This window comes from Rattus norvegicus, chromosome 4 (assembly GCF_021556685.1).
Source record: "Rattus norvegicus strain SHRSP/BbbUtx chromosome 4, alternate assembly SHRSP_T2T, whole genome shotgun sequence".
Lineage (NCBI taxonomy): Eukaryota > Metazoa > Chordata > Mammalia > Rodentia > Muridae > Rattus > Rattus norvegicus.
Window position 1 is genome coordinate 32,235,654 of NC_141537.1, and position 60,948 is coordinate 32,296,601.

General features: G+C 40.6%; 1 protein-coding gene across 10 annotated transcripts; it reads right to left on the bottom strand.

Annotated features, from left to right (window-relative positions):
• Window positions 1-22,636: 22,636 nt before the first annotated feature.
• On the bottom strand, window positions 22,637-57,935 carry Hepacam2 (HEPACAM family member 2). Of its 10 annotated transcripts, none has more exons than XM_087656462.1 (10): window positions 57,527-57,804; window positions 49,607-49,957; window positions 45,354-45,638; window positions 39,568-39,864; window positions 31,628-31,753; window positions 31,514-31,538; window positions 31,387-31,424; window positions 30,037-30,110; window positions 27,647-27,756; window positions 22,637-23,076 (listed from the first exon to the last, which is right to left on the bottom strand). In XM_087656462.1, exons 1-10 carry the CDS (start codon window positions 57,603-57,605, stop codon window positions 23,073-23,075), a joined length of 1,389 nt encoding a protein of 462 aa, XP_087512588.1. In that variant the 5' UTR covers window positions 57,606-57,804; the 3' UTR covers window positions 22,637-23,072. The 10 variants fall into 10 exon arrangements, with proteins under 10 accessions (XP_087512588.1, XP_087512590.1, XP_087512592.1 ...); NM_001106580.2 differs by having other exon boundaries at window positions 22,999-23,076; window positions 49,607-49,960; window positions 57,527-57,628; XM_087656464.1 differs by lacking the exon at window positions 27,647-27,756 and having other exon boundaries at window positions 49,607-49,960; window positions 57,527-57,935.
• Between the last annotated feature and the right edge of the window lie 3,013 nt (window positions 57,936-60,948).

The window sequence follows — 60,948 nt, forward strand, 5'->3', positions numbered from 1 at the left end:
GTCTACAGCACTCCTGACACACAGGCTTATAGGACAGTCTAGCCACTGTCAGAAATAGCAGAACAAAGTAACACTAGAGATAATCTGATGGTGAGAGGCAAGCGCAGGAACCCAAGCAACAGAAACCAAGACTACATGGCACCATCGGAGCCCAATTCTCCCATCAAAACAAACATGGAATATCCAAACACACCAGAAAAGCAAGATCTATTTTCAAAATCATATTTGATCATGATGCTGGAGGACTTCAAGAAAGACATGAAGAACTCCCTTAGAGAACAAGTAGAAGCCTACAGAGAGGAATCGCAAAAATGCCTGAAAGAATCGCAAAAATCCCTGAAAGAATTCCAGGAAAACATAAATAAACAAGTAGAAGCCCATAGAGAGGAGACACAAAAATCCCTGAAAGAATTCCAGGAAAACATAAATAAACAAGTAGAAGCCCATAGAGAGGAGACACAAAAATCCCTGAAAGAATTCCAGGAAAACACAATCAAACAGTTGAAGGAATTAAAAATGGAAATAGAAGCAATCAAGAAAGAACACATGGAAACAACCCTGCATATAGAAAACCAAAAGAAGAGACAAGGAGCTGTAGATACAAGCTTCACCAACAGAATACAAGAGATGGAAGAGAGAATCTCAGGAGCAGAAGATTCCATAGAAATCATTGACTCAACTGTCAAAGATAATGTAAAGCGGAAAAAGCTACTGGTACAAAACATACAGGAAATCCAGGACTCAATGAGAAGGTCAAACCTAAGGATAATAGGTATAGAAGAGAGTGAAGACTCCCAGCTCAAAGGACCAGTAAATATCTTCAACAAAATCATAGAAGAAAACTTCCCTAACCTAAAAAAAGAGATACCCATAGACATACAAGAAGCCTACAGAACTCCAAATAGATTGGACCAGAAAAGAAACACCTCCCCTCACATAATTGTCAAAACACCAAACGCACAAAATAAAGAAAGAATATTAAAAGCAGTAAGGGAAAAAGGTCAAGTAACATATAAAAGGAGACCTATCAGAATCACACCAGACTTCTCGCCAGAAACTATGAAGGCCAGAAGATCCTGGACTGATGTCATACAGACTCTAAGAGAACACAAATGCCAGCCCAGGTTACTGTATCCAGCAAAACTCTCAATTAACATTGATGGAGAAACCAAGATATTCCATGACAAAACCAAATTTACACAATATCTTTCTACAAATCCAGCACTACAAAGGATAATAAATGGTAAAGCCCAACATAAGGAGGCAAGCTATACCCTAGAAGAAGCAAGAAACTAATCGTCTTGGCAACAAAACAAAGAGAATGAAAGCACACAAACATAACCTCACATCCAAATATGAATATAAAGGGAAGCAATAATCACTATTTCTTAATATCTCTCAATATCAATGGCCTCAACTCCCCAATAAAAAGACATAGATTAACAAACTGGATACGCAACGAGGACCCTGCATTCTGCTGCCTACAGGAAACACACCTCAGAGACAAAGACAGACACTACCTCAGAGTGAAAGGCTGGAAAACAACTTTCCAAGCAAATGGTCAGAAGAAGCAAGCTGGAGTAGCCATTCTAATATCAAATAAAATCAATTTCCAACTAAAAGTCATCAAAAAAGATAAGGAAGGACACTTCATATTCATCAAAGGAAAAATCCACCAAGATGAACTCTCAATCCTAAATATCTATGCCCCAAATACAAGGGCACCTACATACGTAAAGGAAACCTTACTAAAGCTCAAAACACACATTGCACCTCACACAATAATAGTGGGAGATTTCAACACCCCACTCTCATCAATGGACAGATCATGGAAACAGAAATTAAACAGTGATGTCGACAGACTAAGAGAAGTCATGAGCCAAATGGACTTAACGGATATTTATAGAACATTCTATCCTAAAGCAAAAGGATATACCTTCTTCTCAGCTCCTCATGGTACTTTCTCCAAAATTGACCATATAATTGGTCAAAAAACGGGCCTCAACAGGTACAGAAAGATAGAAATAATCCCATGCGTGCTATCGGACCACCACGGCCTAAAACTGGTCTTCAATAACAATAAGGGAAGAATGCCCACATATACGTGGAAATTGAACAATGCTCTACTCAATGATAACCTGGTCAAGGAAGAAATAAAGAAAGAAATTAAAAACTTTTTAGAATTTAATGAAAATGAAGATACAACATACCCAAACTTATGGGACACAATGAAAGCTGTGCTAAGAGGAAAACTCATAGCGCTGAGTGCCTGCAGAAAGAAACAGGAAAGAGCATATGTCAGCAGCTTGACAGCACACCTAAAAGCTCTAGAACAAAAAGAAGCAAATACACCCAGGAGGAGTAGAAGGCAGGAAATAATGAAACTCAGAGCTGAAATCAACCAAGTAGAAACAAAAAGGACCATAGAAAGAATTAACAGAACCAAAAGTTGGTTCTTTGAGAAAATCAACAAGATAGATAAACCCTTAGCCAGACTAACGAGAGGACACAGAGAGTGCGTCCAAATTAACAAAATCAGAAATGAAAAGGGAGACATAACTACAGATTCAGAGGAAATTCAAAAAAATCATCAGATCTTACTATAAAAACCTATATTCAACAAAATTTGAAAATCTTCAGGAAATGGACAATTTCCTAGACAGATACCAGGTATCGAAGTTAAATCAGGAACAGATAAACCAGTTAAACAACCCCATAACTCCTAAGGAAATAGAAGCAGTCATTAAAGGTCTCCCAACCAAAAAGAGCCCAGGTCCAGACGGGTTTAGTGCAGAATTCTATCAAACCTTCATAGAAGACCTCATACCAATATTATCCAAACTATTCCACAAAATTGAAACAGATGGAGCACTACCGAATTCCTTCTACGAAGCCACAATTACTCTTATACCTAAACCACACAAAGACACAACGAAGAAAGAGAACTTCAGACCAATTTCCCTTATGAATATCGACGCAAAACTACTCAATAAAATTCTGGCAAACCGAATTCAAGAGCACATCAAAACAATCATCCACCATGATCAAGTAGGCTTCATCCCAGGCATGCAGGGATGGTTTAATATACGGAAAACCATCAACGTGATCCATTACATAAACAAACTGAAAGAACAAAACCACATGATCATTTCATTAGATGCTGAGAAAGCATTTGACAAAATTCAACACCCCTTCATGATAAAAGTCCTGGAAAGAATAGGAATTCAAGGCCCATACCTAAACATAGTAAAAGCCATATACAGCAAACCAGTTGCTAACATTAAACTAAATGGAGAGAAACTTGAAGCAATCCCACTAAAATCAGGGACTAGACAAGGCTGCCCACTCTCTCCCTACTTATTCAAGATAGTTCTTGAAGTTCTAGCCAGAGCAATCAGACAACAAAAGGAGATCAAGGGGATACAGATCGGAAAAGAAGAGGTCAAAATATCACTATTTGCAGACGACATGATAGTATATTTAAGTGATCCCAAAAGTTCCACCAGAGAACTACTAAAGCTGATAAACAACTTCAGCAAAGTGGCTGGGTATAAAATTAACTCAAATAAATCAGTTGCCTTCCTCTATACAAAAGAGAAACAAGCCGAGAAAGAAATTAGGGAAACGACACCCTTCGTAATAGACCCAAATAATATAAAGTACCTCGGTGTGACTTTAACCAAGCAAGTAAAACATCTGTACAATAAGAACTTCAAGACACTGAGGAAAGAAATTGAAGAAGACCTCAGAAGATGGAAAGATCTCCCATGCTCATGGATTGGCAGGATTAATTTAGTAAAAATGGCCATTTTACCAAAAGCAATCTACAGATTCAATGCAATCCCCATCAAAATACCAATCCAATTCTTCAAAGAGTTAGACAGAACAATTTGCAAATTCATCTGGAATAACAAGAAACCCAGGATAGCTAAAGCTATCCTCAACAATAAAAGGACTTCAGGGGGAATCACTATCCCTGAACTCAAGCAGTATTACAGAGCAATAGTGATAAAAAAAAAAAAACTGCATGGTATTGGTACATATAGACCAGTGGAATAGAATTAAAGACCCAGAAATGACCCACACACCTATGGTCACTTGATTTTTGACAAAGGAGCCAAAACCAACCAATGGAAGAAAGATAGCATTTTCAGCAAATGGTGCTGGTTCAACTGGAGGTCAACATGTAGAAGAATGCAGATGGATCCATTCTTATCACCCTGTACAAAGCTTAAGTCCAAGTGGATCAAGGACCTCCACATCAAACCAGATACACTCAAACTAATAGAAGAAAACCTGGGGAAGCATCTCGAACACGTGGGCACTGGAGAAAATTTCCTGAACAAAACACCAATGGCTCATGCTCTATGATCAAGAATCGACAAATGGTATTTCATAAAACTGCAAAGCTTCTATAAGGCAAAGGACACTGTTGTTAGGACAAAATGGCAACCAACAGATTGGGAAAAGATCTTTACCAATCCTACAACTGATAGAGGGCTTTTATCCAAAATATACAAAGAACTCAAGAAGTTAGATCACAGGGAGATAAATAACCCTATGAAAAAATAGGGTTCACGTTGAAGGTTCCGAGAGAGGCCTGAAAGAGCTTGAAGAGGCTTGAGACCCCATATGAACAGCAATGCCAACCAACCAGAGCTTCCAGGGACTAAGCCACTATCCAACTACTATACATGGACTGAGCCTGTGCTCCAACCTCATAGGTAGCAATGAATAGCCTAGTAAGAGCACCAGTGGAAGGGGAAGCCCTTGGTCCTGCCAAGGCTGAACCCCCAGTGAACGTGATTGTTGGGGGAAGGATGGGGTGGGGAAGCCCATATAAAAGGGGAGGGGGAGGAGTTGAGGAATGTGGCCCAGAAACCAGGAAGAGGAATAACAACCGAAATGTAAATAGGAAATACTCAAGTTAATAAAGGTAAAAAAATGGGGTTCAGAGCTAAACAAAGAATTCAGAACTGAGGAATGCCGAATGGCTGAGAAACACCTAAACAAATGTTCAACATCTTTATTCATAAGGGAAATGCAAATCAAAACAACCCTGAGATTTCACCTCATACCAGTGAGAATGGCTAAGATCAAAAACTCAGGTGACAGCAAATGCTGGCAAGGATGTGGAGAAAGAGGAACACTCCTCCATTGTTGGTGGGATTGCAGACTGGTACAACCATTCTGCAAATCAGTGTGGAGGTTTCTCTGAAAACTGGACATCAAACTATCTGAGGACCCAGCTATATCTCTCTTGGGCATATACCCAAAAGATGCCCCAACATATAAAAAGACACGTGCTCCACTATGTTCATAGCAACCTTATTTATAATAACCAGGAGCTGGAAAGAACCCAGATGTCCTTAAACAGAGGAATGGATACAGAAAATGTGGTACATCTACACAATGGAGTACTACTCAGCTATCAAAAAGAATGACTTTATGAAATTCATAGGCAAATGAATGGAACTGGAAAATATCATCCTTAATGAGGTAAACCAATCACAGAAAAACACACATGGTATGCACTCATTGATATGTGGCTATTAGCCCAAATGCTTGAATTACCCTAGATGCACAGAACACATGAAACTCAAGACGGATGATCAAAATGCGAATGCTTCACTCCTTCTTTAAAAGGGGAACAAGAATACCCTTGGCAGGGAATAGGGAGGCAAAGTTTAGAACAGAGGCAGAAGGAACACCCATTCAGAGCCTGCCCCACATGTGGCCAATACATATACAGCCACCCAATTAGATAAGATGGATGAAGCAAAGAAGTGCAGGCCCACAGGAACCGGATGTAGATCTCTCCTGAGAAACACAGTCAGAATACAGCAAATACATAGGCGAATGCCACCAGCAAACCACAGAACTGAATATGGGACCCTGGTTGAAGGAATCAGAGAAAGGACTGAAAGAGCTGAAGGGGCTTGAGACCCCATATGAACAGCAGTGCCAACCAACCAGAGCTTCCAGGGACTAAACCACTACCCAAAGACTATACATGGACTGACCCTGGGCTCCAACCGCATAGGTAGCAATGAATAGCCTAGTAAGAGCACCAGTGGAAGGGGAAACCCTTGGTCCTGCCAAGACTGAACCCCCAGTGAACGTGATTGTTGGGGGGAGGGCGGTAATGGGGGGAGGATGGAGAAAAAAATTTATAATTTCTCTGTACTGGGAATTTTGAACTCTGCCCTTTTGTTTCTTTATAAAATATAAAATACCCGCAGCAGCTCTCTGCTCCCAGACCCGGTGAGAGAGAGACCCAACCGCCTGGTCAGGTGGGCACTCCTGAGGCTGCAGAGCGGAAGAGACCACCAACTCTGCTCACCCCTGCCCACATCCCTGGCCCAAGAGGAAACTGTATAAGGCCTCTGGGCTCCCGTGGGGGAGGGCCCAGGAGCGGCAGGACCCCTGCCTGAGACACCGCCAGAACCTGAAAGAAACAGACCAGATAAACAGTTCTCTGCACCCAAATCCCGTGGGAGGGAGAGCTAAACCTTCAGAGAGGCAGACAAGCCTGGGAAACCAGAAGAGACTGCTCCCTGCACACACATCTCAGACGCCAGAGGAAAAAGCCAAAGACCACCTGGAACCCTGGTGCACTGAAGCTCCCGGAAGGGGCGGCACAGGTCTTCCTGGTTGCTGCCGCTGCAGAGAGCCCGTGGGCAGCACCCCACGAGCGAACCTGAGCCTCGGGACCACAGGTAAGACCAAATTTTCTGCTGCAAGAAAGCTGCCTGGTGAACTCAAGACACAGGCCCACAGGAACAGCTGAAGACCTGTAGAGAGGAAAAACTACACGCCCGAAAGCAGAACACTCTGTCCCCATAACTGACTGAAAGAAAGGAAAACAGGTCTACAGCACTCCTGACACACAGGCTTATAGGACAGTCTAGCCACTGTCAGAAATAGCAGAACAAAGTAACACTAGAGATAATCTGATGGTGAGAGGCAAGCGCAGGAACCCAAGCAACAGAAACCAAGACTACATGGCACCATCGGAGCCCAATTCTCCCATCAAAACAAACATGGAATATCCAAACACACCAGAAAAGCAAGATCTATTTTCAAAATCATATTTGATCATGATGCTGGAGGACTTCAAGAAAGACATGAAGAACTCCCTTAGAGAACAAGTAGAAGCCTACAGAGAGGAATCGCAAAAATGCCTGAAAGAATCACAAAAATCCCTGAAAGAATTCCAGGAAAACATAAATAAACAAGTAGAAGCCCATAGAGAGGAGACACAAAAATCCCTGAAAGAATTCCAGGAAAACATAAATAAACAAGTAGAAGCCCATAGAGAGGAGACACAAAAATCCCTGAAAGAATTCCAGGAAAACACAATCAAACAGTTGAAGGAATTAAAAATGGAAATAGAAGCAATCAAGAAAGAACACATGGAAACAACCCTGCATATAGAAAACCAAAAGAAGAGACAAGGAGCTGTAGATACAAGCTTCACCAACAGAATACAAGAGATGGAAGAGAGAATCTCAGGAGCAGAAGATTCCATAGAAATCATTGACTCAACTGTCAAAGATAATGTAAAGCGGAAAAAGCTACTGGTACAAAACATACAGGAAATCCAGGACTCAATGAGAAGGTCAAACCTAAGGATAATAGGTATAGAAGAGAGTGAAGACTCCCAGCTCAAAGGACCAGTAAATATCTTCAACAAAATCATAGAAGAAAACTTCCCTAACCTAAAAAAAGAGATACCCATAGACATACAAGAAGCCTACAGAACTCCAAATAGATTGGACCAGAAAAGAAACACCTCCCCTCACATAATTGTCAAAACACCAAACGCACAAAATAAAGAAAGAATATTAAAAGCAGTAAGGGAAAAAGGTCAAGTAACATATAAAAGGAGACCTATCAGAATCACACCAGACTTCTCGCCAGAAACTATGAAGGCCAGAAGATCCTGGACTGATGTCATACAGACTCTAAGAGAACACAAATGCCAGCTCAGGTTACTGTATCCAGCAAAACTCTCAATTAACATTGATGGAGAAACCAAGATATTCCATGACAAAACCAAATTTACACAATATCTTTCTACAAATCCAGCACTACAAAGGATAATAAATGGTAAAGCCCAACATAAGGAGGCAAGCTATACCCTAGAAGAAGCAAGAAACTAATCGTCTTGGCAACAAAACAAAGAGAATGAAAGCACACAAACATAACCTCACATCCAAATATGAATATAAAGGGAAGCAATAATCACTATTTCTTAATATCTCTCAATATCAATGGCCTCAACTCCCCAATAAAAAGACATAGATTAACAAACTGGATACGCAACGAGGACCCTGCATTCTGCTGCCTACAGGAAACACACCTCAGAGACAAAGACAGACACTACCTCAGAGTGAAAGGCTGGAAAACAACTTTCCAAGCAAATGGTCAGAAGAAGCAAGCTGGAGTAGCCATTCTAATATCAAATAAAATCAATTTCCAACTAAAAGTCATCAAAAAAGATAAGGAAGGACACTTCATATTCATCAAAGGAAAAATCCACCAAGATGAACTCTCAATCCTAAATATCTATGCCCCAAATACAAGGGCACCTACATACGTAAAGGAAACCTTACTAAAGCTCAAAACACACATTGCACCTCACACAATAATAGTGGGAGATTTCAACACCCCACTCTCATCAATGGACAGATCATGGAAACAGAAATTAAACAGTGATGTCGACAGACTAAGAGAAGTCATGAGCCAAATGGACTTAACGGATATTTATAGAACATTCTATCCTAAAGCAAAAGGATATACCTTCTTCTCAGCTCCTCATGGTACTTTCTCCAAAATTGACCATATAATTGGTCAAAAAACGGGCCTCAACAGGTACAGAAAGATAGAAATAATCCCATGCGTGCTATCGGACCACCACGGCCTAAAACTGGTCTTCAATAACAATAAGGGAAGAATGCCCACATATACTTGGAAATTGAACAATGCTCTACTCAATGATAACCTGGTCAAGGAAGAAATAAAGAAAGAAATTAAAAACTTTTTAGAATTTAATGAAAATGAAGGTACAACATACCCAAACTTATGGGACACAATGAAAGCTGTGCTAAGAGGAAAACTCATAGCGCTGAGTGCCTGCAGAAAGAAACAGGAAAGAGCATATGTCAGCAGCTTGACAGCACACCTAAAAGCTCTAGAACAAAAAGAAGCAAATACACCCAGGAGGAGTAGAAGGCAGGAAATAATGAAACTCAGAGCTGAAATCAACCAAGTAGAAACAAAAAGGACCATAGAAAGAATCAACAGAACCAAAAGTTGGTTCTTTGAGAAAATCAACAAGATAGATAAACCCTTAGCCAGACTAACGAGAGGACACAGAGAGTGCGTCCAAATTAACAAAATCAGAAATGAAAAGGGAGACATAACTACAGATTCAGAGGAAATTCAAAAAAATCATCAGATCTTACTATAAAAACCTATATTCAACAAAATTTGAAAATCTTCAGGAAATGGACAATTTCCTAGACAGATACCAGGTATCGAAGTTAAATCAGGAACAGATAAACCAGTTAAACAACCCCATAACTCCTAAGGAAATAGAAGCAGTCATTAAAGGTCTCCCAACCAAAAAGAGCCCAGGTCCAGACGGGTTTAGTGCAGAATTCTATCAAACCTTCATAGAAGACCTCATACCAATATTATCCAAACTATTCCACAAAATTGAAACAGATGGAGCACTACCGAATTCCTTCTACGAAGCCACAATTACTCTTATACCTAAACCACACAAAGACACAACAAAGAAAGAGAATTTCAGACCAATTTCCCTTATGAATATCGACGCAAAACTACTCAATAAAATTCTGGCAAACCGAATTCAAGAGCACATCAAAACAATCATCCACCATGATCAAGTAGGCTTCATCCCAGGCATGCAGGGATGGTTTAATATACGGAAAACCATCAACGTGATCCATTACATAAACAAACTGAAAGAACAAAACCACATGATCATTTCATTAGATGCTGAGAAAGCATTTGACAAAATTCAACACCCCTTCATGATAAAAGTCCTGGAAAGAATAGGAATTCAAGGCCCATACCTAAACATAGTAAAAGCCATATACAGCAAACCAGTTGCTAACATTAAACTAAATGGAGAGAAACTTGAAGCAATCCCACTAAAATCAGGGACTAGACAAGGCTGCCCACTCTCTCCCTACTTATTCAAGATAGTTCTTGAAGTTCTAGCCAGAGCAATCAGACAACAAAAGGAGATCAAGGGGATACAGATCGGAAAAGAAGAGGTCAAAATATCACTATTTGCAGATGAAATGATAGTATATTTAAGTGATCCCAAAAGTTCCACCAGAGAACTACTAAAGCTGATAAACAACTTCAGCAAAGTGGCTGGGTATAAAATTAACTCAAATAAATCAGTTGCCTTCCTCTATACAAAAGAGAAACAAGCCGAGAAAGAAATTAGGGAAACGACACCCTTCGTAATAGACCCAAATAATATAAAGTACCTCGGTGTGACTTTAACCAAGCAAGTAAAACATCTGTACAATAAGAACTTCAAGACACTGAGGAAAGAAATTGAAGAAGACCTCAGAAGATGGAAAGATCTCCCATGCTCATGGATTGGCAGGATTAATTTAGTAAAAATGGCCATTTTACCAAAAGCAATCTACAGATTCAATGCAATCCCCATCAAAATACCAATCCAATTCTTCAAAGAGTTAGACAGAACAATTTGCAAATTCATCTGGAATAACAAGAAACCCAGGATAGCTAAAGCTATCCTCAACAATAAAAGGACTTCAGGGGGAATCACTATCCCTGAACTCAAGCAGTATTACAGAGCAATAGTGATAAAAAAAAAAAAAACTGCATGGTATTGGTACATATAGACCAGTGGAATAGAATTAAAGACCCAGAAATGACCCACACACCTATGGTCACTTGATTTTTGACAAAGGAGCCAAAACCAACCAATGGAAGAAAGATAGCATTTTCAGCAAATGGTGCTGGTTCAACTGGAGGTCAACATGTAGAAGAATGCAGATGGATCCATTCTTATCACCCTGTACAAAGCTTAAGTCCAAGTGGATCAAGGACCTCCACATCAAACCAGATACACTCAAACTAATAGAAGAAAACCTGGGGAAGCATCTCGAACACGTGGGCACTGGAGAAAATTTCCTGAACAAAACACCAATGGCTCATGCTCTATGATCAAGAATCGACAAATGGTATTTCATAAAACTGCAAAGCTTCTATAAGGCAAAGGACACTGTTGTTAGGACAAAATGGCAACCAACAGATTGGGAAAAGATCTTTACCAATCCTACAACTGATAGAGGGCTTTTATCCAAAATATACAAAGAACACAAGAAGTTAGACCACAGGGAGATAAATAACCCTATTAAAAAATAGGGTTCACGTTGAAGGTTCCGAGAGAGGCCTGAAAGAGCTTGAAGAGGCTTGAGACCCCATATGAACAGCAATGCCAACCAACCAGAGCTTCCAGGGACTAAGCCACTATCCAACTACTATACATGGACTGAGCCTGTGCTCCAACCTCATAGGTAGCAATGAATAGCCTAGTAAGAGCACCAGTGGAAGGGGAAGCCCTTGGTCCTGCCAAGGCTGAACCCCCAGTGAACGTGATTGTTGGGGGAAGGATGGGGTGGGGAAGCCCATATAAAAGGGGAGGGGGAGGAGTTGGGGGATGTGGCCCAGAAACCAGGAAGAGGAATAACAACCGAAATGTAAATAGGAAATACTCAAGTTAATAAAGGTAAAAAAATGGGGTTCAGAGCTAAACAAAGAATTCAGAACTGAGGAATGCCGAATGGCTGAGAAACACCTAAACAAATGTTCAACATCTTTATTCATAAGGGAAATGCAAATCAAAACAACCCTGAGATTTCACCTCACACCAGTGAGAATGGCTAAGATCAAAAACTCAGGTGACAGCAGATGCTGGCGAGGATGTGGAGAAAGAGGAACACTCCTCCATTGTTGGTGGGATTGCAGACTGGTAAAACCATTCTGGAAATCAGTCTGGAGGTTCCTCAGAAAATTGGACATTGAACTGCCTGAGGATCCAGCTATACCTCTCTTGGGCATATACCCAAAAGATGCCTCAACATATAAAAGAGACACGTGCTCCACTATGTTCATCGCAGCCTTATTTATAATAGCCAGAAAATGGAAAGAACCCAGATGCCCTTCAACAGAGGAATGGATACAGAAAATGTGGTACATCTACACAATGGAATATTACTCAGCTATCAAAAACAACGAGTTTATGAAATTCGTAGGCAAATGGTTGGAACTGGAAAATATCATCCTGAGTGAGCTAACCCAATCACAGAAAGACACACATGGTATGCACTCATTGATAAGTGGCTATTAGCCCAAATGCTTGAATTACCCTAGATCCCTAGAACAAACGAAACTCAAGACGGATGATCAAAATGTGAATGCTTCACTCCTTCTTTAAATGAGGAAAAAGAATACCCTTGGCAGGGAAGGGAGAGGCAAAGATTAAAACAGAGACTGAAGGAACACCCATTCAGAGCCTGCCCCACATGTGGCCCATACATATACAGCCACCCAATTAGACAAGATGGATGAACTAAAGAAGTGCAGACGGACAGGAGCGGGATGTAGATCGCTCCTGAGAGACACAGCCAGAATACAGCAAATACAGAGGCGAATGCCAGCAGCAAACCACTGAACTGAGAATAGGTCCCCTGTTGAAGGAATCAGAGAAAGAACTGGAAGAGCTTGAAGGGGCTCGAGACCCCAAAAGTACAACAATGCCAAGCAACCAGAGCATCCAGGGACTAAGCCAGTACCTAAAGACTATACATGGACTGACCCTGGACTCTGACCCCATAGGTAGCAATGAATATCCTAGTAAGAGCACCAGTGGAAGGGGAAGCCCTGGTCCTGCTAAGACTGAACCCCCAGTGAACTAGTCTATGGGGGGAGGGCGGCAATGGGGGGAGGGTTGGGAGGGGAACACCCATAAGGAAGGGGAGGGGGGAGGGGGATGTTTGCCCGGAAACTGGGAAAGGGAATAACACTCGAAATGTATATAAGAAATACTCAAGTTAATAAAAAAAATATATATATATATATATATATATAAAATTGTTGTAATTTACTAGCAGTAAACTCTTAGTCACACTAAGTGTTGGAGAGTTGAGAAATTGCTGTTCATGTTTCTCTGTATCCTGGTGACTTGGTGTCTCTGTTGATTTAGATTTTGTATCTTGGGTGTCATGACTGGAGTTGCATTGAGCACCGGAGAACAAACAACCATGTCGTGTAATTATACCTTCACTTTGGATATGTTATCCTGTCATGGGATAGTTGAATCTACCAGTTCTATTTTTAACTTGACTGTAGAAAACTGTTTTTAGTTCATCTTTGTTTATAGTCGGGAGACAGGAATCAGGGAGAAGCATTGTGAACATTCAAGTTGGTGCTTTTAAAAAAATGGGTGCCTAACCCCAGTTAGTACATCGTCTATGCAACCCCTACACCCTAGGCACAGAGAAGTTGGAGAAGATGGTTAGAGTCAAAGGACCCAGATGCCTATTGCTAGATACAGATGATAGAAAGGTGATAGGCATAAAATTTCGGTTTGCCTAAAATAGACCTGCATAATGGTAACACCAGCTGACATGCCAGTGTGGATAGGGAAAACCTCGTAAGGCTGTTACCCTTAGATGAAGGCCTATGGATAATCAAGGGCTTCAGAGGTGCAGAGAGAGGGAGAATCCTTTTTCTCTCGGGAAGAGCTTCCTAATAGGTCATCCAATCCTAAATGATCAGCCATCAGCACATGCACACACAAACATCATTAAATGGACTCAGTAGGTTTTTTTTTCAATGTTAGTAATAACAAGGAAAATAAATGAATTTAAAATGAAGTAGGGCAACCAGGAGAAATTAGAAAGGGTGAAAAGGGGTAAGAATGATGTAAACACAGTATTAAGTCATGAATTTCTCAAAAATTACTGAAAAGTTCATAAAATGTTAATCCTGAAAACCTGCCACCTCCAAGAATTTTTTTTGTTGGTGTTGGTGTTGTTTTTAGATGCAGAGGCCAGAAGAGTTGGGTCTGCAAATTAAAACTAGTTTACACTAGCTTACACACAGACACATACCACACCACAACACACCACACCACACCACACCCACACTTCTTCTGGGCCTTCAAACATCAATAAATCTCCTTTGTCAATATTCTTGCAGCAATGAAGTATTAGAGGCAGCTGCAATTCTGCCTGTTCAATTCTAGAAATGTAAAGACCACCACCTCACCTTTGTTTGCAGAAAAACCCATCTGATCTGCTTCACAGCCATGGAAACATTGTGTGAACACAGAAAACAAGTGTGTGTGTGTGTGTGTGTGTGTGTGTGTGTGTGTTTATACAAATGACCAAATCCATAGGTGTGTACAAAATTAAATATGTGCCAGCAGAGTGATCCTCTTTTTCACAAAAGCATAATTCTGGGGGAAAAAAACTTCACTTTTGCCCCCTTTTATACCACAGAAATCCTCTGGATCTCAGACAAATTAACACTTGATAGGAATCTACAGCTGTGACCCTTTGGGGACCATTGTCAGTAAACTTCCTGCTTTAGAGGTTTCAACTATAACCCCATGAAACATCCTTTTCTGGAGTTCAGAGTGGCATATATATTGGTTTACTCGTTGAGGACACCTTATGATTGTCTAAGTCCCCTGACCCCTACGAACCTCAGTCGTTCATTTATAAAACAGAGGTAATTCTACAAACCATTATAAAGGGAAAAGGGAAGGTACTTTCACACCTGCCTGAGTTTGGTTAGCATTTCACACCAAATTACAACAATAAGTCAACTAAAAATATTCATGAAGAGTCCTTTTATTTTGTGTTCCCAATCAACGTAGCTCAAGTCAGTTCAGTGCAATTTTAAGTTATAGGACAGACGGCTCTTCACAAACCCCTTTGAAAAAACATACAGTGGCCACAGTCACTCAAAACCTAGCTCTCCAGATGGGAGCTTCTTTATCTCAAGTTTCACTTTTTTCTTTCTACAGCCCAGTGGGACAGATAGCATTAAAACCAACTACATACACATTGGTGAAGAAAGAATATTCATGTTTCCATGTGAGAGCTTTGATAGGAACGCTATAATCCACACTGAGTCTTCCTGGCCACACAGCTCAGAACCCTTTATTTGAGGATCCCTGTGCCCGATCCTGAGTCACCAATCAACACAAACGTCACCTGCTTGCTTACACTCTTAGATTTTAACCTCTCAGAGATTCAGCTTAGAGCACAGACAAAGGAAAAGAAAACACATGTAACTGAGAAATGAAACCAGGAAAAAGGGAATATAAGAAGGAGAGAGATAAGAGAAACGTAGAGACAACAAAAAAGTATGGATGAAGAGGAAGGCAGGAAGTATGCCCACTCAGGAGATGAGTGCTTTATAACGCCAAATATTCATTTTACATTTATTATATGTATTCATGACAATGTGCTTTAAATTTTTACTTGTTCTTTGGAGATTTCATATAGGAATACAATGTATTTAGATAATATTCACTTTCCCCACCTCCAACTCCTCCCAGACTCCCCTTTTATATCCCCCTCCCAGTTTCATGACTTCTCCATCCCTCCCATCACTTCTCTCTCCCAATCCCCCCTTTAGAGCTACTGTGTACAATTCCTGCTGTCCGTGTGTTCGTGGATGTATGGCACCATCTACTGGAGCAGGGGTGTAATAGCACCATCCACTGGAGAGTGGGCAACAGGCTATAACCGTTTTGAGAAAACTGACTTTCCCTTAGCACTCATCAGCTGCCAACAGCATCACAGTTAGGGGTGGGGACTTACGAGTCCCTTTCCTCTCCACCCTAGAGTGTTAAATGTCAGCACAGTTTTCTGTGAAATAAGATTGAAAAAAGTATTCTTCCTCCTGCTGTTCCTTTATTCTTCCTAGAAGTGGTTTATGAAATATTTTCTATGTATAGAAATATGCTTTAATTCACCCATGGACTCCTAACATAAAACTGATCCACAGCCTTGTTTTTAACCTACATTGTTATATTTAAATTTGCCTCTTACCTTTTTTTTTTAAGATTTATTTATTTTGTATATGAGTACACTGTAGCCATCTTCAGACACAGCAGAAGAGGGCATCAGATCCCATTACAGATGGTTGTGAGCCACCATGTGGTTGCTGGGAATCGAACTCAGGACCTCTGGAAGAGCAGTCGGCGCTCCCAACCACTGAGCCATCTCTCCAGCCCTGCCTCTTACCTTTTAATAGCTGGAGTTTCTTAGATTTTATTTAGATGGAGGCTTGATTCCAGTTTGCTCTGGTCTCTTATTTCCTTTCTTTAAACATTATAGAATGAGAACATTTGGGGGAGAACTTTGAATATTGTGTTTACTAATGGATATCTGGCAGTGCTTATTCATGTGTAATGATTTGATGGTGTTTTCAGTAATTGGCACTGCCCAGGGATGGAGAGGGGCCCCGGTAGGGCCTATGATAGCCCTCCAGTGAGAAAGCAAACCTTTTACATCCAGTTCCTGGTTCAGCTATTGAAGCAGAGGTTATAGTTTGCATAGTAGATTTGGGCCATGTAGAGAAGATACTGATACTTTTAGAAAACAAATATCGTCACAGACAATGGTACTTTAAGGAGTCACAGAGCATATTTGTTCCTCCCACTCAAATTAGATGTCCAAGAAATAGCCATCAAAAAGTGTTTGATTTTGCATGGCTATTTATGGGGATACAACAATTAATAGGTTTGTAACCTCGTAACTGATTTATTATTTTAAAATAGCTCTATATTTTGCAAAGTATGGGGAAATAGACATGCGGTTAAGACTCCAAGGAAGCCTTGTGGTTGCTGTATTATGATACAGCCTCGGACATTTCTGGAGAAGCAGCTCTGCTAAGGTGACCGTGGGTAGTCTTAAAGAATAAACAAGGGTTTTTCCCAGGTGCGAAAGGAAATAAAAGAGAGCCTTCCATGTATGGTCACGATACAATTTACCGTTCGAATTGGAATACTTCTGGTGCTTTAAGTATCTGTGTCAGAACAGCAGAACGAGGATAGGCAACTTCCTCCACAGTGTGGGAAACTAGGTTAAGGCCAGAGGTTGTTTGATAGATCGGGGATCAAGCAAACGTGTTTGTTAGCATCCAGTGTGGTTGCCTGGAAGGTCAGCCTCTGTTATCCATGGGTTGGTTTGAAACCAAGAGTCAATATTTTGAATTGTTTATGTCTCTCAATCTGGATGATGGTCAAAACAAAAGTAACTATGTAGTGTACATGGATGGACTAGACTAATAAAATTACATTAACCAAGAATTATCTGAGAAAATGGCCTTGGGAAGCCAGGACAAACAAGGAACTTTATCGGGGTCTGGCATACACAAGGACACTTTCTTCTTTTAAGTACTTTTGGCTACTCAGTGTCAAATTCTGTACCCCTCCCTGATCTCAATTCAAGTTTCTCTCTCTTTTTAATAAATAAATAAATACATTTATTTATTTTTAAATTGGATATTTTATTTATTTGCATTTCAAATGTTATCCCCTTTCCCGGTTTCCCCTCTGCAAACCCCTATCCCATCTTCCCCTTACCCAGCTTCTATGAGGGTGCTCCCCCACCTGCCCACCCACTCCCACCTCACCGCCCTAGCATTCCTCTACACTGGGGCATCAAGCATTCACAGGATCAAGGGCCTCCCACTGATGCCTGATAAGGTCCCTTCAGCTCCTTCAGCCCTTCCCCTGTAAGCAGTCCGATGGTTGGCTTTGATCATCTGCATCTGTATTGGTCAGGATCTGGCAGAGCCTCTCAGGAAACACCAAACTTCTCTCTTGCTCACATAACTTTAAATCATTCACTTTGATTTCTGTAGTTTGTCTTTCCGGGATGCATCCTTGTTTCCCTGTGACTTGGCTTCTACCTCATCGCGGACATCTGCTTATTCCCTTTCCTGGTTCCCATAGAGCCCTCAGTTTTATCTATTACTCTCCCTCCCCGGCCATGGTCGTGGACTTAGGGGGATGTTGGTTGTCTCTTGAATTGTAAGGAAGAAATTCTGAGTATTATTTTAAGCAAATTAGTCCCATACCTTTGCCGCTAGTTGCTGGTCTAGTCAAGAAAACACTGTAGGGAAGGGCTGAGAATGTCAGTGCCACTGTAACGAGTTTTGTGGGAAATTACGGGACGCTAACTCTTCCTTTTATCGGTCCTTGCCTTAACTGTGCCTTGCTCTACATCACTATGGCATTATTGACAGTTACTCAGGTGGACCATGATGCTACTTGCCACCGAGACTTTGCCCAAGTTGTCCTCTCTTCCTCAAATGCTCCCCTCACATGTCCTCGCCTGGCTAATTCTTTGTCTTTGTAGGTGCAGCTCAGCTCTCCATAGGAATCTGTTTGAATCCCCTGGATTCCATTGGACGCACTCATCAAAGCCTCCGTGGTGTTCTCTGTGCTGTCCCTTCATAGTGAGTTTGTCGTCCTGTGTGCTATGTGCTGCTAACATTACTATCAAACACCCTGTGTCTTGCCCTCTGATTGATTATAAGTCCTTAGAAGATAAAGAGTACATCATATCTGATCCTTCTCTGTCTTTTGGTACATGGAAGAGAGGTAACAGAAGAGTAGCAACGTAAATTTCCTCTCTACGTGTTCCTTGCATTGCCTGTCTGCCTGCCATGCTTTCTCTTCATGCATTACAACAGCGCTCCATGTCATATGTTCAAAAGCTGATAAACTCTTGAACTGTGACAGCATATATGCTGTGAGACATCCTCCTGGAGTGCCTTGACATTCTCACATACTTCTACAGCCGTATCTCACGCACAGCGTTGTAACGACCTCTATATAATTGACCCACAGTATAACCACAGTAGGGTGACAAGGACTTCATGTGTAATAAGAGTACAAGAAAGAACCTGGTTAGCTTGAAGCCATCTGCAAAAAGGGTTCACTGTGAGCAAAACTACTGTCCCTGCTGGTGTGGTGCAGGGTTTTGTGCATACTGTAGGCACCATAGCAATGGATCACAACCCCAGCATAGTGGGATAAATTAAGACGAGGAAGAGACCTTTTTCATTTATCTTCTACATGTTTTGAGAGCAAACCAGAGGCCCAGAGTATTCTGTCTCAGTTTTACTATCTGTAAAATGCCTGGTGACACCATCTGTCACTTACAAAATAGCAAACATTTTGTAAGTAGTGAAAACAACGTATAGAGGTACAATCACATGTTCACATGTTCAAGACTCTACTTAAAGAACAAACAACTTGAATAGGAGTTTGGAGAACGGTAAGAAGAAAAAAAAAAAAAACCAAACCAAACCAAATAGCTCTGGAGTTATTAAGTGACCCCGGGGAGTCAAAGAAACTTGGTTATTGGAAACAAGGTAATTTATTTGTCTCCTACAGATGAAATTTGTATTAAACATACAGAGAGATGCCATTCAACTTAACCAAGTTCAAAAGATACTTACGGTGTAAGCTCTAAGATGTATGTGGCACAAAGAGGCCACAGGGGACTGTCGGAAGGTCAAGCTTTAGTTCCTGTGCCAGTTGTTTATGTTAGATTTAAGGAGGGCATCTTCCTAAATCCAAGGTACTATTCTGCTGGGGATTTTCTCAGGCGTGGAAATTATGTTACCCTCTGTCGAGTGAAAACCCCTGGGCTGTCATCTTTCCCGGGAATATATTGGAATGTGAAAGTTCTTAGACATAAACCAGTAAAGAAGTAAAGAAACTGTTTTGGGGAAAGCCAATTGGATTTGAAGCTAATACAGTTCTCAGGGAGAGGCTGACAAGATACATGGCTCTGTGCTCTGCGTCTGAATGCCTCGTTCAGAGAATCATGTAGGGCCCTGAAATGGATGGTTGCCCCCAAGCTTGGAGCCAGATAGCAAGTTACAAGATCTCGGCTCAGTCACTCATTGTCATTAGGGGAACAGCTGAAGCCCTGCAGTCTCAGCTTCTCTCCCTGTAAAGCGAGCGCACTTGTTTTAGTCCCAAGTTCCTTGTGTGCTCTCTAGGAAGATCGAGGAAATTATGTATGCAATGTGCTTACGCTTATAGATGTCAAGGTTAAGGGGCAGAGGGTATGGTTGAGTGGCAGAGAACTCCCTTGGCAGGTACAAGGTCCTGGATTTTATTTTCAGCAGTGGGCTAAAAGAAGAAGAAATGGGGCAGAGGGAGAAGAAAAGAATAAATAAAATAAATAAAAATAAAATAATAAAAGAATGGAAATCAGTGCTAACTTTGTAGTCACCATACATAGTGTGCCTATGAAATGAGAAGAAAGGCCAGGAGCAGATTTATATCCACATTTAATCTGTGTCAATGGAGAAAGAAACACTTTGTTTTCCTATTGTCTTGTGAAAGTAAAACACATCTGTGCATGTTTGGATGTGAACTACGTAGGTGGATAAAAATAACAACATGAATAAATATGATCATATACAACAGTGTGGACGCAAAGAACAACCACTTCCTGAATATAAATGCAAACTTGGTGAGAACCTCAGTAAGATTTGCCACCCACCTGCCCAGTGTTTGCTGGGCTGGCACTCCAGTTCTCCTGTCATAATAGAGCGTTTGAAGGATACCGTCTCCTGGGAAGAAGCTTCATGCAGACTTGTTTTCTGAGGCAGTGCCATATTTCTTGAAACTGCCTTATTCATGCGAAATTACAAACGGAAGACCGAGGAAAACGGCATTTTACGCATTTCTAGTTTTTGCCTGCAATCCACCCGCAAGATAAACGCTGTTTGAGAATTATGAGCAACAAGCACAGGGTTCGTTTCCGAACAACCAGTGGTAACAGAGAGCTAAAATCCAGCAAGATTGTGTTTAGTAATAAGGAAAGAACTTTCAGCTAGTTTTTAAAGATTAATTTGTTAATTAGGTGAACATCTGGGTTTTGGTTCATCACTTCCCTTGGAAACCCTGATTAATTTATGAGATTTTCATCCCCATTTATTAAAAAAAATCAGCGAGTCGTCCGGGCGTTCCACACCAATGAAGGCAAAAGTTAATTGGATTCGAGATCTTTCTCATTTCCCCCTTCAGCAGCTCCTTTCTGCTGCTTTGAGTGGAACCAGGCGCTAAGGGATTCTGTCTGTGTGTGTGTGTGGTGGAGAGAGATACAGAAATGAGACAAATTACATGTGATTGGAAAGTCAGTTTGAAAAAGAAATAGATGATTTGGTATGTCCTTTGGTTTAGGTGGGAAGGTCTGGAAGGGTGAACAGAAAAGCTAACCGCGGAGCTAGTAAGCCATGCTGGCTTGTTGCACACTTTGATTTGAGGACCGTGTGTATGTGCTACAAGAAGGGGCCGTTTGAGATTTTGGGGGGGGGGGGGATTGAAGTGATTAGAGTTTGGGAAGAGTAAGTCAGAAATGCAGCCAGAACTAGCAATCTGCCCTGTTAGTGAGAGATGCATAAGCAGAGAACACGCACCTTCCTCACCCTCCCCACCCCCCCACCCCAGGGCAGGGCATGGGCGAGGGAAGGGAAGGCTGAGGCGGCTAGAGCTGAGCTGGTTACCTGACTGCCGACAGGGACAACCTGTTCATGGCTCTTAAGAAACCACAGAGAGTGAAAGATGGCCGTCAGGAGACACACCTGCATTTGTCTCCTGAGCTTGGTGGCATAAACAGCACCCACAGAAGGGGAATTCAGCATACCTGTCGTAAACTCACTTCTGCTTTTACATTGTCTCAATCATTGTATCTCTCTCATCTGTTATTCTTCACAACTTTATTTATTTTTGAATTACGTTCGACCTTGTAATCTACACATTTATCTGAGCCCGTTGCTGAGGCTTGAAAGAGTATGGTACCCATAGGAATAATGCGGGGGAATGCTGATAGGTTGATTCTGAAAAGTGCAGGGATTTTAATTGTGTGGGAGGCAGTGTTTGGCATACCCAGATGTGTGCATATGCTTATGGTGACCATAAAGTCGTTTTCTAATCAGACACAGTAGTTCATGTTTTCACTAAGAACAAAAAGTATTTGTGGTAGCAAGGATTGACCTTTTTCGTCAGAAAGATCTGTGAGCCCAGCGGAGTTAGAAGACGGAGCCGTGAGTCTCAATATGATTTTACTTGTACCATATACAGTCACGAAAATATGAGACAGGAGAAGCATCATGGTTCACTTCAAATAGCTTTTAAAATAAATTCTATTAAATTTTTTCCTGCATAAAATAAAAAAGGAATAGGTTTTGATATTTAATAACTTTCCATAATGTCCATTTTAATTTGCATCATGGAGGGCTAAGAATAAATCTGACTTAAAAGTGAGACTTTACAATTTAAAGAATCGGGGCTATGCAAAAATCAAACGGAATAGTTTATTTCAATTTTCTCTTTCTTTGAGCAAAAATGAAAATGAGACTTTAACAAACCATTCCCTTACACGTTTTGCCAGTCTTTCCGAAAACACCATTAATACCAAAGTTCACCGAGAGCCAGGGGGAAAGCACAGACTTACTTTTGTGCTAAGCATCCTTAAACTTTGGAGACACAAATAACAAGAAATCAATCTGGGATGAAAAAGGCGTTTTATTTTCTAACAATAATGAGCACTTAATAAAACAAAGCTTATCGCAAACATTTACCACGGTGAAGCCTCCAAGTTTGTAGGTGGCACAGGACAGCGCGCCGGTCACAGTGGAGCATAGGCAAGCCCCACTTGGGATGCTTGATACTTTCAATACCGAGTAACTGGGGGAGCTTCGCTCTCTTCTTCCTCCCAGTCTGGATGATAAACTGTCCACGGAGGAATATTCCACTGTGTTCCTCTGGTTCACAACCCATTGCGCATGTGTCAGAAAACCAGCCTTCGGTTGCAGCCGTGCCTACTCGGCATTTAGAAGTAACTGAGGGTTGCTGGGATTTTATTTTTCACAGGTTCCAGATGTTTCCTTTCAAAATGTTTCTTCAAGATTTCACTCCAGTATACCATTTTGCCCATGGAGTCTCACCTGGCAAAGAGATACAGGAAACACTAGATTTCTAGGTTTATGGGTAAAAGAACCTTAACTACTTTATTCCTTTACATGGAAGAGTGTTCTGAGCTGATTCAAAAAAACTATTTTTATCAATCAACAAAACAAAGGGTAAACGATGCTCTTGTAGATAATTTCATTTTGGGAGCCAGGGTTTAATGATCTCAGTGTCTCGTGTTCAGGGTTATAATAACCATGTGAGTAACTAACTGTATTTTGGTTGGGTTTAAAGCTCACTCCATGAGACAGAACCCTTACCTGATGTTGCTGAAGTGGCCAAGAGTCTGAGATTAGACAGGCCATGGACCTAGAGGAAAACCTACTACTATTATTCTGTTAAAAAAACACAGCAACGAAATGAATCCTGGTGATATATTGATATATCCATACTCCAGAACACTGCTCAGCCCTCATCAGAGAAGCTTCCTCTTGTAGTAGATGGTAACTGACACAGAGATCCACAACTGTATTCTGAGAACTCAGCCCTACCTGGGGTGTCTTTATTCAAACCCCCCTCCTCTCCAGGCTCAGGGCACAAAGATTCTAAGAGCCAGAAGTGGTAGAGGATGCCAGGGAAACTGCATCTTCCAGATGTAGAATACGACAGGACTCAGACCCATATGAACTCACAGAGCCTGGGACAACACACACAAGACCTGCACAGGCTCCAACCACGTGAAATCCCAGCCCTGAGCAGGGGAAGTAAACACAAAGTGCCCCCTCTAAAAAAGCTATTTGCAATTGAAACCACCTGGGAAAGGGGAAATCCATTTTCTCCAAAGGACTGTCAGTGGTTATATTAACCCTACTCCAGTGTTAGACAACACCCAGGTCAGACCACAGACTCAGGAGAACTTGACCAACACAAATCATACTACTTTTTTTCTTTTTCATTTTTAAAATTTTTTTTTAAATTTTTGTTTTGTTTTGGTACTTTGTTTTTTAATTTTTTTTAATTTTTGTTTTGTTTTGGTACTTTATTTGGTCTCGTTGATTTTCCCTCTTTTTTTCTCTGTTTTGATTTTTTTTTCTTTCTGAGAGAGGAAGAACATGGATTTGGGTGTGTAGGAAGGTGGAGAGAATGTAGAAGTTGGAAAAAAATTCGATCAAAATCTATGGTGCAAAATATTGAACCAAAATCCTAAAAAGACACTAACAGGGCTGGAGAGATGGCTCAGCGGTTGAGAGCACTGACTGCTCTTCCAGAGGTCCTGAGTTCAAATCCCAGCAACCCCATGGTGGCTCACAGCCAACTGTAATGAGAGCTGATGCCCTCTTCTGGTGTGTCTGAAGACAGCAACAGTGTACTTACATACATTAAATAAAAAAGAAAAGAAACTTTAAAAAAAAAAAAAAGATACTAACAACCAACAGTGGGTTCATAAAATACCAGGCCAAGATCAGTATCAATAAAGAGCATTTAAATGACTATATTTATGAACACAGACCAAATTAATAAAGAGAAATTCGAGTTTCTAACAGTCACATGTACATGTTAGAAAGCAGTCTAAGGGTCGAAGAATACAATTACTTAGCCAGCTTTCTTAGAAAAGAAACAAAGGCTAGAGAACACAGTAAGTTAGAAGTCTTCCCTTGCAGCTAGCTTTGGGAACAGGAGATGGAGCAGAGCCAAGAACCTCCCATACTGATCACTATTCACGAAACTGATCTTCGAGTTTAATAGGACACAGAGAAAATCATAAGCAACCGGGAAACAAAAATCACCTCATCGACAGGCAACACTTATTCTTTGAAAGAAATGTTGCGAAAGGTTTTTCCGTTAAGCGGAAAGGAATCTACAAAATTTTGGAAACCTCACAGGACAGCATTATTGAATCCTTCTCACCGGGAGACAGCGAAGACCCTAGAAATGGTTGTGGATGTATGTAAGTAAGTGCAAACCATTTTTGAGGAAAAACACAAACCATTCGATTTCAGTGTTAGAATGCGTAGATCTGTGTTAAGAACAGAGTTTTAGAGTGTTGGCTTCCTGGCTGTGTGGGTCAGCAGAGAAACATAAAAGGGACGATGTATTATTTGGTGCCGTAGAGGTGCTGTTTACTTTCACATCTTTTAAAAAGAAAGTGTAGAAACGGGGAGAGAGTGTTAATGTCTGAAAAAGAGGGCACACTCGAAGGTTAAGGGGAGAACAAGCCACGGGAAGACATACAGAGAGCCAAACAATGAACAAGTCTCAGGGACACCGGAGGGAATCTGTGAGCCGGGGTGGGGTCTGGGTGTGGTCAGGGTGGAGGGTGACCAGTAGGATTGTCATGGAGGAGGGGCTAACCTTCTAGGCTGACTACCTATTCCAGCCTTGTGTCCTTAGTGGCCACTTATAAATTGTTCTTTGTTTGGAAAACCATTTCTGTTTTGTTTTCAACCATCAGAAACTGTTTCTGAAGTAAATTTATCCGGCCAAGGACTTTTACAAATCTTGCTCATTCCAGACAGACATCTAATTACAGAGAACAATTTTTAAAACGTAAAAAAAAAAAAAAAAAAAAGAAAGAAAGAAAGAAATTTGAGGTTTTTGAGATGAAAACGAACTCCTTTAGTCTGTACTCTGAAGTTGTACCTGCTACATTCACAACTGTATTTGTATTTCTGTCTTAGGAGCCTTTCTTAAAAAAAAAAACCAACCTTAAGCCTTCATTGGACTGTTAGCATTCTAGTGGCAGAAGTAGATATTTAGACCATTTAGAACACAGGGCCTGTAGAAAAGCAACTGAATTTAAATAGAGATTTCAAAACTTACTGTAAAAAGTTTTATATGTGTGTAGGTGTGTGCACATGCACATGTGGGTGAGAGAGAGAGAGAGAGAGAGAGAGAGAAAGAGAGAGAGAGAAAAAGAGAGAGAGAGAGAGAGAGTGTGTGTGTGTAAAGATCATCACCAGGTATCTTCCTCAGTTGCTTTTCACCTCATTTGTTTGTTTGTCTGTTTCTTGGAGACAAGTTCCCCCTGAATCTGGACCCTGCTAGTTGGCTAGACTGGCCGCAGCAATGACATTTCCCAGTGCTTGTTGCTTTGGGGGGCTTTTTTTTTTTTGTGAGTTCTAGGATTCCAAACTCAGGTCTACACTCTTTTTCATGGTAAGAGTTGAACCCTTTGCCCAGCTCCAGAATAATTCTTATTTTTATTTATTTATTTTTTTACTGGGTTCAATCTTTTTTTTTTTTTTTTCCTGGAGCTGGGGACTGAACTCAGGGCCTTGCACTTGCTAGGCAAGCGCTCTACCACTGAGCTAAATACCCCAACCCCTACTGGGTTCAATCTTACACAGCAGGCATAGCCTCAGAAATAGTGATCGATTATGCAATGAACACCTGGGCAAAAGTATTACTTTGTATCCCAGAACTACACACAACCAATGTGTATCAATCAAAGAAGAAAAGGGGGGAAAAATCAGAAACACTCCCGTTTCCCATTCTAGAAAGTAAAGAGGCTGGCTGTTACTTCAGTGTTTTCTTTTTCAAAAATCATGTTATTGTGCCTTCATCTTGAACTGTAGTCCTAGCAATACATTGCTTCGAACCAAAACGTTTTTAAATTTTCAAACCAGAAATTCTTGGTTCAATTAAGAATAGTTTTCTCCAGCTGACTTTGAGAGCGTTTTCGCTGACGGGGTTCTCTCTGGTGTTTCTTGTCACAGACCTAGCCCTAAAGTCACTGCATCATCCTTGGGAGCAGGTTTTCTCTATTAGTCGGTTTTCAGTGGACTCTGAGCAGTTGTTTTCAATGTTTGCCCAGAAGAGAGCAAGAATTACTTGGAGCTGCTCCATTTGCCAGAAGGGAAGTGGTTATTGATGTTCTTTTCAAAGTCAACAAATGACAGTTAAAGGAAGAGTGGAAGGTGATTGTGGCAGTTAAGCCTGCAGGCGCTACATATACAAAAACAGAAGTCGGTTTCATTATTTTGAAACTGTGGGCTTAGCTTCTCCCTGGCAAAGAAGAGACAGATCTTCTAGTAACAGCCTTGAGCTTAACTGGGTAAATGGTTTTCTGCCTTTGGCCTCAACACAGGTTTTGTCCTCACAGGTACCTGTCTTATGCAGCTGGAAATAGTCAGTCTTGAAGGGAAACAGGTTGGGCCTTTGATGCTGACTGGGCTATTCTCCCCTAGTAGCCTTCTTGCCCAGCCTTATGATTAGTGACAGAGCATTGTGACCATAAAGTTGCTAAGGTCACTGGAAGGTCATGAGGATAATTAAGGCTGTTTGAACACTGATTGGGCCTTTCACACCCTGATGCGGATTCCTTAGAGACACACAGTTAAGGAGAAACATATGCGGTAGACAGGTCATTCCAGAGTTCTGCCTCCTTATCTACCTGCCCTTGTGCATGGCTCTACGTGGTATTTCTATACTTTCCTGTTTCATTTTTCAGAACTAGTTTCACATGAGAATGTATATTTGAAGAACTTCAAATGTTTTGAAACTATAGTTTCCTCTTTTAATATTTTTACATTTTGGGGCTTCCGGAAATGCAGCCACTGGCCTCTGAGAGCTTTCATTGCGCCCAGCAAACGCAGACTCATAACTTACTCTGTGTCGTCTTGCTGTTGTGCAGGGATGTGTTGAATGACTTCATAAATTGTCCCCTGAAAATCTTGCCCTGTTACACCATCAGAGGCTGGGGCAGATCTACTTGACATCTAGAAAGCATTAGCACATTAAAAGACAAAACTTAGTCCAAGATTAGCCAGAAACATGAAGCAGCAGCAGCGTGAGAAATGGAGAACAGATGCTGGCCACCTATGGGACGTCACTTCCTCCTTGCTAGCTTCCTGCACTCACGCTATGTTATTTCAGGAATAGCTTCACAAACCAAGCGCTTATTTCATCATTTAAGAAGAAACATGGAAAATATTGGGCAGGAAAACAATAGGAAGAAAGGGGAAACTAAAATAAAACAAAACAACAGCTTAGTAGCTTAGAACCAGAAAACACATATGAAACATTGTATAATTTATAAGTGAGACAGAACCTTCATTTTCCTTGGCATGAATGTCGTCAGGGGCTATGGTCGATGTATGCTAACATATATGATCTAGTGTTAGAACTGTTGAATGGCAGCGAATTTGTTAACATTATACATTTGTTCTCTGTCCACCTCCCAGAAGAGGTGCTAAATGCATAACGAAATGCACAACAGATAAAGGGAGAGTGATCCACCTTATCTGTACTACAATAACCAAAGAGATTTTGATTTTTAAAGACGTGAATAAATTAGTGATTAAGTTTATTTCCCTTCTTCGTGGCAATTTTGAGAACTTTTCTTTTATTAGTAGTTGTTTTCTTCTGATGTTCACTGCCTTGGGCTGCCTGTCTTCATGTGTAAATGGCGTCCTGGCTTCTTCCCACTCAGCTCCTCCTGTGCCTATCGCTGTCTTCATTCTCCTCTTCCCTTCGGCTGTTCATTCTGGTTTCTTATCTCATCCCCAAAGCACCTGGCACGGCCAGTTAAGGTCAGAAGAATTCTCACACATTTCTGACTCGAGAATGAGTGTGGTTCCAAATCAAGTTATGCTATGCACTACAGAACTCAAGGGCACACTTGTCTGTTCCAGGTCTGTGCGGACACTAAAGTCCTTGAGGTCAGCAGAGGCTTCCATTAGTGCTCCAGTCTGTGTACAATCAATACCACATTCTTAGTTCTGATGACCATCCATCCCTCTATAATGAACCATTAGGAATATATGCATGTGTGTTTTGTAAAATAAATAAATTCAATGCTTCAAAACTCAGCTTGCCCTTTGACCTCTTTGGGCTCCTGCTCTAAGCTTTGAAGATATACCTTAGAGGGTATTTGTCACAGCATTGTGAAAGTCCTCTTAGCTAACGGATCAATCACATACTTATTTTGTCTTTTTGGCTGGGGAGGTGTAGAGTGACAGGTCCCATGTCTAAGACGGGAGAGGACACGGGCATGTCATTGTCAGGTGTGTCTCCTCTTTGTCTATGGCCGCCCGGGAGCTATTCACTCACCCTCAGGAGGGTGAGATCTAATCAGCCCCTGTCCATTACTCACGGGACATTTCTGAGATAAAGTCTGCAGCCAGGAAACCCACTGGATGAAGCACACAGGGTGATAGAGTGCTTAGAACAAAGGGGCTATTTCCGAATAGCAAATAGTTCTCTTCTAAAAAAAAAAATGGAAGAAAGAAGAAGCCAGAAGCAAGCAATCCATTTCTGGCTCCATCCATAAGTAGAATTCTACAGAAGAACGAGGAGACAGGAAAAACGGGTCCTTTACAAATCTGTGAGTGTTCATGAGCTGAGAGTTCAGGGGCACATTCTGCTTGAAACTGATTATTTACAATTTTTTTTCAAACAGACTGACTGAAAACAAATGGTTTCAACTATAAAAGCCCCTGCCTTTTTTTTTTTTAAAGGATTGCACCTTTAGGGTAATAATAAAAATGTATACCTGTATATTACTAGGTTTGTATTACGTGATAACTCCCTTATGACAAGCAAGTAGCTTCAAGGATAGGATGGAATGTCTCTGAAAAGCTATTGAGGTTATGAGGCAGAAAGGGAGGGAGCTGAGGGAATCGAGTGAGTTCTGCAAAGTGAAGGGTTGAGGTCACCTAGGCAACATGGATAATTTAAACCAGGGACTCAGGTCTCCATTCTTCTTTTCTCTCTATATTCAACCTAGCTAATTCTCTTTTCATAGAATATACTAGGAGAAGAGTGCTTGTCCACTTTTCTGTCAGCTTTACTATCTCTATAAGAGAAGAAAAAATGAGGAAAATGCCTTAGCTCCACAAATCCCATTGTCCAGTGAACCAGTGCTGTGGAATGCAGTGAGGGCTAGCGAAAGCCATTGTCCAATTACACCACTGCCCTGGTTCTTACATGAGTGCTGCTTACACCTCTAGGAGAGCAGAATTCTACTTCTTACTTAATCAGCCACTAGGAAAACCAACCCTGGGAACAGCAGATGCATCTGGGAAAGCCACAAACTCGTATATCCCGAAGTCACCCAGGGCATCTTCATGGCCTGAAAAAAAAAAAGAAAGAAAGAAAGAAAGAAAGAAAGAAAGAAAGAAAGACACATCTTACAGAAGTAAAGCTTTCCACCGATACTTAAATTTCCATGCATTTATTTTTGTTTCTTAGAAATATCCAAAGAACTTATCTTTATTGTCTGGTTCTTTAAGTGATATTTGCATGAAACCATCTAATATATCCTAGTTCCATATTGGCATCAAATGGTTTGGGGAATAAGTCCTTCTTAAGAGAAAAAAATTAAACTGAACTTGTCCAATTATCCCTAAAGTCTCATGTGAGGATGCTGTATTACATGCTTAAATACACATATGTGGACAAAATTGGGGATTCAAGAACACTAAGGCCTGGAGGTCACCTCAACCCACAATAGCTGAGCTTCAATAGATCTAACAGAGAACGTTAAAAAAAAAATGAGGATTGCCAGTAACTACACTGACAGGAAAAACCCATTGCAGCACAATATCACCCAGCCTCTGTCTCATAAATGAAGAGGAGGGGGTGGTTGGGAGTCGCCAAATGGGCTTGGGCCCCATCCCCTCTGTAACACCCAGTTACTATAAGCGAGCAAAGACTGGATAAGAGGAAGAATCTTTTCCTGCTCTTCCTATCACCTTGTTTTACTTTTTACTCATAACACCCTCAGGAGGAAGTTTTTTTTTTTTTTATCTCTGTTAAATTGATAAGGGATTTAAGGCCAAGAAGAATAATTTTCCAGATTTAGAGAAGTGAAACCTGGCTCTCGGTGACACCAACATCGGAGCATAAGCGCCATTGTTAACTAAGAACAGCTCCGTGTAGAGTCAGCAATGAGGGCTGAGGGTCAGCAGGGAGTACAGGAGCAGCCCAGCCTGATAATCCCTCCAATTCTTCCTCTCCTTAGGATGGGGCTACCAGCATTGTATGTCCTCCAGAAGCTACAAAACCCTCCCTTTGCTCTTACAGACCAACAATAAGAGGGCTAACGGGTGGGGATGGAGCAGAACTCAATAGCTTCATCTCTCTGATCTTTCATTGCCTTGTCTGTAAATTGAGTGGAGAGTCCTTCCCTGGCTTATCTCGCAGACCTGTGTGGCTTACCTAAAACCATCATAGTGGTAGCATTTTGTAAAGGGAAGACACTGAACAATGTAGGGGTTGTGGCTGTGCTAATACCGGCTTCTATTAATTCTATTACATTGACAGTGATGTCTGTAAATATCAGCAGAAAACCCTGATGACCAATAGACACCACTATGGACAACAGCCCTTTCCGGTCTGGCTATTACCTGAAAATGATTGAGCTTTTCTGTATTCCGACTCTGGTCTGAAAAGACAAACAGATGCATTAATCAAAGGTTACGATCAAGGGGAAATTTTTAAAAAGTTATCTTCATAGAAACATATATACATTACCTGCCTTCTAGCTTCTGTCTTATGGCTGGCAAAAGAAAGGCGAAACTCGGTAAGGTATTTTTTTTTTTAGAATATTTCTAAAATGTATTAATATTTTTCCTGTTTTTAACCTACCCTTGTAAGGCTGAAACTTTTTCCACAGAAAAAGGAGACACATGGATATAATAAAAAACAGCGATATGCCAGTGATACTTGCTAATGGGGACAGTGATTTCCCCCTTTGCGCAAGCTTCTCCAGCCCTGAAAAATAGCAAACGAGTTACTAAATGATCTCAATTGTTTATAGCTACTTTCTACTTAAATAGACGCCATTGCCCATCCTCCCCTTTTCTCGTCTTCATTCCCCAATGCATGTGATACATTGATTTAAAACATAAACCCCAAACTTCCTGGGGAATATTTGCGATTGGAGATGTGGCTGGTTACCTGGGAAATACTGATGTAGTGAACTAGCTATAGCCATAGAAAATTGATCCTGTTCTTTTCTCCCGTGTCTGCGACTTTCCCATAAACGTTTCAGCTCTTTGTCCCTACACCGTCAGATGCAGGATGCTCTCTGTCCTCTAGTCTTGCTGAAGTCAAGCCTGCCAGATGGTAGAAGTTCCCTTGAAGACTACCCCAAATTTGATACTAGAACCCATTGTGGAAGGTGTGGAAGGAGAAATTTGTCTCCTGAAAATTTTTTCCTGACCGCCACATGTGCACATGTGCATTGTGAGATGTGATCATCAACACACGCATATGCACACGCACATATACACACACACAATGTAAATGTAAAAATCCCACCTTGCAACTAAAAATCACTTTATTTTGTAGAGCATTCCTTTTATTACTAGAACTGTGTTGCGTATGATGCTAATATCTGTACTACATAGGGCGAGTGCTTACAATATACAAAACTCTGTGCTAAGGATGCATGGCCCATAGTAACTGCTGAATTGCTCTGGCAACCTTATTAGAGAGCAATTACATTATCTCTTCTGGATGAGGAAGCTGAGGTTTACCAAATCATTTAGGTTACAATGGTGGTGATAATCTCAGGCTTTTAATATTTCATTCTGCCTCCTTCCAATGCTGCTTACATAATGCATCGACTATGGTTATGTTAATACCAGCTCTGGACGATGATATGTTAGGTCATATATTAACCTGGGTAGAAGGAAGTCGTTGTAATCTTTAACATGCAGCTCTGATATCAGTGTGCAAATGAGGCAACTGCCTGCCTACTCAGACTGAAATCATAATTCAAAAACTGTAATGCCACTTCCACTTCAGGCACAGAATCTGTGTGTGATTAGTAGCACAGTGGCTACTCGGTTCTTCAAGAAATGACTAGCCGGCATCCTCTTCCACCTCCTCCATAAAGGTTCTGTTAGTGGTCCTGGAGTTAAAATAAATCTGAACCCTTATCCATTTCCTTTTCTCAATACAGGGCTATCAAGAAACACCTCAGTTTTCCCCTGTAGAATGTAATCATTTTAAAATGTCTTGTCTTTTCCTACTGCAGCACAGTCTGTATTTAGCAAGCTGTACTAGACAGGTTATGGAGCCCGTGCTATGCCCGCTCATTTGACCATACACACATCCTTTTTAGGTCTGTGAGACAAGGATGTTTTTTGTTATGAAAATTTCTGTGCAATTTTGGGGCCACTGTGATTCAGTCAACTGTCTGCCAGTGCCTACATAAATACCTGTTTGTTCATCAGTGATGCGAACAACTTCTCTGCTGAACTGGATCTTAGTCGAACATGTATTTGAAGTCTGTGTTTGCGACATTACGGTTGAATGTCGCCATGGGTTGTCCACAGATACAAGAACTCACCAAAGCCAAAGGTATTATGATCTAAGAAACAATCTCTTTCCAGGAGACACGTTCTCCCTTCTGCTTGCTACCACGGCCCTAACCTGTTCCTTATTTTGGCATTAGACTATGGGAAAATTCCAATTAAAAATTACTATTTTTTATTTGTGTTTGTGTGTGTGTGTGTGTGTGTGTGTGTGTGTGTGTGTGTGTGTGTAAGTATATATTCTACTTCTCCACTTCCGGCCCCATGGAAACCAGTAAAGGCCATCAAATCCCCTGAAGTAAGAACTACAGGCCGCTGTGAGCTATCGGAACGGAATTTTAGGTCCTCTGACAAAACAGCAAGTATTTGAAGAGCCAAGCCATCTCTCCAGCCCCAGAAAATTCCAATTCTTAACACCAAGCTTCAGATCCCTCCAACCTTTCATCTCACAATATTCATATTACTAAAATCAGAACGTCTAAAAACGATCAGGTGCTAATTTATTTTATTATGCACGAAAACCTTTTAGTATAGTCTTGGCTTTTTAAAAAATTTCCTTAAAATTAAAAATATGCCAACGATGCGTGTGTCAGAGTGCTTCTCTTTCCTATAGTGGACTCACTCTGGCTTCCATAGTTCCCAGACATGTCTGTGACTTTTAAACCTGGCAACAAGCTTAACATACAATAGTTGGTGGTCTTTCTCTAGGGTACACGAAACACGCTTTCTCCGGGCCTTCATTCTTAACTTTTTTTTGCCACTTAGATAAGTATTTAAGTAATCAAATTTTTAGATTCTCTTCGGCAGAGGGTCACAACCTTGCCATTCCTCATCCTTGCTTCTATCTTCTTTTTTGTCATCCTCTCCCTCCCTCCCATTAGCGACTATTTGTCTGCAACCAGACCCAACTTGTAGTGCTCAATCCCTGTCAGTCCCAAAGCTTGGCAGTAGTGAAAACCAGCATTCTTTCTCTGAAGAGTGAGGATGCATGTGGTCCTTTTCTGAAGACAAATGACTATTCTTGGCCCCCTCATCGAGAGTGCCATGGCTCCCTGATCTTGTCTCTGTTTCTTTGTCTAGAATGCATGTCAAAATGTCCTCTTGCTACAGCCTCAGCCCTTGGCAAGTGTGTTTCTGTATAGTTGAGCTTCTAGAACTCTGACTTGAAAATAGGGCAGAAAGGGAATTCTGGTCTTATTGCTCAGAGAATATACTGGGACCTGTAATGCTGGTCTGGGCTTGGTAGAGCACCCCTCTTTCTTCTTTTAGAGTTTATGTTATTCATTTGTACATAGCATGCCATCCCCCCCACTATTTAAACACGATGGGCTCATTTACCAAAGCCAGAGTGCAAATAGTATTCGCCCCCTCCTTAAGCAAACAAATAAAATGGAATAACATGTTAAGTGCAAATACGGGCAAGAGGTGTGGTATCCACAGTGTCGCTACCCTGCTGTTTGAGGCTGTACCCCAAACAGGACAGCCATATGTTACATAGACAGTGTGTCTATTCATAGATGAGAATGGAGTCCTGAGACTTCCATCCAATCTGTTCACTAATTATGGCAGCTGCCTCATGTCCCCGTGGGGATGAAGATGCCATCGTCTGTGCTGTGTTACTTGCACACTCCTCACGGCCCCACCTGACAGACACAGTTATTCTGTAGTAGGTTTCTCAAGCAACTCCTAGCAAAGGTCTCAGAGTTCAGACATTGATGTTAAAGTTGTATCTCAATCTGTGTCTTCACTGACCCAGAGTTGAGAAATTTCTACCCTAGTGGGGGAATGTAATCAATTTCTCTTCCTGTTTTGTAAGCTTTTCTACATGTTGGTAATGAAAAGTTTTGGATTATAATTTTGAAATGATTTGATTGGTCCACATTACAAGTAAATCTAAAACACATCTATTATAGATACCTTTTAAGCCATGTTCGCATGTCCTCGGGGACTTGTGATTATACATTTGAATATTTTCATATACAAGGCTTTAAATTACAGGCAGATGGCAACATTTCCATAAATATACACATAGCATATATATATATATATATAAAGCATCTCATAGTAGTAACTTAGGTTTAGTCAATATTTTAAAATATGGATATCAATATTCAAAAAGCCATAAACTAGCATAATAAAATTATTACTTTTTAAATATAACTGCTAATTTATTATTTTTTATTATTATTTATTAATTGCTATTATGTCCTTGAAACAAATAGACATTGCTTTTAGCTACATATATTTCATTGTTTCTCATTGGTATGAAATAGTCCACTTTGTGGGCAAAGTATCTGCATGTTTGTACTAAATTAGTTGAGAAAGAATTCAAAGAAAACTTCTTTAAATGCATATTTTAAAGTATTAACTGAACCTAAATCACTACTATAAGACACAATGCATATACACTCCTTTATATGCACAATTCTATAAGTATTATTTAAAAGGACAATAGTCACATCAGTAGCTTAGTGACCTAAAGAGAAGTTTTAAGATTGTTAAAAAGAAAGGATTTGAATTCAGATGTTATTTTAAAATGCATTTGCTTTGTGACTCTGTCAATTGACTCTGTTTTCTAGATAGCTCCACTGAGCTACAGAAAGGTCAATTAATAATAACTCAAATTAGATGTGAATCCCAGCCTAGAGAGGTGGAAGTCTCCATCTGTCTCACTTCCTACAGGCTGAAGACAGAGAGCTAATTGTCACATTCTCCAGCCTTCCTCTCCCTAGCTGAAAGTTGCCAATAAAACTTTTGATTATTTCCCGACCTCGTTATTTTTGTTCCATGTCTGTGACCCTGGAGTCATCTTGGACTCCCTTTCCCTTTGCCCTCTACCTCTTATTGCTGGCACTTTAAAGCAGGTATATGGTTTCGCCTCATTAAAAATAAAGAGATTCATTTATTTCCCGCAACTTGCTTCCGGAGACACGAAACTTCAATTTGATCCTACAAACATCTTAAAGGCAAATATTCCATCCTCAGAAAGGATTTCAAATTCCCTACAAGTCTTAATCCAGCTTGTTTGTCAGAGTGAACTTTCCATAAGTGTTCAGCTGACCTCGTAAGCAATGGTCATGTGTCAGTTCGTGTATGCTTTCTCTGTGCTGCAGAAATTCATTGATTTTGAAACAGAAGCATTGAACACAACACATCCCAGCGGCACTACTGATTTTCTTCCTCCTTTTACTGTTGCTAGAGTCAAGGCTCTGTGAACACCGAGGACTGGAAAACAGCTCTGTAAAACCACAGGGAGGTCACTAATGTTGACAACCCTAGATCACTCTGGAAACTGAGCACCTGTTCTCCTTATTTACCACAATAACAAATGCCACCCTTTGGACAGGCCAAACAGGTTTTGAGACTTGGCTAAAGACAATTATCTGATGTGAAGACTGTAGCTGCCTTTGGAATGAGATCTTAGTCAAGTACTGGGGGGCTTCTGATAGTTTAAAAGCATACTGGCTGGGGATTAACATAGAAAGTTTTTGAAGTGGGGAAATCTCAACTATGATATATTGCTACACATTATATCTACACTTCCACTTTAAATGAACAGAAAAACATAAAGAACAAAATCTAACGTGCTACCAAGATTGCCACCAGATAGTTCCAGATACACTTTGGTAAACACATATGCAGGCAGGAGCATGTGTATGATCACACACACACACACACACACACACACACACACACATTCACTTGGAATAAATTATAAAGCAAAAGATATTTTACTACTAGGTGTATGCATATTATATTTCGAGGAGGATTTCTTATCAGGGGTTGTTTGATTTTCAGTGCCTATCCCTTATTTGGCCCATAATAGGAGCCATGTAATGGATTAATGAGTGCTAATTTTAATTTTTTTAACGGATATTCTTTGGAAGAACTATAAGGAAAATATATTACCCCAAGGAGGCACAATTTAGGTAAGAACTTTGTAGCTTTATTCTCTAATACACTAGACACTAAAAAAAAAAAGATGTAATTTGTAATTTAAATTCAAATGAGTAAAGGTGAAATAAAAGTAAAACATTAATGCTCAGTTGCATAGCCTTGTTTGGACTGCTGAACAGCTAAGCAAGGTTAGCGGCAGCCATGTTGGAGAGTGATGATATTGGCAGCTTCTTCCTTGCATAAAGCTCTACTGGACAATACTCCAGGCAATATTATCGCTCTTGTGTTCACCAGGAGAGTGTATGAATCCCGATATACTTGTTTTTACAAATACAGTCACCTTAAATCTCCAAGAGTTCTAAGAGAACACACATTCCAACCTGTAGGTTTTGTCCACTTTGATAACTCTTTGTGACTTTCTAAGACCTGTTTCATAATTAAAAACTAATTGGAGGGGGAAAAGTGTTGTCACACTTGTACTGTGTCATAGCTGGAGCTCCTGATCTAGTTGGTCTGGGTGTCTTAACAAGCAATCTGCTTGTTTATCTGTTTCTTTTTAGACAAGATAATGCTATGTACTCTATGCTGGTCTTGAAATTCACAGAGGATCCATCCTGCCTCAGCCACTTAAGAGACTACCGTGGGGGCAGGCGGAATTGAGGCAAGGCTTCGCTGTGTAACTCTGGCTGTCCTAGACCTTGCTGTGTACACCAGGCTGGCCTAGAACTCACAGAGATCTGCTTCCCAACTGCTGGGGTTAAAGGTGTCCATTGGCTTTTTTGTTTTGTTTTGTTTTGTTTTGTTTTGTTTTTATTTTATGTACCTTGATGTTTTGCCTGCATGAGTGTCCGTGTGAGGGTGTCAGGTCCCTTGGAAGAGGATTTTCAAATAGTTGTGAGCTGCTTTGAGGGCACTGAGACTTGAACAGGGGTCCTCTGGAAGAGCAGCCAATGCCTTGAGTGATAAGCCATCTCTCCAGGGAGAGACTGCATTTTTAAAAGCAAACCTTCTAGATTTTAATACAAGCTGCTAAATAACTGTAAATGGCAAGTTTTAGTCTAAGGATTAAAAAAAACCTGTATAAACAGGTAAACGTATTTTACTCTTACTTCCTTTATTGAACACAATGTACTGGGCTTCCTCATGTTATATGTCCTAGTCTAGGCACAAGGGGTAGTGCCTAGATATGGCACAGAATCCTTTATCAATACAATCATCTAAATCATTTTCCCTATTCAAGCTGTGGGGTTTTTTTCTCAAGTTGGATCCTGTTTTGTCTTTTTTCTGGACACAAAGTTTCTCATAGCAATAGAGGAAATAATGGTGGAAGATTTTAAAAAGTAGAGGGTGAAGGAGGAAAGGGAGGAAGGATGATGAAAAGGAAGACAAAGCAGAAGAGAGGAGAGAAGAGAAGAGATTTAGGAGCTGACAGTGTAGCTGACAGAACCTGGTGGTTGAGTGTGGCACAGGGTGTAAGTAACAGGGGAGAGTTTGAGGTGGTAGTTTTCTGCCAGGCTGGTAGAGAATGGGGGGGTTCACTTAAAGAGCATGGGAATGCCAACAGAATGGATGTGGGGAACAGAAGAAAGTGGTTTAGTTCTGCTCACTTGAACCTATCTTCTACTTTTAGAACTTCCAAGAGGGACATCTAGAAGGTGGCTGTGTGTACAGCCATAGAGCTTTAAAGGTAAGGGAGTAAGATGGCCAGTGTTCCACGACTGGTCAGGAAGGAGGAAAAGTGTACAGGGAATCATACCAGGGAACAGAACCATGCTCCACAGAGAAGCTCAGGGTGTGGGAGACTGCTACATGTCCCAAACACACTACGATCCTTAGGGTTTTGGGTCATGGCATATCTAAAGATGCAACTTCTAGAGGATAAAGGATTTTATAGACTTACGAAAAGTTGTTTCCAAGCTTATATGGCTCCTGATAAATACTCCTGTCCATTTCAGATATGCCAGGCGAAAAAGGAAGGGGAACCAAGGAAGGCTAAGGGGCAAGTGGGAAAATGGAGAACAAAGATTCATTTCATGCATGTGCAGTCTTCTAACCTAATTTAACAGTGTATGAAAACCCTTAAGTGATTGGTCTAGTTCCTTTGATACTACTGCTTGTGAAATCAGGAAAGCAATAAAGCACATTTAGAAGTAATTTGCTGACTCTTTCTTCATAGCTCCCCACAGGTGGCACTTGCATTTCTCTCCATTTTGTTTTGAATTTTCATTTTTCGAGCCTCAAAACCCATGGCTTTGTTAACCATGGAAAAAGACCGTTTGAACAACAGCACAATTGATTATGCTGTCCTCTTATCCACAGGCATTTGGGCAATCGAGGCTAGTGACCCTTGTCCTTTTGCACACTCACCTACGGAAGTGATGATGACAGTGAAATGAGTTTCATCGCGTCTCCCTGTGATGTTGTTGTAAGCGCAGCACACGTAGTCAGCCGTCTTCTGGGCCACTTTATCAGATGCAACTTCTAAGCGAGGCCCGTGCTTAATGACACGCGTAGTATTGGCAGACCTTCGGATCCAGGAGTAAGTGTTGGGGGGATAAGAGTCAGCAGAACAGTCAAAGAGGACAGCTTCTCCCAGGTCAACAGTGAATACTTCTCCCACTTTTAGGCCTTTATCAGAATTCACCTGAAGTCCATATGGCCCATCTGTAAAAAAAAAAAAAAAAAAAAAAAAAAAAAAAAAAATGGAGGGTGTGTGCCACTCAGGCACAACACCGTTTCAGGGTTTAAAGAGCTTGGTCTCAGCTTACTTTCTTTAAAAGTCTCCATGCATACTTGAGCAAGCAGGTCCTCATTTAAAGCCCCAATCAGTGATGAGATTCCCCAAAGTGGAAATTCCTCGATGGAGCATACTTGTCATAGGTGGCTTCTGAAACTTAGTTTACAGGCACTGAACTGTCAGTGTGGGGCTAAGCTTGTCAGTGCCCTGATGATAAATGCACACTGTTGCTAAGCAACCTCAGTCCTTCTGGAATAGGAATTACGCTTAAAAACATTTGTACAACATATAAATACTATTTCTTCTTAGCAACCATACTTTGAGAAGTGCCTGTTTCTCTTTTCAATCGCCAGGTCAATGTAAATATTTATTGAAGAGAGTTTCAGAAGAAACAGAGATTTGGGCAAATAGGTATAAAGGTGTTTCATATTTTAACAGATTAAAATGTCCTTATAAGCCTCAGATTCCTTTTGGAACACACACACACACACACACACACACACACACACAAACACATGCACACGTGCATGCGCACACATGTACACATACACACACACATGCAAGCACACACGTTTCATTAACAGATATTCACTGAAAAATCAAAAAGCTGTTTGACCGTTTTTCCACATTTCCACACTCAAGACAATCCTTATGGCTTCTTGTAGAGAATAAGGAAAATATTAAAAATATTTCCCAGATACAGTGTTTCTCCTCTTGTTTAAGCCATTTGGTCCATGACCATATTCACTTTTCGTTTATTAGGCACCCGTCACGGGAAGGGGCTCTATGTAATCAGACATATAGCCTACATTTGATCTTGAAAGCAGCACATGAGGCAGGTTATTATTCTCATTATAATATTTTAAAACATATTTTCCAATAGTTCACATAGTGATTAGACAGTTGTATTGAGACACATAAAGTGACAAGGTTTATGTTACATAATTTTTCTATTTCAGCATAACATTGGCTAACAGTATTGTTTTTGTAATAAATTATTGTCTCATTACATAATTACATCATTAGTCAAACAACCATTTAATCAACAGATGTTTAAGAGCCCATAAGTATAAAATACATTGCGTTTGTATATTTAGGAATGTATGTGCATATTTGTGACAACAATTTAGAAAAGGAGGCTATGAATTTGAGAGTGATCAAGAAGGTACAGGGGAGAGGTTGGAGGCAGGTAAAGAAAAAGGAGGAATAATGGAATTATGAATATTATAACATGTTTAGTACATGAAAGACAAACAATTTGCCTGGTCAAGGGATTTGCAAATAGGATAAAACACCCAGTGCTTTCATTTTCTTTTTAAAAGTTGCCAATAACTTTCTAAATGCACAACCATGTGAGGGAGGAACGTCTGACTGGACTATGATGTTATTTTCTCTATACTGCTCAGTGCTTCAGCCCTTCAAACCCAAGTTCTTCTGTTTTAAGGTGGAGTACAGCACATAATTCAAGTGAATGGACAGCCCTGCAGGAGGCATTGGAAGTGGCTCAACTAGAGTAGCCTCTGGTACAGACCAAAGCAGATGGATAATCCCATTTGGCTTTGGAATATGGTTCACTGTCTAGCCTTTGGCAGAACGCTCTCGATGAAAATGAACTCTGCCCTTAGGGATGGTTGTTTACTAAATGAGTTGTAAAATCACATATCATCTGTTCTCTTTAACAATTTATGACTGGGTGGGAACTGTACCTGTTTCCATCATGGTGCAGCTTGCCACCCTGCGAGGGAACAGATGGAAAGTATTTACTGTAAATGACCTGTTTTCCCCGTTCCTTTTTATCTCTTAGAGAACTCCCTGCAGCCAATACCATGTCTTTCATACAAGATGTAGTGGTTATTGGATCACTATTTACAGTCGGAGCTAGCAGGCATTTACATTTTGTAAACCATAGTAGCATTTGTTCACTTTTTAACTTGGCACTGTGTTCTTCCAAGTCTAATGCCAAATTATGATATCATAACCCAACGAATATATAATCGATCTTGATAGATTTTTATTATAATGTCTCTAACAATAAAATAATAATTTACATGAAGAAAATGTCACAGAAAGAATGAAAACAGAATACATAACTGATGATGAAATTTTAAATCAATGATTTGGATATGTATGGTAGAATCTTAGAATGTGATAGCCACTCACTTGTTGATGTTGCCTGACCACAGAGCCATGGGGGCATATCATATGAAGCATGATATGACCAAAATAATCTCCCATTTTAGTCCTGTTAAACTGAGTTCCTAACTGTGTCAAGTATTGTCCTATAAAATTAAAGATGCTTAAGAAATGTGGAGCTCCTAGAAAAGTTTCTTGTACTGGTACTTGTGAGTGGAGAAGAGTTTAGGAAGACCTAGCTCAGTGAGGACCAGAGGCAGATGTATGAAAGATGCTGTCTTTGCAAAGAGGAGGTGGGAACAGGTCAGGACAGACCAGTCTTTCAGTAGGAGATAATGTTGGGGGGAAAAGGAGAGTAATTACATAGAAATGGAGCACCGGGGAATAGCCTCAAACAAGTAAAATATTCCCATTGTACATGGAAAGAGACTACTGCAAACACCTTGATGCCTCAACCACAGAAGAGCAGCGATAAATCTTTATGCTTGCTATTTAAACCTTGTTACCCAAAACCAAGAAAATGAAGCAAAACAGAAACAACTAATAAGACAGGGTTGAAGTCGTGATTGCAAGAAAAATTACTAAGGAGTCCAGGCTGTGTTTCCAGGTTATATAATTGATTATTGCCATGCCAAGAAAGTCCTGGTGGCATAGTTCTTTTTCAACTCAGTGTGTTCATATTTTATTGGCACTGTGTTTGTATAACTCATATACTTAGGTTTGTGCTATTTGTATTTGAATTGAAGTTTTAGTTCATGTTATAATAATTTGTTTAGCCACACACACACACACACACACACACACTACACACACACACTACACACACACACTACACACACTACACACACACACATACACTACACACACACTACACACACACACACACACACTACACACACACGTGTAAATGGGCTACACTGTTTCTGAATCTTCATTACAATTCAACACCAGTGTGCACTATAGCCACAGCTTATAATATCTCTGTCTGTCAATTACCATTGCTTCAAAGGCAGACAGAGCATTCTTATTCTCACAATAGCATCTCAAAAAATTGCTTAAAAACATACCTAAGAATTCAGCTATAAAAGTAATTTGCTATGATTAAATACAAATCAGGTACTTTGGTCCATGCCTGGAATCTCAGGACACAGGAGATTAACCCAGGAGGTTGCCCCTAAATGCTAGCCTGGATTTAGTATGAAGTACCAGGCCAGCCTGGGATATAGAATGTGATTCTGTCTCTTAAACAAACAAACAAACAAACAAACAAACAAACGAACAGAGCAAACAAAACCATAATGGAAATGACATTTTATTTCAGTACCTAAAAAAAAATTACTTCTACTTCCTCTTTGTGTCTAGACTCTTGCCGTGTTCTGTGCCTGTGATAGTTTTCCAGACCTTTCCACTTGCTCAGCTGTACTCACCCACTCAAACATCACTTTATGAAAAGAGTGTTTTCTTTAGTAAGAAGCAACGTTCCCAGTCTTTGGATTCACATGGGATGGTACTATTACACTGAGACCGGCAAACCACTCCCCAGCGCTAACTATGGGCCAATCGAGTGTACAATCGCTTTACACAGACAGTTCAGTCCCCTCAGTGACTCCATGAAGTAGGTTTCCAAGATCATCATGAAGATAGTGATGCACAGAGAGGTGAACTTGCTAACCCAGCATTGTGAACCCTGGCCTATGACTCCACGGTTCTTAGTCCTCTCTGCTACGCTTTGTGCTACACATCTCTATGATAGCCACGACATTTTTCCCCATACATTTTTGTTATGCATATCCTCTCTCTTCTATGAAAACAGGGTGGTGTCAGTCACTGCTGGTGTGCACTTCTGGAGAACAGGGAAGCTTCTCAATATTCCGAGTAGTCCAGGACAGTCCCACAGCAAGGATATCCAGTCTCCAACATCACTCTTCTAACATGTCCATTTCTTCATGGACAAACTCCATGTTATATTAAACTTTGGGTACAATAGTAAGCATATTAGAGGGGAGATAAGATGATTTTGTGGGCAAGGGGCTTTTGTTCAAGCCTGACAATTTTATTTTGAGCCTCCAGGACCTACATAGTGGAAACAGAGAACTGACTCTTGAAAGTTGTCCTCTGACTTCCAAAGGTATGCTGTGGCATATGCATACGCACACACACACGCACACACACATACACACACACACACACACACAAACACACAAACACACACACACACACACCCCAAGTACATGCACACTCTAAATACATACATACATACATACATACATACATACATACATACATACATTCATACATACATATTAGAGGTACTGCTATGGCTCTGTAGTGACTAGAAAATACAGGAAAAGTGGAATACAGGAAAAGTAGGAAAAGTAGAAAATACAGGAATACTAGAATAAGGAAAAGTGTGGGGCTTGCTTGGAGATTGAGTCAATCACGATACCATCCAAAGAGTGTGATAAATTTCATTCGTCCATGAGATTCAATGTCAACATTGAAAGCAACCGAAGAGAATGAGAATTCAGAAGTAACTATGATCTTTGGCGAGATACCTAAGATTGCTCTGACTGGGCTACTTCCTGATGCTTCACTCAGAAATGTCAGGGAAAATCACTTCATGGCCTTTTGCTAAGATCTAGTGTAGAAATGGTGGAGAGAAAACAGGGACCACCTGCTCTTTGGGGCATATTCTAACACATAACCCATGAGTGACGAGCACTGTGATGAGCACTGTGCCCTACTCCAGTGTCCTTGTTACTTTCACTTCCTTCTGGGAATGGATGACTTAGCACCTCTATGTGGTACTGGATTCTCGGGATTGAGAATTCCATTACACATGAGATCACTCAATGGTCAGAATCACACATTTCACTCCCAATGCCCTCCAATTAATGTTCCTACTTGATTTTGAAAATTAGGGTTGTGTTATGGTTTTCGATCATTAAGGTTGTGTGAATAGCCATATTTCCTGACCAGACAGTGCCTACATTAGCGGTTCTCATCCTTCCTAATGCTGTGACCCTTATGCTGTGGTTATGTTGTGGTGAATCCCAACCATAAAATTATTTTCGTTGCTACTTCACAACTGTAATTTTGCTACTGTGATGAATCATAATGTAAATACCTGTGTTTTCCAGGTCCTTTGTGGAAAGATCGGGTCACAACCCACAGGTTGAGAACCACTGTCCTGGGTAAAATGACTATAGCAAGTCTTGTGCCTGAGCCTGTGAGAAATTTCCATAAATATGAACATAAGGGAAAATGAAAACAAGTTACTTACAGTATATGGTGGGAATAATGATATCACTTTCCATCTCGCTGACCGGGTTTGACACGAGGCAGGTATAGTTTCCAATGTCCTCCTTTGTCGCTGGAACAATCCGAAGGGTGTGGTTTTGGGGAGAAAAGGAATGGCTGGAGTTGATGTTAATAGGCTTCCCATTTTTTCGCCACTGGTAAACCAGCCTGGTACCTCCTTCTACCCGACAGGTCAAGGTAATGTTGCCCACATACTCCACAGCCCCAGAAGCAGGATGGAACTGAACCATTGGCTTCATGACAGGATCTGCAATATCAAGAGACATATAAGTGATTTTTTTCTATCGATAGAGCTATATTAAAACTCTGAGCAGTTTTTCCAATATTGAGTCCTGAGGAAATGATTCCAACATGTTAATGTTTCGTAAATGTAGATGGTTTGGGTAATAGTTAAAGAGGCTATAACAAGGTCACAGAACTTGTAAAATGGTGAAATATGACATATATTTATGCATTAGAGCTAACCAATTTCTAGAATGTATTCCTCAAGTTTTGCCAATTAATCTACTTAACTTTTTATATAATGTAGTTAGCGGTCAAAGTCCCCGAGCCTGGTTTCCTGTTCTTCATACCTTCTCTAACATCAAAGCTCTCCCCATCTCTATCTTCCTTCTCTTTGAACCTAAGAGCTCATGAATGTTAGGCACATGCACACGCTTCTCTGCCAGGAAGCTACACTCACAGGCAAAATGTGTACAGCAATTTCTCTTTTTTTCTTTTTTTTATGTATATGAGTAGTACACTGTGGCTGTCTTCAGACACACCAGAAGAGGGCATCGGATCCCATTACAGATGCTTGTGAGTCACCATGTGGTTGCTGGGATTTGAACTCAGGACCTGGGGAAGAGCAGTTGGAGCTCTTAACCACTGAGCCACCTCCCCAGCCTGCAATTTCCCTTTCTTAACTTGTAATATATACCAAAATCAGCTAGCGAGAAGAGACGTGGCAAATTCAAATTTGCATCCACCGTCTGAAAATTAAATTATATAGCTCATGTATGGTATCCTTTTGAATATGTATAATGACATTTTTGGAGAGTGGCATGTATACAATTTCTTTGACAACCCAAAGTCTACATTTCATCCAACACTGAGTCTATTTGACAGCAAGATGGGATATATTGGGATTTTATTAAATTTGAAATATTAAGAACAAATCCAATACAAATTCCCATTAGCAAGTCAAGAGATGAGAAACTGGCTTTATTTTGTTAATGTGGCAAGCAGTAGGCAAATGGATAAATATAAAAGAAACAAATGTTTCTTCACTGATTTTTAGCTTGGAGTACATGGATGAGATTGGTAATTACAGCTGGACAGTGGTGGCGCATGCTCGCACCTTAATCCTAGCTCAGGTGGATCCCTGTAAGTTTGAGATCAGCCTTGTCTACAAAGTTAATTCTAGGACAAGTACACCATACATGAGCTATATAATTTAATTTCCAGGGCTACACTACACACACACACACACACACACACACACACACACACACACACACACAAAAGCAAAACAAAAAACAACAACAAAAAAAAAAACAAACTAATACCCTGTCTTGAAAAGCCGAGAGAGAAAGAGAGAGAGAGAGAGAGAGAGAGAGAGAGAGAGAGAGAGAGAGAGAGAGATTGGTAATTACATATGCCTTCACTATCAATCCTCAGAGTTCTTTACTCTGTTTGATAAAACAGTGTCTTCTGGGCCAGTGAGATGGCTTGGTGGTAAAGACACCTGCTGTCAAGCCAGAGTTTGATCTTCAGATCCCACATGGTGAAAAGAGTGACATATGTTTATCGAGAAGTTATCCTCTGACTGCTGCATGTGCTGTGCAGTATGTGCAGGAACACACACACACACACACACACACACACACACACACACACACACACAAAACAAATAGGTAAAAGATGTAGGAAAATAGTTACTTGTTCCGATTTATATATCCTTCATGGAGAAAGAGAAGAGGCCTTTCCACCTACCAATGTTCTTTTCCTGTATTCTGTGGATAAAGATATTTAATAGTCTCCATCTAGGTAAGCTCACAGAGCACCGGGAGGCTAAGGTAACACATAGGCAACCTTGATTGGATCCATTACTTTAGGCTTTGATTTCCCATCAACCGTCCAGTCGAGTATGATGCTTCTTCTCAGGCAAATTTATCTTGTGTTATAGTCACATTTTCTTACAATGGAAACTGTGCATCAGGGCACAAACAAACCCAATTCTCCAGCCCAGGGGAGTTAGAAACAAATGAATGTAGTTGGAAGTGCCTTGGAAGGGAGTTAAGTAATTTGAGGACATCTGGCATTTTCAAGGTGGATGTCATCTCTTGGTTTGTTCATTTAATTCAATCCTTTGTCTTCCCTGGTAAGAACAAAGGGTTTGCAATAGCAGCTTGTGTATGTTATTATGTTTTAAAAATAAAAGTGAGTTGTGTATACTGGTCATATTGGAAACACATCCCAGGCATCTCGGTGTGGGAATGTATATAGTCTGAGAAAACTAGGCAACATGGTAACAGTCTTGTAAGAGGGGAGCCAATCATAACAATGTAACCCAGACCTGAAGTTTCCTTTTTGAGGTTTTGCTTAGATCCTTAAAGCCTGTTAAGATGTTACTAGATTCGTGGGGGCGGGGATTTATTTTCCTAAACAAATCCAAAATTGCAATTCTATTATAAATTGTATGAGAAGTTGTTGTAGAAGAATTTTATGAAAATTCCTGTTAGATATTTCTTCACTTTCCCTCCAATTGCTTTGCAGGCATTGGCTCCCCAGCTGCTGTCTTTGTCCCCTACAGACTCTTCTGTCTCTCACCTGCCTCCTTACTCTGTAGGAGTTACTGAGTCTGCACAGTTCTGACACCAAGAAGAAAGAAGCAAGAACACAGATAATGTCACTGCTCCCGGAGACCTCATGTTTCAGTCATGGAAGAGAAAACAAATAAAAGTTAACTAGAGATACTGTTAGCAGGTGATGTCAAGTTCAGAGAACAAAGAGAAAAGCAGAATTGAAGACAGTGGATAGTGTGTGTGTATGTGCATGTGTGTGCGTGCGTGTGTGTGTGTGTGTGTGTGTGTGTGTGAGAGAGAGAGAGAGAGAGAGAGAGAGAGAGAGAGAGAGAGAGAGAGAGACTATAAGGTGATATTTTTATATGGACTGTAGAGTGTCCAGGGAAGACTTAATGGATGTGCCAATCGAGGTGATGCCTAAAAGAGATAAAGGAAATGATACTTGGGATATTTGTCTAGAGAGAGTGAAGAATGAGAACAAAGATCCGGCATTGTGAGTGCATTTGTCCTGTTCAAGGAAAGCAAGGGACCTGTGTGGCCCAGACAGTATATAATGGAGAGAAGCAAAGAATGGGTCAGAAAGGTTCTGAGTATGCTGGGCCCCGGATGTTATTGTTAGCACTTTGACTCCCATTTTGAGTGAGATAAGAAGCTATGACAGGTGTTTGCTGGAGAAGGCAAGAGCAAAAGCGGAGAGATGAGAGAACGAGCTATTATAGCAGTTTAGATACAGGTAGATGTGTAAGCAAGATAGTGGTAAAGGGTGAGTGAAAGCAGCTGGGGTCTATTTTTAAGGTCAGCCGATGAGGTTTTCCAGCAGAATGAGAAGACAGAATGGTCAGTGACGTATGCAAAACCTTGGCCTGAGGAAGTAATAGAATCAATTTCATATTTACTAAAATAAATACATTGTCAAAGAATAGACAAAAAATAAGAAGTGCATAGTGTATTCAAAGTATGTCACTTATAAATCTTAACAAGAAAAAAAAAAACAAGTGTTTGGAAGTTAGCTAACTCTTCTTGCCCTCAGAGAACATTCCGCAAACTTCTATTATCTCCACATAAAGTCCTTGGCTCATTTTCTCTTAAACATTGCACCAAATACAAATCTTCATGAGATTCAAAATAAGGTCCTTCCCATAGAGCTACACATGAGAAAATAAAAATGTCCTTATCTTACTCTTTTGCAACTTTATATAAGTCCTAAGCAAACAGTGTTTTACTTATTGCATGAAGATATGATGCTGCAGACTGGGCACCTTCCTTATACACATACAATTGTCAGAAAGCATTACAAGGTAGGTAATGACATTATGCAGGCTTTGAGGATTAATTCACTAGTTCCAAGAGCCAGGACCGTAAAGCTCTGGAAGCTTGATATCCTGAGCCTCTCAACTTAGCCTCCTACATACTGTCACAGAGGACTCACCATCAACAGTGACTTGTATCTTCTGACTTGCAGACAGAGTTCCATTCCCCTGGATGTTGACCTTCACGATGTAATTGCCCTCATCAGTGAACTGCAGCGGGTTGATGAGGAGAGATGCATTGGGCGGCATCATGGTGAATTTGTGCTGGTATTCCAAGTCGGGAACCACGGACTTATTTACCGAGCCTAGCAAGTATTTGGGCGTTGTGTGGGATCTTTCAAACAGCCATATTATCTGGATGTCAGATGCTGGAGTGTGGAAGCCATAGTGCACTGGGAGGTAGAGGGCCTGTCCCCTGATGCCGTGGACAGTGTGTGATGGCACCGTCACCTTCAGTCCCAGGCAAGAACCTGCTACAAAGGGGAAGAAAACAGTGAGTGTCCTGAGCCACATGTTATAATATAAAGGTTCGGCTGCAGAGAGAACTCAGTCAGATGGCAATCCCTTTCAGAGAAGAAGGCTTCTAAGTACTGACTTCTTCTAGCACCCGTTACAGGTAGAGGTAAATATTTGTCTCTGAAACCTTCTGCTTTTGAAAGACTCCACCCACTGACTGTGTATGACTTCTCTAAAGGCAAGGCAAAAAGGAGAAGCGAGATGGTTATCTGCTATCATTACAGAATAACAGAAAAAGAAGAACTGAGAAATATTATGAGGTCCGAAGTCCAGCAGAACCATTAAACACATTTGAAGTTAGACCAGGTCCATGTCATGTCCTGGTGAGAGACTATTCGGCTCCTGAAATATTAAGGGATTACTTCTCTGTAAGAGAGCTCTGCAAAGCCTTCTGAAATAGCTGAAGATTGTGTTTTTGGAAGTTACCTTGTCTGTAGTCAAAGTCATATTAATTCCAAGTAACCTAGTAAAAGTTACAGGAAACCATACAGTCAGTTAAAACCAGGTGTCCCTTGTCCACAAAGGACTCTAATTGGTGCTTGAGGAACATCAAGGGGCCGGCTGGATCAAATGGAACAGAATAAGGAGAAGCCCAGAGCAATATGAGGCTACTGATAGCCAGGACAAATGGGGCAGGGTTTTAAATCCGCAGAAATCTTGGGCAGTTTTACTGTATGTATAATGAAAATGGAATTGGAGTTTGCCATCAGAGGAGGGCCATGACTTTTCTCATTTATTTATCTCACACTAGCTGGGAGGAGAATTGATTGAACAGAGAGAAAAGCAGGAACACTCAGGTGTCTCCAGTGACTCTGCAACAAAGCTGGCAAGAGATAGGGGTGTGCTGAGCCATGGTACAAGAGATGGGGGAGGGGTGTGCTGAGTCATGGTGCAAGAGATGGGGGAGGGGTGTGCTGAGTCATGGTGCAAGAGATGGGGGAGGGGTATGCTGAGCCATGGTGCAAGAGATGGGGGAGGGGTGTGCTGAGTCATGGTACAAGAGATGGGGGAGGGGTATGCTGAGCCATGGTACAAGAGATGGGGGAGGGGTGTGCTGAGTCATGGTGCAAGAGATGGGGGAGGGGTGTGCTGAGTCATGGTGCAAGAGATGGGGGAGGGGTATGCTGAGCCATGGTGCAAGAGATGGGGAGGGGTATGCTGAGCCATGGTGCAAGAGATGGGGGAGGGGTATGCTGAGCCATGGTGCAAGAGATGGGGGAGGGGTGTGCTGAGTCATGGTGCAAGAGATGGGGGAGGGGTATGCTGAGCCATGGTACAAGAGATGGGGGAGGGGTGTGCTGAGTCATGGTGCAAGAGATGGGGGAGGGGTGTGCTGAGTCATGGTGCAAGAGATGGGGGAGGGGTATGCTGAGCCATGGTGCAAGAGATGGGGGAGGGGTGTGCTGAGTCATGGTGCAAGAGATGGGGGAGGGGTGTGCTGAGCCATGGTGCAAGAGATGGGGGAGGGGTGTGCTGAGCCATGGTGCAAGAGATGAGAGTGTGCTGAGTCATGGTGCAAGAGATGGAGTGTGCTTGTGTTATTTGGGCCTATGAACTCACTGCTGGCTATATCTATGTTTGCATCTTGCTTCTTAGCTTTGGATTCTGTAGATGTATATAATATAATATAATATAATATAATATAATATAATATAATATAATACAATACAATACATTGCCATTTGCAATGAAAACAGTCCTTTTAGGACAGTATATGTTTAGAACTCTAGCTGAAAACTCTTTGTTTTATTTTATAAGTGGGTGGTATTGGGATGAAATCACCATCAGAGGAACATTTGGAATAATAGGGTAATGTGTGAAATTTAAATGAAGATAGACTATTTTGAATAATAAGAGAAAAAACAATGGCACCGGCCAAGTGAGTAGAGGTCAGGCCACTAAGCCTGACAACCTTAGTTCAATCCCCAGGACTCACAGGGAACAGAGAACTAACTCCCTGCTTCATGATTCCCCTAACCCTCTCTCACACTGTAGGTAGCGCGCACACACACACACACACACACACACACACACATTTTAAAATGATTTTTAAAAAGAATGGCCGAGAACATTAAAATGGTAAGCATAGATGCTTTGCGTAACCTTGTAAAGAGATGAGAGGAGGAGGATGAAGGCTGGGCAGGAATGTAGACTATGGATTAAGTTTGCAACACTGGGGCTCACGCCACCAGAAACGAAAGTGATGGAGCAGAGGGTGGTAATAGCCGTAGGTGGAATGAAGTGGAGTGAGAGAAGATGGTAATCGGGACCAACTCAAAGGTGTTTTCATTTCCGATTTCTTATGCACATCTATTCAACTCTTCATCCTATTCAACTGCTTTCTCTTTTCATTGTTTCCAAGGAAATGTGAGGGTTTTAAGCTTTGTTTAAATCAACTTATGGGAGGCAGTAAGAACAAAGAAGGGAAAGGCACAAAGGTCTGTCTGTCTTTCATGGTGATGTCCAGGGAGAAATTCAAGCATGTTACCTGTGAGGAATCAAGTTCTACCAACAGTAAGTGCTCTCTTTCTTTTCTTCCAGAGTGGGAAGCTAACAGTGCAGTACAGTTTCTCTCCCTGTCCCTGTCCCTGTCCCTGTCCCTGTCCCTGTCCCTGTCCCTGTCCCTGTCCCTGTCCCTGTCCATCTCCGTTTCCCTCCTTCCCTCTCCTTCTCCCTCCCTCTCTCTCCCTTCCTCCCTCTCTCCCCTCCCCTCTCTGTCTTCTTGTCTGTGTCTCTCTGTGTCTCTGTGTCTGTCTCTCTCTGTCACTCTGTCTGTCTCTGTTCTCTCTCTCTCTCTCTCTCTCTCTCTCTCTCTCTCTCTCTCTGTGTGTGTGTGTGTGTGTGTTTGTGTGTGTCTTTTTGTCTTTATCTCTCTTCCTAGTGGAAAGCTAGACAGGCAGTGCAGTTGTGCTCTTGGGCCTTTACGTGTTCTTGGGATCAACACTTCAGTTTCAGTTCCATGTCAAAGGTATTACAAGGTGCATGGTTTGCTCCTGTATAGACAAGTTCAAGAAGGTTAAACTTGAACTTGAGAAATTAAAAATAAATGAGGGCAATGGGTGCTCGAATGTCTAAAGAGTGCAGTAACTTGAAGCAAGAGAGCAGTAGATTCTGTGAGAGGAAGAACAGGGTAATGTGTGAAATGTAGGGAGAAATAGGAAGACAGTGAACAAACCAATGTCTTAAGACTAGTGATGTCTAAGCAGAGAGAAGAGAGAAACTCCAAGAGTCAGAAAAAGGCTGGACTTTGGAAAGGGAGCTGGAACAGGAGCAACATTCCTCTTTCGATGTGTGTTTTCTGAACAAATGAAAATGCACCTGTGTCTTTAATTGAAATCAGAGATACAGCGTTTTTTGATAAGCAATAAATAAAAACCAGGGTTTAGTTTATTGTTTCTATCTTAAGGCATGGAAAACATAACTTTTGCCATGTTGCTATATTTTCTTTTTCCTTTACTGAGTAGGAAAGTATCTGCTCGCCGAGTGCCAGGGTTCATGTCTGATCTTAGATTCCTTTTGAAACTATGTTCGCCAGTAACACTTAGATTCATCACTTGCGAATCGCCCCGAAATGAACAAGGTCGGGATTGAGTGCATTTTCTAAACTTACAAAGAGAATATTTTATTTGATAGTTTGCTAAAGCTGGAAATGTGAAGTCTTAGCAAAGGACGCATGCTTGTCTTAAAACACTGTTTGGTCCGTAAGCGTGGTTTTGGGTAAGCGATGCATTTTAGGTCTCTGCTCATTGTCTCATGTGTGAAAAGAATGCAATACGAGATTGAAGCCTAGAATGCCTCTCAGACCGCTAATTGTTCAGGTGCTTGATGCCCTGAGGTACTTTTATCAGAGTAACCACCACTTACATTTCAAGAGGGAGGGCTCAAAGGACTTTGAAATAGCGAGTCCTCAGTATTTAGTCCACATATTAAGTTGTCTGTCCCTGGCAACAAATTGGCATTTCTGCGCTTGTTACCAAGCAATCGAGGGGGTATGGTGGGAATTACGTCATCACCTTGAGAAAGAATGCATTGGAAAGAGCTGCTTATGTAAGGTAAAGTGCTTGCCTCTGGCATGGAGCGTTGTCCTCAGTGACTTACTGGTGCATTTAAGTCATTCTGCAGCTTATCCTAGGAGTCCCTGCCTGACTGAGGTGGAGTCGAATATCATTTTAGTCAGTCAGGTCTTTTTTTTTTTTTAATTCCATTTGGAGGACTCGCTGAAGAGGTTCTTGCTCTTCTGTTTTTCTATAATTTAGCCTATGTAATTGTAGTTGGAAAAAATTGGTTGAAATTTCATTAATATGCTGGAAGTGGTTGCTAGGCACTGCATTACTATGGGTAACACTATCACTAGAATGGAAACATTACTGATTTTTGAATCTTGATTCGAATGTGGGCTCTCAACTATGAGCAGGGTGATTTAGAGACTCTAAATAGGTTATGAGAGGACGCCAAATATAACACAAATACTGCAGTCTGGAAAGAAATAATGTTACTTTAGTAGATCCAGTATGGTTACACACTACTTTAACCCCAGCCCTTGGGAAGAAGAGACCTCTGCCCCCCCCCCCAGAAAATAATCTATGTTAGTAGGAAAAACATTATCTTGAGACACAGGTTGCTACACAGACCTCACTAAAGTGCCTTTTCCTGCCTGGAAGCTAGGTTCCTCCTTCGTTCTGAATGCAGGAGTCAGAGGTATGCATCATCACACCGAGTGAAAGGAACAGCATTTATATGACATTTACACTCACTATATAAATGAGAAAGCTAGCTCATTGGGCTGTTTAAGAGGATGAACCATAGATTAATGCTTTAAATAATATACTGCCAAAGATACTTCTGAGTGTATTTGGTGCTCTAATATAAAATGAAAAATTCTTCACCAAATAGGTTATGTCTTTTTTAAATGTACACACAGTGAGAGATCTAGCACATATCTCTGTTATACAGTAGTTTTCCTGGAGATTGCCTGTGTCATTGTTATTAATTATTTATATCATGTAATTGTATTATAATTATTAATAAATATTAATTTTATTTTGTCATTAGAGACAGGCTGTCACTATGAGGTTCTGGCTGGTATGTAGACCAGATTGGTCTAGACATCACAGAGCTCTCTTTGCCTCTGCTTTCTAACTTGCTGGGGTAAATGGTGTGGGCTATTACCCACCAGTGTCAGTATTACTTTTATGGGACAATTTATAGGTAACAAGTGTCAGCAAGGAATGAGTTTCTTTATATCAGCACCTAAAATGTTTCCTACTAGGAAAGGCGTGGACCCACTGATATGATGAAATGTTGTGAGACTCAGAGAGTAAATAGGTAACATGCTCCCTGTGCATTTTAGAATCATGCGTTCTTCTATATTCGTGTTTCTTGTTATAGATGTAACCCACCCATGTTTTCAAGCACACTGATTTACTAATTTAGAAAAACAGGTTGTGCTATTTGAAAATTTTTGAGTGTTTTTCAAGTCGCCTGAGAAAACATAAAAGACTAAAGCTCTCTACAGCCTCTGTGTGAGCAGATAAACATCAAGAAAGTGAATGGTAGAAATAATAATAGAATTTAATTTTCTTTTGATACTCCAAACACTCGCACATAGATGAGGATTTTGGTTTTACTAGATTGACCAGTGTTTCCTGGGTGTAGGAGAGCTGTTAAGATTGTCTGTAAGGCACTAGCAGTAACTGGGAGAAACATGGAAAATACCATTCATAAACTGGCAAACAAAATTACAGCAATAACTTCACTTTAGAGATTTCTTAAGACATATAACCACAGTACCCATGAAAAGGATGTAAAAATTAAAAAATACTTGAAAGTATGCTGTAAAAATTATCCATGTTCCAGCAACAAAGAGCTCCTTGCAAGCAGTTCGATTGTATTGACTATAAACATTAGGTTTTACAAAGTGACCTCTATGGCAGCTCAGAATAGTTGGCATTTATTTCCCCATTAGCACACACAGTATTAGCAAACATAACATGGCTATTGTTGACTGAAAATAAACTCTTGCATCATTAGAAAAAAATAGAATTTACGAGTATGTATTTTGAATAGAATATTTAATCAAACACGGGAGCTTATTTTTAAAATCATTTAAAGGTACAAAGAGAATTCAGTATTTGAAAAGCAAAAGGGCTTTCATATTACTTGTGGCCCCTGTTGCTCTCCACCTCGAGGGAAAGTATATTTCGGTAAGGAGGGAGGTCTTGCTTTGTAATAACTTGATTTGTGAAGTTGGGAGAAATCACAAGTATATTTTAATTAATTTTATTTTAGTCAAGTTTCTCAACTGAATTCATTCCTGAATTCTTCTTAAGGTCAATTACAAAAACATTTTCTGTGAAAAAAACTAGCAGTCCCACTGTTTAAAAATGTGTGCGCATGAGAGAGAGAGAGAGAGAGAGAGAGAGAGAGAGAGAGAGGGAGAATCACTTAATAGCTAAGAATGATGTGTTAAATTATGGCAATATACAACATATTACAGGTTTAAATTGACAGTATGACAATATAGCTCCTGAGATGACCACAGTTACCGGCAACAGACACCTTAAAAATTTACAGATGGCAGTTTTATGTCAGTGAGATTTATATGCACCATATGCGAATGGGAACAATAATTGTGCTTATAATGAGAACAAAATATACTTGTCAAAGTAAAACTTTAAATACCCCCTAAAGTCCAAACCTCAAATCGTTTGCATATATCTGTTATTCCTTAAAGAATAAAGCTCCTATTGAACTTCTATCAGATAAATGTAAACAAAACAAGAAACTAACTTGACTCTTAAGATCTACAAAAGGAAGGATGGAGACTTTTGATAAACAGAATATTGATGGATAACAGCGTGACATGACATAGGGAGGCAAACGCTATGCCAAAAGAGAAAGGGATGAAAATATTAAGATAGAGTAAAAAAGAAAACAGGACTCATCATTGACAAAGAGAAAAGCTAAAGGCATTTTGGAGCACTCATCCTTTTAAACACATTTCTCTCATTTGTCAGCTTAGCTAGAACTTCGCATTTTCCATATTTATATTAAAGAACCAACAGTTTGCACTCTATTTTTAATTCAAACAATACCTTTAATTAAAAGAAAACCACTACCATGAATCGTTTTGAATTTCATTCCGTGTTTTAATTTAATGCACTATTAGAACATTCGCCAATTAAAACATTAACTATTAAAAGATTATTGAGCCCCTCGGTAAGCCCCGGGAGCTTGTCATGCTGCCTTAACTTTCTTAGTGAGTCCTATGGACAAAAGCTGTTGCTCTGAGGAAACAAAAGCAATCATTTCTTGAAGCTCATTTCTCCTACATGTTCCTGTTTCTTTGCTGGAACAGCATGTTATTGTTAAAAGGTTTTGACCTGTCCCTTCAATTATCTGGGAAAATCTACAGCCTTAAACAAATATTTACCTTATGCCTACAAAAAAAATCCACAAAAAGTCAGCAAAACCCCACAACCCAAACCCCAAACACCCAGAAGCCAGCTCACGCAGGACCTTACCTATAAGAAGAAGGTGTATTTTGCAGAGAGAGACCCCAGCCATGCTGCTGAAGAGCTCCATGAAAGCATCCTGCCCCATGCATCCGGCGCCCTGTTCTCAGTGGCAAGTTGGTTCATGGACCAGCAGCTGCTGGTTTATTTGCTAGGGAAATTAGCAGTGAGGTAACAGACCCTAGCCTGCCTCTTGCTTCTGTGATTTGAATACAGAATGAATGTGTATACAAAGGACACAGGCAGTAGGAACACCTGTTATGTGCTTTGCAAGCACACAGGGCTGTGGCTTTCAAAGAGTTTCTTGTTGATTCTCAGTAATTTTTCAGTGTAGTTTTATGAATTATACTGTTATTCATAATCGAAAGGAGGAAGGTGCTCTCTTTAGGTGATCTCATGATAAACAAAACCCAGATCTGCTTTCCTAGCAAGAAAAATTATGCCATTATTTTGAAATTTGAAAAAAAAATAACCTCTATGAAAATTGAAGAACTTGATGAATTTGCTAAGTAGCCATTCTTCTCCAAGAAGTTACTAATTATCATGTAAAGACTGTACCAAAGAACCAAAATGTATCATTATTATTTTTGTGTTATAATTTCTATTACAAATGGCTGTGATAGTTTGATGGAATCTATGTATTCATCTCACTTAAAAAAAACCAAACAAACCAGCAAACCACAGATACGTTGGCAAGTGGAGCTGAGGTGTGCATTTTACATAGTTGTAATGTATAGCTTACACTAACAGATAATACCTGAGGCCATATTGTCTCAGCTGAGGCCTAGAGGAAGTGAATCAATAACCCATAAAAGTCTTGCCTGTGTGTTCTGGTTAAATCTTCTAGCTCCTTTCATGACCGTGGAAGCAGGTGGTCTGAGAACTTTGCTTAAGTTGGTAAGTTCCAAGTGGACTATTGGTAGGAAGGCTCTGGACCAAGCTTTCTCCATGAAATGGAACATATACAGAAAAATTTGACTCGAAGACAGTAGAGTTCTCAACAGGAGCAATTATTTTTAACAGGGAAGTCCCACTGAAGAAATTCAGTGATTGGGGCTTGGGAGTCGGGAAGGCATAGTTTTTCATTTTAACTGATTAAATGAAGACTGTTATTCAAATATTATTAAAAATAAAAAAGGAACAATTGTTATTCTGGAAACCAACTTTGGACATACTCTTTACAGCAATGTTCCCAACTTGTCGAGGACGCGTCTAAAGGCCGCATGTCTAAATACTACTGTTGGGAAACCCCACAGGTCAGTTGCTTTACAATGTTCCATACCTTAGATATTCCTTAATCAATGCACACAAATTTTCATATCGGACTGAACAACATCCGATTGGGAAAAAAACACAGGGCTTAAACAGGTATCACCAAGCTCCCTCACCCCATTTAGATCAATCTTAATACAAGCTGCTCCTATTAAATAAGATCATCCTTCATATCGTTCTTAAACCAAAAAATGGCTCATTAGGAGGGTTTCAGGATCCTTGACAAGATGTGAGAGGCAAAGACAATACAGAGGGGTGTCTCCAGTGTCAAATATACAGCATTTAAAAGACTTATAAATATTCCAGTATTTTCCTCATTTTATATTAAAATGTGCATTTTCATGACAGAAAGAAATAGTAAGTGTTTTAATAAGGACTTAAGTACAAGAGCGGTCCATTCTTGTGTCATTATATACATTAAAAATTTTGCATTACATGTGCGGTTTGTACAAGAACTGTACACCTTGACCACGCGCCCTCTAGTGGTATGTAGGCAAATAAATGTTTGACAGAGTGTGAATTCGGGAGTTTTACATTGTAATCATACAGGCAAATTTAACCTCAAGAGCTCCCAAACTGTCAGAATTCCTAAAAATAGTTCCAAAGGGTTTTCTCAGAAAAGGAAAAATTCTCCGCGACATATGGCATCACTCAGAGGCAGTGGCAGATAGAGCTCTGAGTTTGAAGGCAGTCTGGGGTATATGATGAGATCCTCTCTGGGACTTGGAGGTGGGGTTGCATTGTCTTAATACAGTATCTCATAGCACAGTTGATAATCTACCATCTGTTTCTGTAAGAAAACAAAACCTTCCATATCCTCATTGTTTACTCACTTTAGTTATATTTGCCTTAAAAATGAATGCACTAAAGCCGTTTCTGTCCATGATGATTACATTAATAGGAGTATAAGTAGTCACTGGAAGTGTGTGTGTGTGTGTGTGTGTGTGTGTGTGTGTGTGTGTGTGTGTGTGTGTGTGTGTTGGGGGGCATGCAGATTAAGGCAGGGCTGCTTTCTGACCTCGCCAATCACACATGACTTCCTGTTCATTTAAATTATTAGGCTGGTTTTGTTTTGCCCAGTGAACATCTACTACAAGCCTTTCAAGCAGCCGTAATCTTTAATATGGATCCCTTACTAGAATTATTTACACTTGGAGAACAATGGAGGAGAGTTGGTGAAATCCTCAAGATCACATGGATGGTTGTACTGAAGATGAACTGGGGAAGGAAAGCATTTATTATTATAACTAACTCTGTAATTCTGAAGAGAACTACATCTGCAGGATGTAGCCACTAGAGGAGGCAACTGCATATGTGATTTCTGTGTTAGTGTCTAAGCCTCTGCACAGTGTCGTGATTTAGGGATCACTCCTCAGCATAGTACTGGGAACCTTTAAGCATTTGAGTAATCAGGTTACACCTCCGTAACAATCTTAGGTAGGTATCTTAACTTCTCCACACCCGTTTCACTAATTTTTTAAACATGATGGTAACTCCAGAAGATGTTCATGTATACTGGCTTGTGGGGGTGTGTTTCTTGTGTTTTTCCTTCTTTCCTTTTTAGTGTTTTCGTTTGTTTGTCTGCACGTTTTGTTTTCTAGAGTGAGAAAGTAAGTGTGAGGAAGTGAGAAGGTGGGGGCATGATCAGAAAATATTGTATAAAAAAAATCCCGTAATACACACATAAAAAAAAACCAAGGAAAAGATGCTCATGCAAATACATGCATGAGGTCATGTACATGAAGCCATTAACGAAGTTCCTCCTAATTCGTTATTTTCATTGTTACCTATTATTATTAGCTCTGGCTTTGCTGTCTCTTATACCAAAGTTCCCCTGTTACTTTCTCCTTTATACCACTAATGACAAGACCAGGACTTTAAAGTGACACGTGCTCTCATAATTACTGACATTTGCCACAACTTGCCTTTGCTAAAGCAGGTAGAAAAATGATAGATGGGGGTAGACGAATTCCTTTGAATTTGCTAGAACGTTTACAGGGAATGTCAAGAATGAAAAAGAACCTATGGCTGGCCATCAGTATCTTAGGGGTACTGTTTCCCACTTTCTTCAGGGCACACCTAGAGCCCTTGGGGAAATTCCACGTCTTAGATCTCCTGTCCAAAGTGCTCTTTATGGAGGTCAGTCTCTCAGTCTCATT

Excerpts from the sequence above, each read along its gene's own strand:
- Hepacam2 (NM_001106580.2), bottom strand. The coding sequence starts at position 57,605 with ATGGGGCAGGATGCTTTCATGGAGCTCTTCAGCAGCATGGCTGGGGTC. Across the intron at positions 39,865-45,353 it reads CATTATTCCCACCATATACT|ATGGGCCATATGGACTTCAG; the intron begins GTAAGTAACTTG and ends TTTTTTTTACAG. Across the intron at positions 31,539-31,627 it reads AAAGTTTCAGCCTTACAAGG|CCATAAGACAGAAGCTAGAA; the intron begins GTAGGTTAAAAA and ends TTCTTTTGCCAG.